The sequence below is a fragment of the Vulpes vulpes genome, chromosome 12 (genome assembly GCF_048418805.1).
Source record: "Vulpes vulpes isolate BD-2025 chromosome 12, VulVul3, whole genome shotgun sequence".
Classification (NCBI taxonomy): Eukaryota; Metazoa; Chordata; class Mammalia; order Carnivora; family Canidae; genus Vulpes; species Vulpes vulpes.
In genome coordinates, this window is record NC_132791.1 from 91,059,798 (window position 1) to 91,130,462 (window position 70,665).

General features: G+C 48.8%; 1 protein-coding gene across 4 annotated transcripts; it reads left to right on the top strand.

The window, feature by feature from the left end:
- The first annotated feature begins 12,936 nt into the window (after positions 1-12,936).
- On the top strand, positions 12,937-36,377 carry TFAP2A (transcription factor AP-2 alpha). 4 transcript variants are annotated; one of them, XM_072729159.1, is made up of 8 exons: positions 13,186-13,427; positions 22,644-22,701; positions 22,841-23,078; positions 26,291-26,342; positions 28,296-28,527; positions 30,471-30,589; positions 32,513-32,654; positions 34,654-36,377. In XM_072729159.1, exons 1-8 carry the CDS (start codon positions 13,355-13,357, stop codon positions 34,940-34,942), a joined length of 1,203 nt encoding a protein of 400 aa, XP_072585260.1. In that variant the 5' UTR covers positions 13,186-13,354; the 3' UTR covers positions 34,943-36,377. The 4 variants fall into 4 exon arrangements, with proteins under 4 accessions (XP_072585259.1, XP_072585260.1, XP_025855165.1 ...); XM_072729158.1 differs by having other exon boundaries at positions 12,937-13,427; positions 22,644-23,078; XM_025999380.2 differs by lacking the exon at positions 13,186-13,427 and adding an exon at positions 17,649-17,972 and having other exon boundaries at positions 22,644-23,078.
- Positions 36,378-70,665: the final 34,288 nt, after the last annotated feature.

The window sequence follows — 70,665 nt, forward strand, 5'->3', positions numbered from 1 at the left end:
TAATCTTATTCAGGTCAAATAAGAAATTTTCCACTTGTAGTTTATCTCTGCCCCAGCCTCTGTTTTATATTTGCAAATGGATGGACTGCTTTAGTTTGAAGACAAAAGTGAAAGGAGTAACATTCTGAAATTATATCTTCACACACTTTCCAATGTAAACACATACATACCCATTACAGAATCCTATTTCTATCAGCCCTATAGAATACTAGCAGAATTCCATGGGATCCCAGGATTTCCATGCATATGGTTCAAGGAATCCCATATAATATATGTGTGCCTACTTTTATTTCTGGAACTACCAATTTATCAGGATGATTATAGCTTCAACTAAAAATTTTTTTTTGGCCCCAACTAAATTAAATGTGCTCTACTCACATACATATTAAGTCCTGAGGTAGGAAAAGCTATAGAGTCATTGAATTTGGCAGCTTAATAAGATCATCAAAGACTAGAATTATTTCCATCTTTCCACTCAGCTGTTCCTTGCATGTGGGAGCTTCCTCCACGGTCACAAGGTGGCTGCAGCAGCTCCAGACATCGCATTCCTTCTATCCTCAGACAATAACAACCAAAACCTAGAAGAGAAAGCAAAGATGAAACCTCATCTTCTGTTCCTTTCTAAGAGTGAGGAAAACTATCCCAGATGCTTCACTCCAATCAGACTTCCCTTTATAGAGCTGAAAAATTGCATTGTGTTTTCACTCCTAAACTAACTGCCAGAGAGGGGAGCAGAATGATCATCACTGGCTTAAATAGGTGATTCTAACACTAGCATCACTTGGAGAGTTTTCAAAAACAGTCAAGCTCTAGACCAAGTAACCAGAATCTCTGGAGGGGACCCTGAGCATCAGTATTTTTACAGAGCTCCTCAGAAGATTCCGATTAACAGTAATGACACCTGTTAGAGTGGCTACTATCAAAAAGACAGAAAATAACAAGTGTTGGCAAGGATACGGAGAAAAGGGTACCCTCATGCGCTGCTGATGGGAACGTAACTTGGCACAGCCACCATGGAAAACAGTATGGAGGTTCCTCAAAAAATTAAAAATAGAACTACCATATGATCCTAAGCAATTCCACTCCTCAATATTTATCCAAAAAAAATGATGTCAGCTCAAGAATGTATATGTACCCCTATGTTCATTACAGCATTTTTTACAATAGACACAATATGAAAACAATCTGGTATTCATCAGTTGATGAATGGATAAAGAAATTGTGGTGTATGTATCTGTATATACACACACAGGAATATTAGTCATCCATAAAAAGGAGGAAATCTTGCCATCTGTGACAACATGGCCAGGCCTTGAGAACACGTGTTAAGTGACATAAATCAGAGAAAGACAAATACCATCGAATCCCACTTATATGTGGAATCTGGAAAAAAAAAAAAAAAGCAACTAAAAACAAAAAGCCCCTGGATAGAACAGATTGGTGATTGCCAGAGGTGGGTTTGGGAGTTGGGAAAATGGGTGAAGGTGTCAAAAGGTACAAAATTATAAAAGTTATAATTTATAAAAGAAAGAAGTCATGGTGATAAGATGTACAGCATGGCAACAATCACTGGTTAACACTCTATTGCATATATTTTTTAAGAATTTTATTTTTATTCATGAGAGACACAGAGAGAAAGGCAGAGACACAGGCAGAGGGAGAAGCAGGCTCCCACCACTGGGTGGCTCAGTGGTTGAGCATCTGCCTTGGGCTCAGGCTATGATCCTGGGATCCAGAATCGAGTCCCGCGTAGGACTCCTTGCGAGGAGCCTGCTTCTCCCTCTGCCTGTGTCTCTGCCTCTCTCTGTGTCTTTCATGAATAAATAAATAAAAGCTTAAAAAATATATATTGCCTTAAATATGCTCTATTGCATATTTTGAAAATCCCTAGGAGTGTAGATCTTAAAAGTTGTCATCACAAGAAAAAAAATGTGTATGCATGATGATGAATATTAGCTAGACTCATGGTGGCCATCACTTCGCAATACATACCAAGATCAAATCATTATCTTGTACACCTGTTGTGTCTATTATACCTCAAGATAATAATTAAAAAAAACAAAACTCCTGAATGAAAAAAGAAGGCAGGGAGAATCAGTGAGAAGTCTAGTTCTTAGATGAACCAATCCTCATCCCCTTGGATAAGGGAGGGACCCAGGCTTTCTTGAAACATGTTGCCTGATAACTAAACAAAATCGGAGTTCTGTTATCAAGGAAGTAGGGAAAGAATAGTTTTGTTAAGTTGACTATGGAGTTGCATAGAAGATTGAAGGACTAGCTGGTGCTGTAGAAGCACCTGTTGCTGATCCACACTATAAACACCTAAGATGATTTTCAGTTTTCAAGTCACAAGTGGTCTGCTGCATAATTATTGGTCGTTAAAGAAAACGAATTCTTTCTTGTCTCGTTAGGCTCAGAGCTACTCAGACATTGAGAAGCAGGTTTATCAAGATGACAGAGGACCAAGGTAATGGATTCCAGTGATGAAACAGGAAGTTCATTCATGAGTTTTGGGCACACCTCCAAGTTGTCTGCGTAGCCAGAAAAGGAATAACTCCATTTCCCTGCTTCTGTTTCATTATCCTCAATGAGAATAACCAAATATGAGACTCGACGGGTCCTTAGAGAGAATACGGCTCCCATCCTACCCCATCCTGCCAACCTGCCACCCACGTTAAGATTTTTAAAAGCAGAGGTACAAAGAAGTTATGTAATTACTAGAGATTATATAGGGAGCCTGTGGCAAAAGTAAGTTCTTTTCTCCACTTTTCTCCAGTCCTGTTTTTGGTGCTTCTTCTTACCACGATTTCAGCATTTCTCTGATTGCAGTTCAGTGCTAAATAAACGGCGGTGCTAAATAAACAGGATTGCCGGCGGTGCTAAATAAACAGGATTTCTCCTTAACACTCAGTTTTCTAAAGGAACACAGGGGGGCAGCAAATGTTTAGGAAAAACTTCCAGCTCTCTCTACCAACGTATACAGACATTTGGAAAATGTTTGGAAGAGAGATTTTTCTGGGGAGGGGGTTGGTTTATTTGATGACGTTGAAGTTGCTTCTGGTTCCTGTGTTTCCACATGGTACTGGGGATTTCAGAGAAAGTGGTGGTCACCATGATTTGATTTTGCTTCCAAATGTGCCACTGCCAAGAGATTATCAAAAGCACCCCTTATAAATGGAATGTGTCTTCTTCAGAAAGTTTAATCTTGAGCCAGACCTTCTTTAAAGACATTCATGAAATTTGATGTCATATGAACTTTAATTAGTTGAATTTACTGGTGAAGATCTCTTCCAGCTGCTATCATAACCCATTTTCATTGTGATAATCACTGATGAAACAAACATGCCCTGTTGGCAGGTACTTCTATTTTTTTTTTTTTTTTTTTTTTACTTTCCTGTTCATTTAATGTTTTCTTTCTATTTTCACTTGTCTCTTGTCACTCTCCAATAATTCCCAAATAGTGGCTCCAGAGCGATTAGTCTTGCTTTCCTGCCATCCCTTGTTACTAGCTGTGGGGTTCAAATGCTAGACTTGTGTGCTGTAGGATATGAAGCATGTGTCCATATAGCATATGGACAAGGTTCAAGACACACTGATGAGACAGGTAACTGCAGGCATTGTCAGACTAGAAGTTTCTTACATTTTTTGGTTTTCTTCTAGGTTTCAGTGGAGGTTGAGCTCATTTGTGGGAAACAGTCACCAACAAAACATCAACATTAGGTCCAAGAGATGTCTCTCTAGCACCACCAGAATCAGGGCCTTGAAGGTCATTTCTATCAACACCAGATATTCCTTACCTGCAATGGATACATTGGTCATATTTAATCCCAATGCCTTTAAAGCAGGTTTAATACTTAGGTTTACAAACATTTAGTCAAAAAGGTATTTGAATCAGACCTTGAATCTGGAGCACAGTCTAGGACACAGTATCATGGACTTACTCAGTAGGGAACAGGTGTGGTGAGGGAAAGGCCAGGAGTCTGGCCTAGTCCTGACTAGGTTAACACTAGTCCTGACTCCCTTGGCTCCCAACAAGCTGAATGGTGTTGGGCTCAGTACTCATACCAGTACTGGACTCAGAACACACACACCTGTGGTGAAGGGCATTATGATGAGAGCTTTTAAAAGGTTCTAAAATTCTTTGATTTGGATTGTTTCCTCCCTTGGGATAAAACTGTGGAAAGCATCTTGAATCCCCTCTCTTTGGGAGGTTTGAGCCAGGCTGCTGTTGAAAATCACAAGTCAGATTGTTCCTATCTACTGTTGGCATTGAGACACACCAGAACGGCCAAAGCCAAGGAAATCCTATTGTTTAAAGAAGTTTTGCTTTGTTAGCTTCTCTTTCTAGCAGTAAAAGAAAAAGAAAAAGAAAAAGGTGCTGAAAATCTTGTCAATATCCTGGGGGGTTTTTTGTGTAAATATTTGAACACAGTAAGAATGTGTAAGCTAGGTATGTATTTTCTTACATGTTTTACTTAACCCGAATTTTATATAAAGTTGCTTAAGTGCTCCAACAATGAAGGGAGAGAATACGTATTTAAAGAGTTTTTAGGTTTTATTCCTTTATTCATACACTTGAGAGGTACCTCCAGCTGTAGTTTTTAAATTAAAAAATTGCACGATAACTGGAAATTAAAACCAGCCAACTGCTATCGTCTGACTCTTGGTTCAAAAAAAGTGTCTTAGACGATTTTGCTTTTAAAAATTCCTGAAGCAAATGAAAACGAGTTTTCCAAAATGAGAAATAAAATATTTAAACTGAAGACCACAGTTAACCTAGTATCCCATAACTTTGGTATTTTAAATAGCAATTCTCAAAGAGGAGGGTCAAGTCAGAAAGGGACAATTTATACACATAACTATGTGTATAAAGTTATGTGTATAACTATATAAACTATGTGTATATAGCTATGTGTATAAATTGTCAGGTTCTGGTGTTTGGTTGCAATCGCTTCCCAAGAAAAAACTTCCTCTCCATTTTTCTCAGCACCACACTTCAAAGGAAAACTGCATAATTCTTACATCCACAACACAGGGCTGAAATGATCCAATTGGAAAGGTCGTACCATTCACATTGTAAGATTGAGAAAAAATACATTTTGAGTTTGGAAACAGATGAAAAGACGGGTACCACGTCAATTTTCTTAAAAACCTCATACACTTGATCCGGCCTTGTTAAGTTATCAACCTAAATTCCCAACGCCCCTTGCCAGGTAGAAATAAATACAGGAAAAGACAATGCCATTTGAACGACGCCTCCCTCCAAGTTTCCAGAGCCATGTGAAGTATTTTGCAAAGAAAAAAAGAGCATGATTTCCAAAAATATTTCTTTTCCTTAGACTCAAGAAGCAAGATACACACATCTTTGCTTCTGGAATATGCCATTGGAAATCCAGAGGTAGCTGGCCTGTTATTTGGAGATCCCTGAGAGGCAGCCTTGTACAGTCTCAGAACACGCACAGCAGAGCACCCTCCCGGTGCTTGCAAAGCTTCCAGCCGCATGGGAGAAGCAGTAAGGCTCTATTATTAGGAAATCGTAAGAGATTAATACATGGAAGCCTGATGGGTTTTAATGGCAACCGAATTTTGCTCTTTTAAAGTCTGTGGTCACGTGGGAAAAACAGCAGTGGAATCTAGTGGTTGAGCCCATCACCGGGAACTTCCTTTAGGAAGGCAGAAAGGCCAAGCTTAGCCATCTCCACTTTCTAAAATGAGGCTTTGGGGATCCCTGGGTGGCTCAGCGGTTTGGCGCCTGCCTTTGGCTCAGGCCGTGATCCTGGAGACCCGGGATCGAGTCCCACATTGGGCTCCCTGCATGGAGCCTGCTTCTCCCTCTGTGTCTTTCATATGAATAAGTGAATAAAATCTTTTTTAAAAAAATAAAATGAGGCCTTAAACTCCTATTTCTAAATTAAAGGGACAAATCCTTGAGAACAGTACAGCCCGTTGTGCCATTAGGCGACTAAAACAACCTGAACGGCCCCGCGGCCCGGTCGGAGTCCCCCGGGACCGCGGAGCCCTGGGGCAGCGCGCAGGGGGAGCGCATTTGGGCGGCCGCGCAAAGGGAAGCGGCCGAGCCCTCGCACCGCCCCGGCTCTGCACGCGGGAACTTTTGAGGCTTCCTCCCCAGACTTTCTGGAGACTTGCATCAGTTTAGGAGACTCTCTGTCTCCACCAGCCCCTAGATTCTGAATGGGAAGGAGCCCCATCAGCTCCCCCCCTCCGCCCCCCGGGCCACCTGGGTTTGGCGCCGTCCCCCCTCCCGCGGCCCCCGAGCCCCCGGGGCGCCCCCCGGCTCCGGCCCCGCTTCCCCGGAGCAGGACCTTTCCCTTTCCGCAGCCCCAAGTAATGGGGGGGGGGGAGCCCGGGCGCCCTGCTCGCCGTGGCCCCCGCGCGCCCCTCCGCGCCGCCCACCTGTTGGCCCAGAAACCGCCCTTCCTAAGGAAAGACGCCGGTGGCCCGAAGGGTGACCAGGCCCCAGCCGAGGCGCGGCAGGGCACCCGGGCGTGCACCCTTCTCTAGATTGCGCGGCCCGAGGGGCAGCCGCGTGGGTAGCCCCGAGGGCAGGGCGCGCTAACCCGCGGTGCCAGCTGCCACCGGGACCCGGGCGCGCCCGCCGGCCGCCGCAGGGAAGGGCGCCGAGCCGCTGCACCCAGCCGAGCTAGCGCCCTTTAGGTCCAGGTCCGGGCAGCTTGCCCTAGGACCGGGCCGGCGGGGCGTGGGGTGATGGGTTTGGGGGCAGGATGGAGAGGGGGGAGCTTGCACTCCCCCGATGCAGGAAGAAGTCGCCGGATGGAGGGTAGTCGCGGTCAGATTCCCAGGACAAGTTCCAGACACGTGGCCTGAGCCAGGGAGACCGAGGCGCCTAGCAGTGTCCCAGGAGCTGGGGCGAGGTGCCTAGCAGTGTCCCAGGCGCTGGGGCGGGAGGGAAAGAGAAAAAAAGGTAGATAGAGAAGGAAAGACTCCAAAGAAAAAAAGAAGCTCAGACGTTGAGCTATCAAGTTCCATCTGGCCCCAAGCGAAACCCAGGTGTGGTTCTAAACTGTACCCCACCAAAGCGGCCGCCGCCACCGAGAGACGCAGGCGCAGGGGGAGAACGTTGAGTTTGCAGGCTCTTGTCTCTCGCAGCGATGTTGAACTTGTTCTTAAGTTGGTTGATTCCGATGCAGGGCAGGTTGCTTGCGAGCTTTACACCTCTCCGCACCTAAAACTGAGACACCCCCCGTGTTCCCAAAGGATGGGCAGGTAAAAGCCGGGGGGTGGGGGGCGGGGGTGGCAGCTTTGCACAAAGACAAAGAGGAATAGCTGGGGACTGGCAAGTCAGCACCCCCACCCCCACTCTCTTTGCAGGCACAAAGTTCCCTAGGTGAGTGGTTCCCAGATATTTGAGCACCTGCTCCTGTCTGCCGCCGGGAGGGCTGGTTCCAGTACTGATTGCTGGGCCTCACCTTCAGGGGTTTCAGCACAGCTGAAGTGGTGCCTAGGAATCTGCATTTCTAATAAGTTCCCAGATGATGTTCATCTTGCTGTCCTCCAGACCACCCTTTGAGAACCACTGCCCTAAGCCACTGGTTCTCAGATTTGGCTGCACAGTGCCATCACCTGGGATACTTTAAAAAATATTGACACTTGGGTCCTAACCTCCAAAATTCTGATTCCATTGATTTGGGGTGCCACTTGGGCATCAGGATCTTCAGACCCTTTAGGTGATTCTAGTATAGAGCAAAGGTTGAACAACACTGCCCTAAGTCATTTACTGCCCCAAGACGATTTGTGTGGGGGGGTGGGAGGGGACAAGGACTTTCTCCTTCCCTGCTCATCTGCTAGCATTGGACCTAGCTCCCCAGTCTTAGGAAAGAGTAAGTCCTTCACCTTACAGATGTTTTGCACAGTGATGCAAGCACGATGTTGACTCTCTGTTTTCATGAAATATACAGGAATTAAAAAGGATGAAACAATTTCCCCCAAGGCCTTCAAGATACACATGACAGCTTAACACTGATAATTCTGCTTCCCCCAGTTCAGGATATCCTACTAGGAGCCAAAGTCATCTCTCCAGGTTAGTGATTGCTCGCACCATGGAGCCCAAGAATCCCAGATCTAAGCTAGATCACAGGCTCTTGGATATAAATTGACCAGATGCTGTCCTGCTACGTTAATGTTGGTTGCAGGGGAAATTGCACCCTTGGCTGAGGCCGGGGTGGGGGGTGGGTGTTACTGGATTTGGAGGATCACCTGTGCTAAGCCCAAACTCTGGTTCTATGATGAAGTCGCGAATTACCGACAGCGAGACTAGAAAAGCCTTCACAGTGGAAGGGAAATGGGAGGGTGGGTGAGGGTGGGAAAGCCTGCCCTCTTTGCCCTTCCAACAGCGACACAAGGGGCAAGGAGCACCCACCTGCACCCCAGAGGAAGCCCCCAGAGGTACTCTACCGGCATAGATTTGGTTGCCTGAGGGATTTATCACCTCATTCTAGACCAGCCAAGGATGGAGATATCCCAAAGGGACTGGACACCCACTGGGGTTGATTAGACCTTCCCAATACTTTTGCACCCCTCCCCCAATTTCCAGGCCAGTTGGTCTGTATTGCCAGAGCAGCCTTAACCACAGCCTCCTTAGCAGCCAGTATTGGGGGGGTGGAGGCACCATGGAGGTTAAAGGGAGCAAAACTGTCCCCCACTGGTTAGAGATTACTGAAGACTGTCCTGTGAGTCCTGCGGTGTCCCCTACAGGGAAGGAGATCAAGAGGGAACTGGCAGTTCCCAAAAACTCACTCTTTTCCCTCTCTGCCCATCTCTGGGGGGTGGGGTGGGCTGAAGCATCTTAGAAGACCCTAGAAAAGTAGGCATCCAGGACGGAGAGCTGCAAATGAGCAGATTCCAAAGAGCAAAGAGAGCCATTAGGCACTGTGCCCTACCCAGTCCTGGGCTGGGCTCCCCTGTCACACTCCGGCGCCAGCGCTGGGTCCACCCTCTGTCTTTCCCCGCCTGGAGGGACTCTCTGGCTGTCCAAGTGATTTACTCTGGAAGAGTTGGGAGAGTTCTCCTTTCCTTTGCTGTCCTCGCTCCCCTGCACCACGCGGGCAGGCGCGCGGCCGCGCGCGCGCGCACACACACACACACACACACACACACACACCTCGCGGTTCTTCGCAAGGGTTTCCCTCCGGGGCAGATTACTTTATGACAGGGTGTGATAAGTGGTGATTTTGTTCCTCTTTTGATGGCAGGATTGCTTTGTAAACAGAAGCGCAAACTCGTTCCGATAGTGGTTCCGCACCAGTGAGCGGCGGCCGCCCTGGCACAGCGGGCGGCGGAGGCTGCGGCTGCACCTGTCGCCTGGGGCCTGGAGGAACCCGGGCCACGCGTGGAGGGGTCACGGTCCTGTGGCCTCCAGGGCGTCTCTAAGTCTTTGGTCTCTGGGCCTTTAGTCTTTCTGCACCCCTCGGGCCTCGGTACCCCGCTGCTCCAAGAACTCCCAGCTAAAGTGCACGGGGAGGCGCCCAGGTGAGCGTAGCTCAGAGAGGCCCTGCCTCCCCCCTTCTGCACTCTCCCGGGGCGCCTTCCGTAAGAGGTTAGGCTTCTTCTGTGGTTACGGGTTACCCTCTTCCTTTGCCCTAACCCAGTGGGAGAGTGGAGAGGGCTTTTGTGTGCTGAAGGAATCCCTGGAGGATCCCTGGCAAGGCAATCACCGCTCCACTCCTCTAGCTTTTCCCCTGAGTTGTCACACCTTCTCCCTTCCCTGCTCTGGTCCTGGGGGTCAGTTTACTGCTCAGAGGGGCGCAAGAATGACCCAAAGTTGACAGGCTCTGTCAGGCCCAAGGGCCAGAAAGAGGAGTTCCTGCAGGGGGAGAGGCGCCAGGCACAGTGAGCAGTCACTCAAACTGTCCCAGGAATCCCGGACTCCTCTAAGGGAAAAAAAGCAAGGCGAGGCCACCACAGGTGTGAAATTCTGAATTAACCCATTGCTCAGATTTAAGTTTAAATTTCCAAGCGCCTTAAAGATCCTCCAACGGTGGAGTGGAAGGGGATGCTGGGGGGTGGTACTTGATGGTGAGTGAAAAAAAAAAAAAAGTGATGTAAGAGTCCTGAAAGTTCTGGGGTGGGGAGGAATGCGGTTCAAGCAGAGCTTTACCCTAAGGGAAAGATAATTCCTGCTGCGACTTTGGGACTCATGGAGCTGGGAGGCAGGTTACAGGATGCGAATAGATTCCACCTGGTTCTCCCCAGACACCAGGGGCCTCGGAGAGCCTGGCTGAGCATTACCTGAAGCTGGGAGGTTGGCACCATCTGACACCAAATCTTGCAGCCGGTTCCTGCAGCTCGTCACCTGTATTGAGCTGCCCAGAGAAACGCTGGCGGTAGGGTTGGGAGTCCCAGGACCTGTTAGCTGCAGAACCTGCTTTAGGGTGGAGAGGTGGGAGAGGAGAGGAGGTCCCTTTCCTTGACCCAGTAAGGAAAAAAAAAAAAAAAAAGGTCCCACTTTTCTCTGGTTCGCTTGAGGCTTGAGGCCACAGTTCCAGAGACCGCTAGGTGCTGAGGCTGGTTCCCAAGGGCAGTTAGTGGCCTTGGAACCGCCCTGGTACTGGGTGCAGCTGAGACACTAGGGTGGCTGACCCGAGCCTGGGTGCGAGGTGAAGCTGGAAGGGGTCACCTCTTCCCACCCCTCCAGGGCTCCCTTCTAGAAGCTGAGTCAGGCTGGTGCTGAGCCAGGGAGGAGGTCAAGGCGGGGAAAGGCCGGGAGGCGAAAATCGGGCGTCAGGGGAGCAAGGGGGGGGGCACCCACCTCTGGGGAAGAGGAGGGTTGTAAGGCGGGAGTCCCCGGAGGTGCAGTGGACCCGGTGTCTGCGGAGTGTGCCCAAGGAAGGAGCGATGGAGTTGACCGCATTGAACCCCTCTCGGGTACCCTGACGCGGGGGGGGGGGGGGGGGGGACATGGGGTGCAGGAGCCGGTCGGCCACCCGCCTCGGGGCGCAACGTGAGCGCGCTGGGCGCCTAGCGCACCTTCCTTTAGGGCCTCACAACAAATCCCCCATTTTACAAATGTGTAAAAATGGGGCTTCAAAGGAGCTCAGGTCCCTCAGCCTGTAAATGTAAATGACTGAGCTGAGTTTGGACCCCAAGTGGTCGCGTACCCCAGAGCTCCAGACCAGCTCGCCGCTGCTTCCGGACTCCTCCTTCTCTGCCCTCTGGGCACCCGGACCCCAGCCCCAGTCCTCTGGGCAGAGGCTCTCGTGCCCAAGGCCTGGGCTGCTTCGCTCCCAAGCCTTCCCGTCCCGGCCATCCCACCCAGCGCAGCCGCGGGGGCCGCTTTGCCTTCTCCTTCCCGCGCACGCCCTGCCCTCCCGTCCCCCCCTCCCCCAAAAAAGTACCAAAGTCGGAGATGGCACCTGGCGGGAGTCCGCGCCCCGCCCCAGCCCTCGCCTAGGCCGCCGGTCCTTCGTGGGCTCGGCCTGGCCCAGCCCGCAGCCCCGGGTCCCTGCAGCCCTGGCTCCACCGGGGCGCGCGCGAGAGCCCCAGCTCCTTTTTAAGAGAGCACAGCGCCCCCCGCCGGCATCTCCAAGACGCCTCGGTTTTGGGACCTGAAAGAATTCGATTTTCACCATCCCACTTGGACAGCGTGGAGAAAGTCGGCGAAGTGGAGTGGAGACACTACGGTTTAAAAACGCTGTAATTTTCATTACTCAAAATTCTCGAAAGGCAAAAAAAAAAAAAAAGAAAATAGAAAGAAAGAAAGAAAGAAAGAAAGAAAAAGAAAGAAAGAAAGAAAGAAAGAAAGAAAAAGAGCGCACCTACAAACAAAACCCCAAACTCGTGGAGCAAGGTTCTAAGGCAGGTCCAAGAAAGTTTCAAATCCACAAGAGAATGGACACCGTGAGGGAAGTCCCGCAGCCCAGGGAGGACTTTAAATGCCCAGACGGCACGGGGACTCCTTGAGTGTCCCCAACCGCACCATCGCTGCGCAGAGGCCGGCCGGGAGGGTGCGGGGCCGGCGGGGTCGTCCACCAGGGATGGGGGCTCGAGCGCCGGGTTAGAACGGGACCGATGTGGAATGGGGACAAGTCTTGATGCTTCAGCTTCGGAGCTGACCTTTTACGCATTTTCCCTGACGTGTCCTAGACGACTGGAAGCCGGGTCTTTGTTCGTGTTAGTCCTCGCGACGGCAGCCAGGGAGGGTAACCCGGGCCTGTCCCAGGAGTTACAGGCCCAAGCCCTGGATCCCCGGATCTGGTAGCTGCGGGAATGGGGCTGGCACGGTCGCCGAGGAGCGCGGCCCGAGGCTAAGCTGCTCACCTGGGCCTCCCTCCCGACCAGGTGTGGTTCCTGCCGGGGAGGTGAGCTCCTCGGGAGCCCCAAATCCTGTGGCTTCTCTTAAATCTCCCTTCTAATTAGAAGCAGCGGTGAAATCACTTGAGTGATTTTATCTGTCATGGGAAAGCAAACCCCAGCCCGAACCTCGGTTGCCCATCCCAGAACCACCAACGCCCCCATTCTCCCTTAAAAAGTTGTTATTGGAAAAGATAAAGATAAAGCTGGGAAGCCAGAGAGGAGTGGGGGAGGGGCTCACCTTAAACAGAAGTGTAAGCGTTTGAGTGTGCAAGAGTGTGCGTGTATGTGTGTGCGCGCGGTGGGAGGAGACTAAAAACCTAGAAGCCAGAAATGAAACAGAATCGCGAACGTTTTCACCTACTGAGAAACACTTTGGTCTGGGCTCGGACGCTGAAGCAGCCCTGGGGGTTTCAGACTCGGATCCGCGGGGGCCGGGGTGTCCTGAACCCCGTGGGCCAGTGCGGAGGCCGGGACCACGACCGGGCCCTACCGCCTGCATCCAGGTGTGCGGGACCTACGGGGTCGGGCCCAATCTCCCGGCCCTGCTCTCTTCCCCCACCCCACCCCCACCCCCGCCCCGTCCGGTCCTCCCCACCTCGGGGTGGAGACTCTCCCAGCCCCAAAGTTCCGAGGAGGGAGGAGAGTCTGGGGCAGAGCGCCTAGATGCCCCCATTGCTCGAGTGAGAAAATACACCCACTCACACTCGCATCGCGCCCTGCACACCCCGGCAGGCAGCCTGCGTCTGCTCTCCGGTCAGGGACTGACCGGGAAAGCGGGTTGGGGCTGTCGGGAACAGCCGGAGCTGATGGCGAGATTGCCGCGGCTATAAATCCATCACTTCCCAGGTCAGCTCCGCGAGGCGCTGGGACTAGGGCTGGCGGAGTGAATTCCTGGGCCAGCGCGCATGCGTCGGCAGGTAGCAACCCAGCTCTTTATGACCAGGTGAGATGTTGGTGAGCAGGTAAAAAAGGAGGATTTGCCTAAGCGATTCCAGGGAGCCGGCCCGGCCGAGCCCTCCAGCCCATGCCCGGCGGGGACCCGTCGCCAGGAGCGCCGAGCAGCGATGTCCCTACTTGCCAAAATGGGGGACTGGCAGGTACGGGGGGTTGCCTCGGCTGGGGTGAAGTGGGCGGGGGTGGAGCGGGGGAGGGGGCCGGGAGGGGGAGGCGGAGAGGGAGAGCCTTGGCCCGGGGCAGCAGAGTCGTGAGCGAGGCGCGCCTGGCAGCGCCCCGGAGTGTTCCCCGGGGAGGAGCAGCGCAGGACACCCCGCGCGGCCGGCGGCCCGCAGCTGCGGAAAGGCCCGCGCACGCTCCACAGGTGGCCCCGGGGGTCACCTGCGGTTGGCGCTGCGGCCCTTCCCGTCCCCCCGCCCCCAGTAGAAACCGGGGTGGGGGGGATGACTAATTCGGGAGGGGGAAGGGCGCGGGGCGGGGGTTGCGGGGCGCGGTAAGGCAGGCGCTCCGTCCGCACGCCTCGGTTCTGGGCCCCCACCCGCGGCGACGCAGGGGGTGGGCTTCTGGTGCACCTGTCCCCCTCGCCGTCTCCAAGGTCTGGAGACCTGCTGGGGCGTGGAGAACGGAAAGGGGTCCGGATGGACGGGTCGCGCCCGCGCGAGAATGTTCTCTGGGGGAAATACTTACAGGAGTTTGCACAAAGTTTAGCGTCTCGCTCGGTCCGCGCGAGTCGTGAAGCCAGTTTTCGCCGCTTGGGCTATAGGTTGGGGTGACTGGATGAGGGGTGAACGGCGGGTTGATAGGGCAGGTCCGAAATTCGCAGACACCGACGTCTGCCAAACTCGGCCTTGCTTAGGCCGCGGGTACCACAAGGCCAACTGGGCCCTTGATCCTGCCTGCCTGGAGTCCTGACCCCACCCGGGCCCCGGGAGCATTCTCCTGGCCCTCTCCTAGCTTCCAGACATTTTCCCTGCGGAAACCAGGGAAGCTCTGGCAAGGCCGGTGAGGGGAAGAGCCTCTCCTCGGTGGCTGATTTTCTAATGGGAATGGCGGGGCCCTCTTTTCCCCCCCACACCCCTGGCCAAGTGAGGCCTGGTTAGGGTGAGATTCTGTGAGCCTGAAAGCCTGCAGGGTGATTTGAACTGAACACGGGGAGAGGTTGAGACTCTGCTCTTTCTGGGTGGGGGTTCTTTTTCTTGTCTCTTGTGCCATTAGAAGTAAAGTTCCCAGAAGGCTGGTCTTCACTACATTCTTTGGAGTCGGGGAAAGGAAATCATCTTGCAGTTTTTATTTCTCTCCTTGTATTTATTATTTTTATTAGCCCTAAGTTCTTTTATACCTCTCCTCCCGGTGAAACCTCACTAAAATACAACTTCATCCCCAAAGTCAGAGTGACTTTGTGGTTTAAGGATGCAGATCCCATACCAAACACAGATGTCGGGGATCTGTACCTTTCCCCTCCACGGCCCTGGTCGGCCTCAGGGCCCTTCTCCCCTCTGGTCTCTGGAAAGTCTACACACGGGGGAAGGTCTTTGGCTTAGATCTTTGCAGTTATCTCCACAAACTGAGTGGACTTCACAGCAGAACTCCTTAGGTCTGGGAAGGCACCAGCAGCACAGGATCATACTGGGTCTGAGCCTCCCAAGGGCCTACAGTTGGGAAGCAGTGAGATTCTGGCCCAAGGGGGAAAGGAGTGAACCCTGGGCCTGGCTCCTGAGGGCTCACAGTTTGGCCAGCGGTGGGAGGCCTGCCTCTCGGGTGGGGCATGTGGATTTGGGGCCTAGAGGGACTGGATCCTTCAGGCTTGGCCTGTGGGGCTCTTGGGTCCCACTGAGTGGTGACAACCAGAGAAAATAGTCATTCAGGCCTCTTATTGTCTCTTTGTTTCTCTCTGTGTCTCTGTCTCACACTGATACACATTTTTTCCTCCAACGCCCTCTCCACGCCCCCACTTCAGGCCTGGACCCCCAACCTCTATCCCCAGGCCTGGCGCTACCGTCCCGGGGTGCTGGTGGGGACAGAGCATTGACATGCAATGAAGAGACTTGTCCTGGTAATGACGTTCCCAGAAACGCAGCCTGGCTGGCTCTGGGGTCTGCTCGCCTGGGCCTTTCTTCAATGCCCAGAACTCCGGGCTGTGGCGCAGAGCCCGCAGGCCGCAATCTGCACCTCAAAGGCACCCTCGGCAGGAATACAACAACAGTTTAGCGGCCCAGGCGGTTGCGGAGCCAGAAATCTGCAGGGCGCTGGTCAGCGAGGGGGATGGGGGTGGGTGGAGAAGATGATGAGCCTTGAATGCCTTTCCCAGCCCACAAGCTGAAAGAAAGCGAAACTTGAAGTTCCCTTAAGCGTACTGTGGCGACGTCTGAGGGTGCAAAAATCCCATGCTCCCAGGCCTGGGATTTGGCCTACAGATCACGCTCTGCGGCTGTGGCCGCTGGTTGCGAAGGTGTAAATGCTCGCGGCGGCCCATCTCCCGACTTCAAGCCACTGTGTTGGGCGGCAGGCCCCGGGGCTGCCCTTCAGGGTGAGTGGTGAGAGCACTGGAAGTTGACTGTTTTCCGGGTAGAGCGGGGTGCCTAACCCCGGGGCTGTGTTCAGCCAAAGAACTGTGTTAGTGTTCAGGTGGGGAAAAGGAGTGTAGGGAGTGCCCCAGGGAGGGTGTCCCTTATGCTCTAAGTCCCCCTTCTAGCTCCAGTCCTTTTCCTAACTTTTGGGAGGGCCTCTGGCCTACTCTGCCTCTGGCTGGGAGAATTTGCTGTGGTCGTCTGAAAGGGGAATTGCCCTTCTGCAAATGGGGGGTGGGTGGGGGGTGAGGGAAGGTGGTCCTCCCTCATCTTGCCTTCCTTCCACCTGTTAAGAAATGCTCGGGTTTGCAACAGCCTTTACCCTTCTGCAAGGACACGCTATGGAGACCTGGGAGGCCTGGAGATTTGGGAAAAAAAACAAAACAAAAAAAAAAAAAAAACAAAAAAAACAGGCCTAGATGGAACCAGAAGTTGTTACCAGAGCAGCTCTGAGGCAGACCCACGTTGGTGCGTTTGCAGTATTCAGGAGGGAGAAAGCCACACAAAAACTTTTTTTACGGGGGACAAATGAGCAGCTCAGCCAGATAAATTAATTACTCTGTATTTCAAAGGATTACACCTCGTTTTTCTTTATAATTTCTTCTTTAAAACAATTCACTAAAAGCAGAAGGAAAAAAATATATATATATCAATCCCCGCTGGGGCGAGCAGGTCCCTGCGTGGAGCGGAAAAGCCTGGACTGGCCAATCTGGACTAGGAGGTGGCCCGGGGGCCTCCGGTTCTGCCTCAGCCGGGCACTGCGCCGCCAGCGCGCCCGCTTTAGTAACATCACCAAATCATGAAGGAACTCTCCCTGCTTTAATTAAAAAGGGGGATCTTGGGAAAACTGGAGCAGATTAGCGCAGCGAAGAGTTGGTTCCCAGCGATTTATTTTGATGCATGCATGACACGGAGCACACATGTCGGTTATTTCGGCACAACTCCAGGAGCGGCTGTGAGTCTCCACAGGAGTTCTGTATTTTGTCCACATCGCACCTAGGAAACCCTTAGCCCAAACACCACGTTGAATTATCAGTCAGCCCTAGCTTCATACAAACGAGAGGAAAATCACTTAACCCCTGGAGCTGTCAACTAACCTCTTTAGGGTACAATTTTTATTTTACACGCGGCCAATTAAAGGATCACAAACCCCAGCCGAGCGACTGGAGCCGTTTGGCAAAATCTTCAACCTGGGGGGGGGGGGGGGGAATTGGGGTGGGGGGGGTGGGAAGAGCAAAGCCAATAAAACTCCCAAGGCGCTGCGGCCCGAGGTGGTGGCTGCAGCGAGCGGAGGCGATCTCTTGTTGGGCAAAAATCCTGGAGTGACTTTGCCGGTCTCGGTTTGATGATTATATTTAATTGCGAAAGGGATAATAATTTCTAATAAAATTGGACGGGGCCGAAAGGACAGCGCGGTTAGCGCGGGCAGGGGTGAGGGAGAGGTGCTGAAAGGCGGGCCCCAGGCGCAGCGGCGCGGACCCTGCACAGCGCCGGGTTCTTGCGGATGGCATCTCCCTGGAGGAGGAGACGGAGGGGGAGAGGACTGGGGTGGAATGGCGCGGCGGCGGGGACCGGGGGTGGCCGGGGCCGAGGCGCACGGCAGGTCTCAGGGGAGATTTCGTCGGCTCGCTGGCAGGCGTGCGCTCTAGGAGCAAGTTCGCGGCTCGGAGAGGCCTTTATACCTGGGTCGGAGCGGCCGGCCGCAGATTGCGGTGCTGGCGAGCAATTGGACTATTGTTGATATGCTAATGAGGCGATTAGGCTGTTGGTAAAGAGCTGGAAAAGGGAAAAGTTTCTACCATTAGAGGGAGATCTCCGAGCGCACACAGGAGCTCTTTCCCTTCTCGCCTCCTCCTCCTCACCCTCCTCCTCCTCGCCCTCCTCCTCCTCCTCCTCCTCCTTTTTGCCCTCCTCCTCCTCCTCCTCGCCCTCCTCCTCCTCCTCCTCCTCCTCGCCCTCCTCCTCCTCCTCCTGCGCTCACGGCCGGCAGCCCGCACTTTGCGCTTACCCAGAGAGTAGCTCCACTTGGGTGCGAGGCGGAGAAGGGGGCAAATCCGTTCACGCCGATCCATGAAAATGCTTTGGAAACTGACGGATAATATCAAGTACGAGGACTGCGAGGTAAGCGCGGCGCTGGCTCTCCCTGCGGCCGCAGGCTCCGAGCTCTGCTTCCCCGCTCCTCCTCCTCCTCCGCTCGCAGCCAGCTGCGAAATGCGGGTGGGACAAACTTTCCCCAGCGCAGCGCCCGCCTCTCCAATTTGCCCGAAGAACGCAGGGGAGAAGCTGGAGAGGAAGGATGTGGACGCGGTCTTCTTTCATTTCTCTCCTTCGAAGCTCGTGTCCCACTCCCCCCCCTTTTTTTTCTGGCCAGTTTGGGGGTCTGCCTAAGAGTGAAGCGAAGACACGAGCATGGGGTTTGGAAGCAGTTGCTGGCAATTGAGCACGCGTCTGTGCACCCTGCGTGTCTCTCCAGCGAGATTGGGGGGGGGGGGCGAATCACCAGGAAGAGAAAGCAAAGAGAAGACCCCCTTTTTTTCCTCCGTAACTTCCGATCTTTACTATTCCTTCATTTATTCATTCTTTCCTTCCTATCATCCCCCTCCCCTCTTCCTAAAAAGGGAGGCTCTTTTCCGTTTCGAGAAGCCCCCCCCCCCCCCCGCACACTTCAGTCTGAGCTGGGTCGCACCTCCCAGTGTTCGGGTTCAGTTTGGAGGCACCCCTCTCCCAAATTGCTGGGGGGCTCGCTCTGTGCTACTGAAGAAGTTCTGAGCAGCGTCTCCCTCTGAGGGACACTCCGAGAGCATCCCCCTGGAGCGGGGGTGGGAGGGCTGCACCGCGTGGAGCCGCCTGGCCGCCGGGTCCCCGGGCATCAGCCCCTGCAGGCGCCCGGCGGTCGGCTGCGTGACCGTGGGAATCCTGGCCGGGCTGCACACGACCTAGGGCGCGCGGATGGAGCGCGCCTCGTTGGAGCCCATTTGCAAACCCGGGGTCTCCGGAGCCCGGCTTCTCGGGGGGAAGCCCCAGCACCGCCGGCCTGGCCGCCGCGGCCCCGGGCTCCCTCGCAGCCCCCGCTGAAATGAGCGGCGGAGTCACCGGAGGGGGAGGGGGCCCGCGGCCGAGGGTTACCTACATAGGTGGTAGTCCCGGCTTTCGCTATTTTTTTTTTTCTTTTTCCGTTCTTTTCTTTGAATTTGGCCTTTGGAGCTGCCAACGTGTGGAGCAGAGGTCTGCGCGGGCGCAGCAGCGTGGGTCTTGTCTTCACTTGAAATCAGAACCCGGGTTTGTGCGAACGATGTGTCCCCGGTTCCCGACCCCCTCTCCTCTCCGCCGACTATTTTAAACCTTTCTCCTTTCCCGGGCTCTTCCTTTCCGCCCTCCTCTCACCCCAAGGGGCACGGGGTGACACCCCGCGGGGACCGACGCTGCCCTGGGGGCTCCTCCCGCGCGCGCGGGCGCGGGGCGCAGGGACCCCAGGGCGCAGCAGCCGCTTTGTTTTGAGGCCCGTGGCGGGGGTGGGGTGGGAGGGCTCCGCGCACCGGTCCGAGGGGGCTCCTCCGTCTCCGAGGGCGCACTGTCCCCGCCAGCGCCGTGGCCCGAGGCTCGGGCACGTCGCCCTCGCGGAGGCTGGAACCCAGCTGCGGGCGCCGACCTCCGCGCGGCTCGGGGCGCCTAGGAGACCTCGGTGGGAGGTGAAGAACTCGAGGGGCCCCGTGGGGGCGCGTGTGAATGTGTGTGTGAGTGAGGCGGAGAGAGAGGGAACAGGGAGGGCTGTTGCAACAACTTTGCGGCGGGCGAGCGCCGGAGCAGGGCTTTCGGGTTTCCGAGCCGGCTCGGGGCTGTCTAATTACGCCGGGGCTCTGCAGGGACACGCAGGAGGCGAGGTGCCGCCTGTCCTGACAACCCAGCGGGCGGACCGGCAGCGGCGGCAGCCCAGCCGCGCAGGGAGAGAGCGAGCCGTGTCACGGGGGTGGGGGGGCGTCGGGCGGGAGTGGCCCAGCCAGTCGGACGGGTTTGCGCCGGGAGCCGGGAGCCCGTGCCAGCGGCGCCCGGGCTGGGCCGCCGAGCGTCTCCGCGCGCCCCGGGCCGCGTCCCGGCTCCCCCTCCCCGAGCCCCTGCCCCCGAGAGCCGAGGGCGGGGCGGCAGCTGCCGCGGAGCGGACGGCCCGGGCGGTCCGGGGTTGGAGGGGGGCGGGGGGGCGCCGGGCCATGGAGGAGCGGCGCGGCGGCGGGCAGCCGAGCCCCGAGCCCCAGGCCCGGCCGCGGAGCGCAGGAGCCCGCGGCCGCAGCGGGCAGGGCAGCACCGCCCTCGCCGAGAGCCCGATGAACGCCCGGACGCGGGCCCCGGCAGCTCCTGCGCGCGGCGCGCGGCCCCCACGGCATCCCGAGGTCTGCCCCAGCCTTTTAGGTCTGATTGTCCTCGCTCGCTTCCTCTCCCCTCCCCCTCCCCCGCGGCCTCCCCCCTGCGTGCGCTCCGGCTCGGCCCCCTCCCCCTCCCTCCCTCCCTCCCTCCCTCTTTCCCTCCCTTCCTCCTCTCGGGCTCTCCCTCCTTCCCTCCCTCCCCTCTCCCCACTCCGGGCTCCTCTCTCTCACCCACACTTTCTTTCTCACACGCGCACGCACACACATTCTCCCTCTCTGCGCTCTCTCCCTCGGTTTCCCTCTCTCCCTCTTTCTCTTTCACTTTTGCATGCCCTGCAACCTTTTAAAATGTTGCCCCTTCCCTGTGATTCGCCAGACGCCGCGCCGCGGCCCCCCGCGCGCTCGCCCGCTCCCTCTCTCGCCCGCTTTTTGTCTCTCGCGCTCCCTCTCCCCACCTCCGATTTGCTACACTGAGGCTCCCGTCAATGGACTGCATTGAGAGCCGGCTCCGGCGCGAGTTGCCTCTCCGCTTCACGCTCGATTTCCAGGCATTCTTCCCTTATTAAGTATTCGTGTAATATTAATAGTCATGAATATCTGCTATTAGGAGGCTCCAGGAACGCTGCCCAGCGCGGTTATTAGAAGCTCAAGCGAAGCCGCCGCTAAGAAAAGAGGGGAGACACGGAATAAGGAACACGCGCGCGCGCACACACACACACACACACACACTTTTTTTTTTCTTTTTTCCTTTTTTTTGGGGGGGGTCATTTTTTTTCTTTTTTTTAAGGAACTTTGAATCCTAAGCCACCACGGCAGGATAGAGACCGTGGGTTCGACCAGCTGAAGGCGCCGCTCGAGTCGGTGGTTCAAGTTCGGATGGACCAGAGCGGGGCTCCAGCGCTCGGGGGAGCGTCTGCGCCGTGACCGGAGTCCTGGGTGGCGCGGGGCTCTCGGCGCCTTTTGTGTGGGGCGCGCTCGGGCGGCGGGGCAGCCGGGCTCTCCAGGCTTGCTTGTTTTTTTTCCACCCTGACTCGTTACCCCAGACTCTTCGCAGATGTTAGTTCACAGTTTTTCAGCTATGGTGAGTCCCACCCCCACCCCTATCCCCGTTTCCTTAGGAATTCTCTTCCGGAAACCTGGTGCTGCGGAGCTGCCCGCAACCTCGGGTTTCGCGCCCAGGTTTCCTTTAGGGCACCCCCCCCCATTCAATGTGCATTTCTCTCTTGCCTCTTTTCTTTCGCTTTTTTCATTCTTAAATCGAATGCATTACCCCCCACCCACCCACCCCCACCCCCACCCCCGCCCCCGCTCGACCTCTCCCGGCGCGCAGACCTTACCTCGCCGCTACTTCCCCAGGCGTGTTCCTCGCCACGTTCATCCTTATTTCCTTGCGTCTTCACTTGTTCCTGAGATGTTCTCAAGGTTTGATGCTTAATCCATCCGCGGGGGAGGGGAAAATGCGGCCCGGGGTGTCCCCTACCCTCGGGGCCGGGGCTGAACCTCCGAGGGTTCGCACTCCCTGGAATCCACTCGGTTCGCTTGTTTTGCAAGCGAATTGCAGTAGAGGCTCCTAAAGTCAGGCGTTTTCTTCTGCCCTTTGGGGCTGGGGTGCAAGGGGCGGGCGCCTCCGCCCCGGGGGTGCCCCTCTCCCTTTTAAACCCAATAAGGCTGAATCTTTCTATTTTAAACCTTGCCTTGCGGTCCTCCCCTCTCCCCATCCGTACCATAAATCGACCCTGTCGAGAACAGGCTCCTAACTGAGGAAGCGAAAAAGACAGAACCCCATCCTGCACTTAAAACCTTCTCTAAGCTGGTAATTTAAACGCGTGCTTTCGTTACAGCCCCTCTACGAAATGTTTCTATTTAAATAGTCATGAAATGGTAATAGTCTTTGAACGTGTGTGCTTTTTTAACCCACCCACCCCCCACCTCCAAATAAATGGAACAAGGGTAAACAATAACGTAGTTGCTGGCAGGTTCAAATCCAGGGGAGAAAGAAAAGGCCGCTTCTGCTGTTTAATATTTAGCAGGAATTTTAATTTTGCTAAAGGGAGGTTTCACGCTGCTTTTAACGGGCTGTGTTCTGGGAGGCCTTTTTCTATCTCTAACCACCCCCCCCCCAACACACACACACACACACACACACACACACACACACACACTTTGAAAGAAACGCCTAAGCCCGAGCTTCTTGCGCCCTTACATTTGCACGATCTGATTCCCTGCGTTTTTGGAAGAGCCCCGATGCATTTGTGGGGTGTTTTCGGAAATGAGTAACTTAGAGCTGGTGTCTTTCGGCGGCCTGCGGACGGGAAGGAGCGGTTTCCCACGCAGTCCTGGGGAGTGGGTTTAGAGTGGACAGCTGTGACTCGACGCCTGATTTCTTGTTCTTTCCCCCCCTTTCTCTCTCTCTCCCTCTCTCTCCCTCTCTTAGGACCGCCACGACGGCACCAGCAACGGGACGGCGCGGTTGCCCCAGCTGGGCACTGTAGGTCAATCTCCCTACACGAGCGCCCCGCCGCTGTCCCACACCCCCAATGCTGACTTCCAGCCCCCTTACTTCCCCCCGCCCTACCAGCCTATCTACCCCCAGTCGCAAGATCCTTACTCCCACGTCAACGACCCCTACAGCCTGAACCCCCTGCACGCCCAGCCGCAGCCGCAGCACCCGGGCTGGCCCGGCCAGAGGCAGAGCCAGGAGTCTGGGCTCCTGCACACTCACCGGGGGCTGCCCCACCAGCTTTCGGGCCTGGATCCTCGCAGGGACTACCGGCGACACGAAGACCTCCTGCACGGCCCACACGGGCTTAGCTCAGGACTCGGAGACCTCCCGATCCACTCCTTACCTCACGCCATCGAGGACGTCCCGGTAAGAGGCCGCGCGGGCGGTGCCAGGGGGGACGCGGCCCCTGCGCACCCAGCCGGGAGCGGATAATCGGGACGCACAGCCTGCGGGGCCGGGTTTCCCTCCGCGGCATTTACCTGTTCGAAATCTCATTTTCATTATCTTTTTTTTGGGGGGGGGGAGGATGGGGGGCGGACACTTTGAGGATCCACATAAGCGACCGAATTTTTAAAAAAAAAAATCAAAAAGTAGTTGAGAGTTCTAGCCCTAGAACAATGGTTCCTGCAGCTCCTTCGAACAATGCCTGCATTACCATTTCCACCGGCATAGAAATAAATCAGACGAATGTCACCATTAACAATATCTGCCCCTCGCCACGACAGTAAACTGTTTCGATTGGGAGAGGATCTGATTCCACCGCTGAGTCTGGCGTGGGGATTCCTGCCTGTCCTGAAAAAAGATGTTAAATTCCACCAAAAGAGCTCATTGGACACCCTGGCAGTTTAAAATAAAGTGTGAACGACATACGTAAAAATGTTTTTTTTTTTTTTTTTTACCGGATTTCATAAGCACTAGTGATTATCTAAAAAGTTAATGTGTGGTACCCTACCCTGATTAAAGAATAGTGAGCAGCAAATCGGAGCAGGGGGACATTAAAATGCAGCCTCCTTCTCCTCCTAGGGGTGCTAAGTGCTGACCTCATAAATCATTAGCTGGGTTCCCAACTCCTATCAGAACCTGCTACACCCCATATTAAATTAAATGTTTTGAGACTATTGGGCAATACATTATTTGAGTTCTAATTCAGTTATCAATAAATGCAGTTTAAAACGATTTCTGAATAAGCATGGTATTAGCACATGTACTATTTACAATGTAAACCAGGCTATTGATAATTTGAAAATACTTTCTGAAATTAAATTTAAACCAGCATCTCTGTTTCAGTTCTACGTATTTATGATTTCCTCACAACCTTCCTGAAATGGAATTAGAATGAGCCAATAATTTTATTAAAGCTGTAAAGGCTCTGTTAATGCTGCTTTTCTTTGGAGAGGAAATGTATCTGGATGTGATTTTTACTAAAATGCTATTTCAAATTAGTGCATCAAATATTGCAGCAATATGTCCGTTGACAGTTTAATGATTACTGCATTAGATTGCAAAGAAAATGGTCAGATGAACTTACCTGCTTGCTTGGTGAATTTAAAACATTATTTAAGTTACATAGGAAAATAGAAAATTTATTACGGCGCTCATTTGGCCCAGTTAATCATGGAAATTTGTTGGTTATGTTTAGCAGCCTTGCATGGAAAGCAGGAAAGTAGGTACTTGATCCATTGTGGGGTTTAGTAAGCAGTGTGTGTGTGTGTGTGTGTGTGTGTGTGTGTGTGTGTTCATAAATGTTTTTGGAAACTGATACTAAACAGGGCATTTCTTGGGAAGTAAAATGGGAGGAGCAGTAGTTGAGAAAAAGAAATTAAAAAGCAAACCTGGAAGTTGTGATCATTTTAGTTCCCCTTCCCAAGGAGCCTCTGAATCCTTTTTCCTAGCCTGCTCTTTGGAAATATTTGAATTGCAAAATGCACTGCAGCCTTTTGGAATCACTGTGAATTAGAATTGCTCTACTTTGCAAAAATTCCAAAGTGGCTGGTGTGAATTCTTAACACCTGTATAGTCCCTCTTTGTGGCGAAACTAGTCAGAAGGAGAAATTAACCAAAAGATCAAATAAAAACAGGGAAACCCAGTTGCTGCTCTTCCCCACCCTCCCCCACCTATTAAGAAAAAAAAAAATTCTTTCAAAGGAATTTGGGTCAGGAAAAGGGTTGTTTTCAATTTTCCCATTGCTGCAACAGTTAACCTTTAATAAGAATGACTGCTAAATATTTAAGAAAATCAAACTGATGGTGAAAATTATTTAATCATTAATATCTCAGTGGGGTTTTAAACTTAACAGTCTTCTCTGTATGGACAAGGTCTAGAAATAACACAAATAAAAGTATTATGCCACACTACATTTACTTTATGGGTTTAGGGTGCATGCATAAAGGGATCATATTTCCCCATATAGTTAAAACACAAGAACTGCAGCAGTAGTCATTTCTGAACATTTCTCAATTTAATTATACTTAAATCCAGAAGCACTTTAGGCAAGTTACAAATGAGAGCATTGAGTATAATAAAACCTGTAATAAAGCAACTTAGTACCATCCACCCGGAATCATTGCAATCAGGCACAATTAACAGGAGCATAAATCCAAGACAGAATGGAAAATGTTCGAATCAGTATTATTGTTGGACAAAGACTAGAGAAGGAAGTAATAGTTTTTTAAATGGTAATGCCTGTGTTTGGTAACGATTGCGAAATCTTCTATCTCAGCAGCCCTGGTGCTAATTTGTAAACACAGCCAGACATTATATTGCCTGTCAGTTTCTGCATTAGAAAACATGATTTCATTTTACTTTCTAATCACGTTTTGACTCTAGCACACACGTATACCCACCCATCTGTAAAAAAAAAAAAAAAAAAAAAAAAAAAAAGGTTGGGGGGGGGTGAGAAAAAAAAGAAAAAAAAAAACCACACCAACAAATCCGCTGCTGGACAACAGGGGGAAAAAAACACCCTCAATGGTTTTTTGTTTTGTTTTGTTTTTTCATCGTTCTCATATTCCTTTCTGATACCCAGTTTAGGCAGTAGTCTTCTTTAAAATTTATTTCTAGTTTTCCATAAGTGAGGGTGTGTATATGCATTTGCTTTTTATCGCATTACCCAAAACGTTTACAACCCTCCCCTGCTACTCCCGCCTCTGTCATTTCTATTGTGTTTCCCTGGCTTTTGCTGCCTGAACACTGGGAATCGCTAAAGTCCGAAGCCGCCGAGGCGCCAAACTAAAGCTAGGTGCATTTTTAAAGGTTGAACTGACTTTGTGAGAAAGATTAGGTGCTCCAAAACTTGGTTTAATTTCCAAAGAAAGTTTTATTCCCCACCCCCAGCTCCTTCAAACATGGATTATTTGCTGGGGGAGGAGAAATTGGCCGTGGGTGTGCAGTGAAACCTCTTGAGTTCCAAAGCCTCAAATTCCAATAAGCCAAGATGAGATGTTTATATATAAATGTCACTATACCGGGAGGGGGAGATTTTGACTCTACACCTTCCCCTCCCCCCATCTTGCATGGAATATTCATTTCCTTTTGTTTTGATTATACACTTACATCCATGTGTATCCTTTTGTTGCAGCACGTAGAAGACCCGGGTATTAACATCCCAGATCAAACTGTAATTAAGAAAGGTAAGCCATTTCCTTCTACATTCCAGGCATGTCCTTACAGGCATAGCGCTATTTAAAAAGAACTTGCAGAGCTGTATTTATTTTTTTCAAATAGGATTTCCTAAAGGCTCAGAATTAGCAAATAGATGGCATGGAACAGCAATGCTTAAATGATCGGCTTTCAGTATGCTAGTAATGGCAACAGGCTAGCTTTGTTCATGATTTGACCACTGAATTTAGTTTAGTTTCTGGACAAACACATGCAATGTGTAATAGTTGAACTGATTTGGAAGTGGCATTTCAATTTTGTAATGGTTTTAATAGTTTAGCTAATCCGTTGTATGAGTGTTAAGAAGTGTATAACGCTACAACAGTGCAAATAATTCAACATTACCATAAGAGCAGTTGTGTCTTTTATTAACATGCCTTAGCAGAGGAAGAGAGAAAAAAAAAACTTTCGTGTTCTTCAATTTAATTTCTCATTAGCCGTTTAAGGGTTTTTAAACTTTGTGAATTAGGTTAACAAAAATTTGGCTTTTGGTTAAAATTAGCATCTTGAAGATTGTCAGCATTGTTAGCGTAATTGTTCAGAGCAGAAATTGTTTTTGAAAAGTGTCAAGTAATTTGGATGGATTTGTCATTTGCATTGTGTCTAGTGAGTAGAAATAAAGTTCACTGGATTAAATGCTATTCACAGTAGCTTTTTTTGTTGTTGTTATGGTGGCAGTGTTACATTTCAGGATTCTAGGCACCACCAGAGGACGATGCTATATAAAACTGTTCTCATTTCTAACCCCAATCAGTATATTGTTAGTTTAAAGTTTCGTCTTTGCATCTGTGAAGTCTTTGTCACGTCAAATTAGATGTGCAAGGGATAAATCTTAAGAGATGCTCTTTCCAAGTCGACATGATAATTGGCTCTTTTATTAGTAATCTCTCAAGAGTTCGTTTAACTCCTATTGTCTCTATTAGCCTCCCCAGAGCTATTAATGTCACAAGTGATCTATCCAAAACCTAGAGCCCCCCCCACCTCCCCATACGTCTAGAATATCCCCCATTAAGGAGGGAGGAGTACTGAGGAGAATGTATGCATATTATTATATATGTCTCCTTGTGGAATTTTAAAAATACAAATGCATCCAGTCCCTGAAATGGTTGTGAATGCATCTGAATTATGTTGGGTTGTTGAGAAATGCAACATGGTAGGTAGTGCACTTTCTGCTGGGCCTGGAATTTTTTTTTTCTTTTTTCCCTGTGCACGGGGCGGCGGGGGGTGGGGGGAAGGCGCGACAATGACGAGCTGGAGGATTTTAACCAGCAAAAATATATACCCTCTCCCTTTTCCAATGAAGACGCTTAAGACAGACAAGGGTATCAACTATTTGCTCAACAAAAGGGCGTCTTGCTAGTACCCACGGTGGTGAGCCTGTTTGTCCTTTTTCCTCTCCCAGTCCAAAATGGGGCTTTGGAATGGATTTCCGAAAAGTCGGGATCCTTTTTTTTTTTTAAAGACTAAACGCAGGGCAGGGCCGGTTTGTCCAGAGGATGGGGCGCGTGCGGGGTGTGGCAGGAGAAGCCACCGCCTCCCGGCGCGGCGCCTCGGGCTCCCTTACAGGCCGCCGGGGCCCTCTGACCTCCGTGCTGTTTACTAGAGGTCCTGGGGGCGGCTGGTCCCCGACACTAACCCCGCCCGCCGCGCCCCCCCAAGCCCCCCGGGACGCAGGGCTCGCTCTCGGGGTGCAAACGCAATGCGCAGCCCTGCCCCGGAGCCCGCGCTGCAGCACCTCGTCTGGGCCCCCTCTGCTCGGAGGAGAGCCCGGGGGTCACGGGTCCAGCGCCGGCTCCAGACTGCGCCCCTGCGGCCCTCGGGGAAGGCAGGGTGCGGGCTGGCGGGGAGGCTCGGTGCCGGGCGGGTGCCGGGCTGGGGGGCGGGACCCCGACGCCCACGCGCCGCTGCCCCGCGTGTCTCCGCAGGCCCCGTGTCCCTGTCCAAGTCCAACAGCAACGCCGTCTCCGCCATCCCCATAAACAAGGACAACCTCTTCGGCGGCGTCGTGAACCCCAACGAAGTCTTCTGTTCAGTTCCGGGTCGCCTCTCGCTCCTCAGCTCCACCTCGAAGTACAAGGTCACGGTGGCGGAAGTGCAGCGGCGCCTCTCGCCGCCCGAGTGTCTCAACGCTTCGCTGCTGGGCGGAGTGCTGCGGAGGTGAGGCCCGGCGCCGCCCCGCGCGCCCCGCGCGCCCCGCTCGCCCTGCCCTCCGCGCCCCGCCCCGCCCCGCCCCGCCCCGCCCCGCCGCCCGGGGACACACTGCGCCTGCGCCTGGGCGGCCACGCCAGCGGGCCTCGCGCCGCGCCGCGCCGCGCCGCCGCCCTCCCTTCGCGGGAGGAGAAAAGGGGCGGGGCCAAGGGCGCAGAGCCGGGTGGGTGGGAACTGGGGGCGGGGTCAGGCGGCGCGCGCCTGCGCTCTCCGTACCGCCCCGCGCGCTCGGGGTGCTGCCGCGCGCGCCCGGGGCCGCCGCCGCGCGCGCACGCGCCCGGAGCCCTCCGCGCCCCCCCCCCCCGCTCCCCCCACCCCGCGCCAGACTCCCCGCGCGCACGCGCAGCTCACCGCGCCGCGGGTTCAGTCCCGGCTGCTGCAGCGGCGGGGCGCCGTGCAGCCGCCTTTTTGCTTCTGGCGCACACCTTGCAAGCCCTGGGAAACTTTGTCCCAGGTGCCTCACTTTGCCTGGCTCTCCGGCGGCCCCCCACCGTCCCTGGAACGGGGCGTAGGTGGAAGACGCTGGCTCAGCGTGGGGCCGCCGCCCTCTCCGTCCTCCCCGCCCCATCAGCGTCGCCCTGGCCGCAGGCGCCGGGCCCCGGGCGGCCTGCAGGACTCGTTCACGTGCACCCGGTGTGGCCGTTCCCCACGAGTGCATGTTCCATACGTGGCCAGGGATGCACAGCTCACCTCTGTGAGGTCGCAATGATCCGTGTCATCGATAAGATTTGATAAGGGGATGCCAGGTGAAGCACCTTCCCTCAGGGCAGGTTTCTCCCTTCCTTGGACCTGTCCACCTAGGGTTCCACCCAGCGCTGCGAGTGGTGGCTGTGGGCTTGAACTTTCCCAGGTGATCTTTTCTTTCTTTCTTTCTTTCTTCTTTTCTTTCCAAAATAAGAACCTAGACCAAGAACGTCACATCAGTGCATCTATGCATCTATGGGCTCACAGTCCCGCTCTGATGGGCACATCCCACACAAAGCCTGTAAAACTATTTTTGGAAGGTTTTAACATCAGCTTTTCTGATCTCTCCTTTCTCCTTCTTCACTCACCGTCATTTTGCTTCCTCTTGTCATCTTTCTCTGGCACGGATCTGAATGCGGCCTCTGCTTTTTTCCTCCCCTTCCCCCATCCCCAATATTGGAGACTGTTTACCTAGGGGAGTATAATCTAATCCACACAATTAAAGAGCACTTGGGCTGGGAATAAAATCTGAAATTAATTAATTTGCTGTTTTATTTAAACAATTTATCTTAACCACTTTCTGACGATGGGAGCCTATTTAGACATCTATTTAGAACCACCTCCATTGTTTCTGAAGTCAGTGAGGATTTTTAAAGGCTGATACCCGCGTGTGACATTTCCAGTTAGGCTAGTGACGTGGCATGTAAACAGTTGGTAAAATGAATTTCCCATTGGGGCCAGAGCCAGAGCAAGAAACGTGAGAGCGATGATAACTTTGGTTACTCTGAACAACCCAACAGCGGTTCTTGCAAAGACAATTTAAAGACCCCATTGGGATTTGTGTGATTGTAACAACAGGGAAAATATACAGTAATCAGTTGAACTCAAAAATGCCTCAAACCCTAGAGATGGGAACTGTGTTTGTTTGTTTGTGGTTCTTCTTTAGAGAGTTGTGAAATCAAAACCTTCCAACCTGCCACCAATAGCTGCAATAATAACTGAGCACAGGGGGTGCTTTATAGTTTAGCATCTGTCTCCTATGATCTTTCTGTACCGTTCCTTTCTAGGTTTCCCTCCCTTAAGTGTCTCGGGGCTATGATTCTTAATTTTAAAAAGCACATGTTAGGAAGTTGTCAAAATGACTATAACGTGACACAGAGCAACCCAATGTTTTCTAAATCCCTTTCTTACATATATTTGTGAAACAGGGCGAAGTCTAAAAATGGAGGAAGATCTTTAAGAGAAAAACTGGACAAAATAGGATTAAATCTGCCAGCAGGGAGACGTAAAGCTGCCAATGTCACCCTGCTCACATCACTAGTGGAGGGTAAGCGAGTCCACTTGCTAACAAGAAGGGAACTGTCTTCTGGGAAAATGGATAATACTTAGTGGCTAGATGTTTGGTTGTATTTTGTGTCTATTGGGCAGTTTCATTTTTTTTCCCATAGAATATAGCTGGAAGTGAATAGAATCCTTGCATGTGAAAAAACTATTTGCACTCACTCCTGTCCTCCTTTCTTCTTTTCCTTTGCCACAAAATTACAACTCCCTAGCCCAATCCTGACCTAAACAAAGTGAAAATTTAAGAACTGCATATTCTCCAAGTTCCTGTCTCCTCTACAGAGCTCAGCAGTAAATCACTTAAGCTATTCTGACATCTGCGTTTGAGAAATGCGTGACCATTACTTCCTGAATTAATTTGGGAATCTTTGACCTGCATCCTGATTTAAGACCGTCCTGAAAGCTCAGGGTTATATGCCCTTTTAGGTTTTTGTTTTCCAAACATATGCTCCCTTATCTCTTATTTAATTGTGCTTCCCTAGTGGAGGGGAAGAAAAGTGAGCAATTTTAGATTTTGGATTGTTTGGCCAGGGAAGAAAAAAAGAAATAGAAGCATTGCAAAAAGTTTCTCATGGCAGTTTTAACACACACACACACACACACACACACACACACAAGCTTCCCAATCCTTCAAAACAAAAGCTACCCCTGTTCTCACTCCATGCTCTAGATACACTGTCACCAGAATCCAGTCACATTCCTGCTTCCTCTAGATTCCTGTTAAGTTTTTCTGATACTAAATTAGCTGAAGTTTAGATGTGTTGGAACGAATGTATAAGCTGTCCTGCATTTTCCTTTGTGTTGTGTTGGAAATGTCTTATGCCAATAGGTTAAAAAAAAAAAGACACTTAAATTATCAGGTAGATGTCAAAACTACCATTTCTATTTAGAGAAGGCATTTTATCTCATTTACATCTTACATTTGAGGAGATCACCCTACAACTGATTTGAGTTCCAGCTTCCAAATAACTAAAAAAAAAAAAAAAGTTGAGAACCCTAAACTTGAGGAGGAATCCTACGAGGCATGTGTAAATGGCGTGTTAAAGATGATAACATAACCGTCAGACAATAAGCAGTTGTTTGGTGCCAGAAACTCAACTACAGTAGCTTTACATCAAAAATCACATCAGTTGCATACAGAACCCACTCTCCATGCCCCCAAAGAATTATGCGCAAAGGAAACGGTAGTAGTGGCTTCGGGTGTAGTGTGAGAGTGTGCATGAGCTTGGGGGTTGAGTCCTGTAGCAGGGAGGCAGTTTCTGGAGAACTGTTATTGTTTGTGATCCGCTCCATTTTATGGAAACAAGCTCTGCAGAGAGGGCTTTGATGCTCTAATTGGCGCATGCGTTTTTCCGGAGCTGGAGCTAATGGCAGGAAGCCCTGCAGTAAAAACCAACTGGTTCAGGAAATTAAAACCAAAGATTCGAAAATCAACAACACAGACAGACTCAGTGGAGTGACCCTCAAATCCTCTTGGTTAATCGGTTTGGATGAACAGATAATTATATGCGATCAAGTTAAAATGTAAACCTTTAGTGGTTCCCTTGCAGAAAAGCTCAACGAGTAATTATGAATATCATTTATGAACGTGTTGATAGGTGTGAGGTTGGAATACAAGGGACGTTTTAAAAGAGAAGTTGGGGAAATGTCCTGGGGTGGGGGATGGGACTGGAGGGTGGTGGATGGGATCTACATTTTCAAATTTTCTTGGCCTTCTAGGACAAGTGACCATTTTTTTTTCCCCTTGATAAATTCATCTGCCAGATTCTACAGGAAAGGAAATAAAATGCCTGAAACGAGAAAACAAGTAGTTTGTGTTTTCTTCAACATCTGGGTTAAGAAAATAAGCGAGTGGGGAGGAAAATCTGACCTCAACTCTTTTCACTCTCTTGCGTTCGCCTCCTGCCAGGAGAAGCCGTCCACCTAGCCAGGGACTTTGGGTACGTGTGCGAAACCGAATTTCCTGCCAAAGCAGTAGCTGAATTTCTCAACCGACAACATTCCGATCCCAATGAGCAAGTGACAAGAAAAAACATGCTCCTGGCTACAAAGTAAGGCATTTACCTTACCTCTCTGGGGTCTCTGTGTCTTACTGTCAAGAGAAACAAAAATCAAAATCATTTCTGGTCTCACTTTTCTCCCCTCTTCGTTTGGTACTAATCAGCTTTGTTGTGAATAATCGAAGTGAACAACACAATCTTAGAATCCACACTCTATGTTAAAGGGGAGGTGGAGGTGGGGTTGGTGGTGTGTTTCCATCCCTTATTCTCTCTTCTGCTCCACCTTCTCAGTTAAAAAAAAAAAAATTAGTGTGCATGGGGGTGGAGTATTGTGGGGATCTGGTGCTGAGTGTGGATTGGTGACTATGTTGTTTTAGAAAGACCAGCATCGAGTAGGTAGGTGGGTAACAGGCTTGCCTGTATCACTTTTTGTCTCCTATCAATATGTTCTTCGAGGGCAAGGATTAAGCAGTGGCCTGCAAAATGTGCAAGCCAGAAGTTGTCCTAGTTTCAACCTTAATCCCTTATCCCATTTCTTGCCTTCCTTTCCCCTCCCTCCTGGAAAGTCATACACACACACACACACACACACACAGCCCACAAGTTTTAGCCTACAGGCGAGATGTCAAATAGGTTTCAAAATGGCCCAAGTTATATTCCCATCAGTGCTTGGGCTGAATAGGCTTCTCCAGGTGGTGTGTGAAAAGAAAATGACTGTTTTGATATGTTTTCTGGAAATTAAAAGGCTTGTTTGGAGGCCCTTAATTATCAAAGTCGATGTCACAGGAGGGCTTGGAACCCAGGGGCAGAGGCTGAGGCCTCAGGCGGGACAGTTTCTGGCCTGGGGACATCAGCTGGCCTTGCAGTGGGCAGCCTGCCAGTACTCCCACTCTCTCTCCTCCCTACCCACCTCATACCAACACCCCCACCCCCTCCAGGCTGCTCCTGCCTCAGGAAGGCCCCAGCCAGTCCTTGCTTCCCAGACTCTGAGACAGCTTCCAGGGCACAGGCCTCCTCTGTCTGTGTTTCTGACTTTTCAAGACTTTTTCTGAGATTTCAACTTTCCCTCTTCCCTTAGCTTCCTAAGCACACCCATATTCACAATTTCCCTAGGAGAGAGAGAGAGAGAGAGAGAGAGAGAGAGAGAGAGAAGAGCTGGAATGGGAAATTGACATTGAAGTGTGTATTTCTTCTCAAAAATCAGCCTGAGGAGCACCTGGGCAGCTCTATTAAGTGTCCCACTCTGTCTTTCAGCTCAGGTTAAGATCTCAGGGTCCTGAGATCGAGATCGAACCCTGCTTCTGGCTGAGGCCTGGAGCCTGCTTAAGATTCCCTCGATCCCTCTCCCTCTGCCCCTTGCTTGCTAGCTCTCTCTCTCTCTCTCTCTCTCTACCAATCTGAATTGTCCCCAAGTAACAGGTTTTTTGTGCCTTTTTTTTAAAGGCAAAGTAATCCCAAGAAGAGCTTGCCTTTCTGTCTGCATCCCACCTGGTTTGAAGGTGAATGAGCGGAGATTTCATCCCGCCAACTGAGGTCTCCCTAGAAGAGAGCAGGATGAGGGTCTTTGTAACACTTTGAACAGGACAGCTGCTGGCTGCATGCTTTTGGCCATTGGCGAGATGCTGGTGTTTCTGACTCCTTGTCCCTCTCCTTCTCCTTTGTTTCTCCTCTAAATGTGTGAAATCTTTTTCTGTGTCAGGGGTGTTTGGTGTGAGTGAGAGAGGAAGGGTCTAGCAGTTAGGTGTAGCTGAGCGGTGAGGAGTGGGGCGAGATACTTGGGAAGGTAGGAAGGCCTGCGTGGAAGGAAAGAGCCATGTCTCGGTCCCCCCTGCCCCCAGGGGTGTCTGGGCCTTTCAACATGTGGCCAGCCCCCAAGTCCCTGTCTGGGGCCTCTGGTCTGGTCAGGGCTCCCCAGTTCTGGTGTAGGCCACTGCAGGGAGAAAGGTCTTCTCTTTGCTGCTGGTGCTGCCCACAGGGGTGCCTCAACTCTCTCTCTCTTTGCCCCCCCCTCCCCCTCCCCTCCTCTCTCTCTGCCTCCCTTGTGCTGCAGACAGATATGCAAAGAGTTCACCGACCTGCTGGCTCAGGACCGATCCCCCCTGGGGAACTCGAGGCCCAACCCCATCCTGGAGCCGGGCATCCAGAGCTGCTTGACCCATTTCAACCTCATCTCGCACGGCTTCGGCAGCCCCGCGGTGTGCGCCGCGGTCACGGCCCTGCAGAACTATCTCACCGAGGCCCTCAAAGCCATGGACAAAATGTACCTCAGCAACAACCCTAACAGCCACACGGACAACAGCGCCAAAAGCAGTGACAAAGAGGAGAAACACAGAAAGTGAGGCCGCCCCCCTCCACCCCGCCCGGCCAGAGCCCACCCGCCCGGCCTCCGCCCCACCGACCAGGCAGGCAGGTGACAGCCCAGGGTCTCGGCACCTCCCCACCCGCTGCTGCTGCTGCTGCTGCCGCCGCCACCACCGCCACCACCGAGCCCTCGGTCCCCCAGCGCTGGGGGACTCCCTCCACCATCCGCGGGACAGCCCCTGCCTCGACCTCCCCGTCGGCACCGACTCCCCTTTGCCCTCCTGTGGAGCCTAAGAGAACAGAACAGGCCGTGAAGCCAGCCAAGAAAAGTTCTGTCCAAGTTTGTGAACCGAGTTTTTTTTTTAAAGAAAACAAAACAAAACCCAAGGACCACTCCACAACGACTACCGCCACAAAAAGATGGAAAACGGTTTTTTTTTTTCTAAAAAAAAAAAAAATTACATAAAAATTTTAAAAAAAGATTATATGAGCTTCATGGGACTGAATCATCACCTTCCCTTCCACACTTCAGTTCAGATTGTAGCCATACTAAAAAAGAAAAAAAAAAAAGGCGAAAAGGAAAAATGACATTTTTATCAGTATTGTGAATAAACTTGAACACAAATACACGAAGCTCCATGTCATGTCTTCAGTTGTAGAAGTTTTTCCTCTTCAAGGTAAAGCGACCAACTTGAACTTTCTCTGGCAACACGATTCACAGTTATATAAGGGAATCAGTGTTCACGTCTCTGTATATATTTATTTATGTGTAATTTAATGGGAATTGTAAATATGGTGAGTCTGTTTTAAGCCTCTTTTTTTTTTTTTATTTATCTGGTGATCTCGTTTACCTCTTGTTTAGTGGGTTTTGAATCTTCCCTCTTAGTTCTTCATGTGGTTTATGGTACTTCTTTAGAAATTCAAGGTTTGGGGGATTTTCATTTTTTTTTCCCCTCTGGGATTCATGAATTTAGCCCTGTTGTAGCATGTTAAAGGCGACAATGAAACAGCTGAACGAATAAAATAAAAAAAAAAGTAAAATAAAATTTTATATATAATTAGTATTACATTTAGCTTTTCATTGAAGTGAAAGAAAAAAGTGATCTTGGACCCCGGAAAGATTTTTAAACTCGAGTGGTTTGATAACCCTTCTATGTATGGTGGGGAGAAAAAAAAAAAAAGTTCATTTTATCCCACTGTCGTCCCTTGAAAGCATCATTTGAGCAATAAATGAGTATTGTCTTTAAACCAAGGGTAAGGGATCCCCCCCCCCCCACTCGTCTCTCTCTTTCTCTCTCTTTTTGTTCAAAGAACTTCAAACATTTGGGACCACCTGGTATTCTGTATTTTCACTGGCCATTTTGGAAGCAGTTCTAGTTGTATTGTATTGAGTTGTGCTGGCAGTAGTTTCCATGCCTGTCAATGTATCATAGTCCTTTGTTACCCAGATAAATAAATATTTGATACGCTTTATGTCGATTTTTTTTTATTCAGTGGCTGTCTTTACCCAGGCGTATTTTTGTTCTTGGCAGTATTTTTTATTCAGTATGGTTACAGTAATTGAGTTTAACTCTCCCTTGGCAATTGCTCCTTGCAATAAGCAGCTGAACCCATTGTTTCCCTCAAGTATAATAAAAACTTACTTTCAACTTGGAGTTCAGAGCAGGGTATCATTTAGATATTCCACTGAGTCTGTATTCAGACAAATGACACAATAAAACCCAATGTATTCTTTTGGATAAAAGATTGTTTGTACTGCTAAAGGAATGACATACTATCTTTTCCTTACTAGAAACATTAATTTTATTATTAAAAATAAAGTTTTATTTTATTTATGTTGATCCTTTAGGTTTTCGTTTGTGTTTTGGAAACCACAGTATAAAACCTTCAGAACCAAACGTTAAGGATGACAAGGAAGATGGAGAACAGAACAGAAGACACATCCCCCACCCCCACCCCTGCCCCCCATAACTACTTGGGAACCTGTCTCAGAGGATAACTGAAATTTGAATTGTTAGTTCATTAGCACAAAGGAAATACCCACTTAAACCTTCACTTGCTAGCTCAGGCTTCTCAGTGGCCAAGCCCTGTAAATGAGCAAAATCTAGCTCTGGTTTTCTGGGAGGAGAAAGGGAATGGTGGCAGAAATGCACGGGGAGCAGAGAAAGAGAGGGCACACTGTCTCCCATTTATTTTTAGTATTTTATTTAGGGATGGGTTCACTACCATGCTGTTCTTAGGCTCTCCTGAGGTAGCAGAGGTGAGTGGGAAATTCTGTTGATTCCCAGAATCTTTCCTGCCTACCCCCCTAACTGCCGACCCACCCTTTCCCATCACCACGGGGCTCCTCCTAGGACCTTTCAGAAATATAAAATGTCCTCTGAGGTGGGGTGGAGATGATGGGGGAGGGCTGCCTGCCTCCTCAGACCTTTCCTACAAGTCTTCTGCAGTAACTGGGCCGTAAGCTCAGCTCTTACAGCAGAGAGGACTTCCTGTACATAAAAATGGCGAATTCAGAGCTTTTGTAAAGTCTGATTTGGAAAGACTTGGCTTTGGAAGTGAAGGGGCTTCCTAATGGTTTTTTCAGAAGAAAATGGAGGTAGTTAACTGGAAGGTTTATAGGAAAGGTCATAGAAAAAGTGTCTAGGTGTACACACTGGAGGAGATTTAACATTTGTTCATCCGGTTTGACATTCCGAAGGACTAAGGAAGCAAAGCATTAGACAGTGTCCATTTTGCAGCCTTTTGCTTTCTAATCTCTTTCTGGAAGGCTGTGTAAAATCAATCTCGACAGACGAACGAGAGTTGGTGGAGTCTAAATTCTATTTTCCAAAGCCAGAGAATTCATAACAATGGTGGGTTTTTAAAAAAAAAAAAAATTTTTTTTCAAATGGAAAGTGTATCCTCAGAACGCTAGGCGGCAATTGTTTTTTAAAGCGGTTATTTATTATTTCCTAGAGAGACTGGTTAACTGTAACGTAGATGTAACAAAATAATGAGGCGAATGAACCCTAACTGTACATACTCTTGACAGAAATGAAATGCACACAGCATCGTAGCAGGTGAAGTGAAGCATTGTCTATCAGGGCTGTTTTTCTTGGCTGCATCTCAGATTGTGTGGGGGATCCTAACCTCAGGCACAATAGCATTCATAAACAGCCATACATTGCTGCTCTTTCTCCAACGACACATAAATACTCATTTTAAAACGAAAACAATCTTATTAAATACCATTCATTCATATCTGGATTTACAGATGCTTGTTATGTTGGAAAACCTGAACCCAATATAATCCTTGCATCCTGAGAAAGATAGAAAGGAAATAGTGGGTTAGAACATTACAAGGTCATAATAAACAATGGTTTCCAAATGCACAGAATTACTTATTTTTATGCCCGAGTAGTTGGACGTTTTGAGAATCAGGATGTTGGGACTTTCTTTTTCTCTCTTTCTTTCTTTTTAACAAAAATGTAAAAGAAGCTATATATATCTTTAAGGGGTGAGAAGAGTAGAGGGGTTTTATTTAAAAATAATGTTTATGGGACTAGTGGGAGACTATGTAGATTTTGACTTGATCTGTTGGGAGCCATGTGTATTTTTTAAAGCACATGGTGGTTACTTGACAGGTCACATGTTTATATACTAACAACCTCGATTCTCTTTGGATTAACTCAAATTAGGATACATACTTGAATTATAAGGATGCTTGCTAGGCTATGCTAATTACCACACCCAATTTTTATAAAAACACAATGCCCCTTTATTACCGCTTCTATTCTCTAACACCCTTTAAAAATCACAATCCAATCCATTCCTCCCCAAAATCGAATATTAATATAATTTGAGTTCTTGATGGAACTACCATCAGGACTGCAATGCCCCGCAGCTGAAATAATATTTAAAATAGAAGGGATTTGACATTTGAGAAGTCAGTGGCTTGAAATACCCAGTTGTACTTAGCTAATTCAGTCCTTAACCTCTGGTTTCAAATAAATCAATTACAGTCGATTCCACTTCAGTTCAGAAGTGCACAGGGTTTTAGTTAATTGAATACATTTTATTCACTTGCTAGGAATATTCATTTATCAAAATTCCAAATTTAATGTACATTTCTTTACCACTCAGGTTATGTTAGACTGCACAATCAGATCAAATTTGCCCTGGTTTCCCCAAATCCTGCTAAAAAAAAAAAATCTGAATTTCACCAGGCTTTACGAAACAGGGTCTCCCCATTTCTTTCTCAATCAAAAGTAAAGTCGTAATAATTCCACGTCAGGTAGGAGAGCTGCTTTCCCCCACAAAGAAAAAAATCATATGTGGTCATCAGCCCTGTGTGAAGTTTAAATAGGTTAAGAACAGGGCTGGATTAATTAAGTTTTAAAAAAGTATTGACCTGAAATTTTTTTTAAAAAATTACGCATGGTTTTCATTAGAGCTTAACTTTGTTGCAGCTGACAGGTATGACAGCATTTTGTGGTCTTAAAGCCGCAGGCTCCTTTCCTTAACCCTCTCTCCTGCCTCCTCCCTCCGGCTTTTGGAGAAGTGCTTGAATAAATAGCGAAATTGTTAACTGAAAACAGTATGGTTAAATGTGCCCAAATGAAGTTGTGCTTTAAACAGATATTGATGTATGCAGTGTTTTATATTTATTGTTTGTAGCATCCTGCTGGCAGCAGTTTACTGTTTGGAAAGGAAAGGGGTTAATTAGCGTCATTATCAATCACTAATGCTTGCCTAACGTGTCCAAAGAATAATCAAGTTAGAGGACGGCATGAAGCCAACAGCTGCTTCATCCCAGTTACAGATCTCCTCCTAAGCCACTCAGTTATAGGGTGGAGGGGGGGAAGGAGGAGGTGAAGTGAGGGGAAGAATCCTCATTGCTTGGGTAAAAGGGCTATAAAAACCAGGTCAACTCGCTAGAGATCCAAGAGGCAGAAAGTACAACATAAATAACCAGCATTTTCCTTCTTTGAGTTACAGGTGCAGAGATGGCAGCGATCCTGAGGCAAGAGTACTGAAATTTGTTCTTTAATTTACTTGATTATCCAAGTTGGGCATTTGAAGAAACACATCCATGTTTCCCCATCGCTTAGTGCCACGGGGTAAAAAGAAATCTAAAATGCAAGGAGGGGAGAAGAAGAAAATGCCCCACATACCTCAGACAAATCCAAGTCAACTCCTCACACCACCCAACCACCCATCCCAGAAGAATGAAACCACACAACACACCAGGTAACAGCAGTTCTCACACCTCTGCGTCACCTCTTAGGGTGCTCAGGGATATTTTTCCTTGTGGATGTCAATGAACAATTCTTTTTCTTTTTTTAATATAACCTTGATTGCTGCACGCATGGGCATGCCATCTCAGTTTCCAATTGTTACTACTACCCTTCACGATACTGTCCTCCTTGTGATATATTGGGGGAGAGAAACTGAAAAAGTTTGACCCTATTATGGGTTCCTCTTAGAAGCCTGTCTTTTGAAACCTTATTTGCCAAGTTAACCCTGAGTTAGGATGGAAAACACCATTAGTGATCAGAGCATACTCAACTGTGTTTCTGAAGGCAGGGAAGAATTAGTCCGAGGTGGAGTATTTATAAATAGAGTGGTTGTATGATTGAACGTAACATTGATTTCTTTCTACAAAAGTGGTAGCCCAAACTCCTCTTTGCCCACGTGGACATAGATGAGAAAAACTCTCAATGAAATCACCAACACAAGTGAAGTCTCCCTCCAAAGAAGTAACTGGTGTTCCCCATTGAGGTAGCAGGGCGGCCACCGAGACTGGGAAGAGAGAAGGATATTGGGTTGGGGACCTATGTAATTCACATACATGAGAGATCCTGTGTTTGAAAAAAAAAATTCTGCCCTTTACGATCATGATTGCAAAAGGAAAAGGAAGAATGAAGGGGACTGTAGGCTGAAGCTAGGGGCCCTATAACTAACTTTAAAAGTGATTCATGTGTAAAACTGTGTTTCTTTTTCATCCTTGATGCCTGAAAAGGACAGCACAGAGCCAACTTTGCTTTCACAGAGAGATGTTTTCTCAACCAAAAAAGCAACCCTTAGAATATTGCTGGAAAAATCTATGTTAGAGGAGAAGCAAGTGCAGGTGAGATGAACTTTCCATAGAGGATATACTTGAGCATATTTGTAACATGGATTTCCTTCCTTCCTTTTCCTTCCTTCCTTCCTTCCTTCCTTCCTTCCTTCCTTCCATCTTTCTTACTCCCTCTTCCTTCCTTTTCTCTCTGCCTTTGATGTGAAAACAAGTATGACCATCTTTGGGGAAACTTCGCAGAATTAGTGTGACTTTCCATACTAACTTCCATTTAGAGGTGGGAATATTTTCAACAGCAGGACGGGGCTTTTTTTTTTTTTTTTTTTTTTCCTTAGTGGCCCAATTCCAGGCTGTGCTTTCTCTGCTGATGATTTTTCTATGGAAATTAAGTTGATATCTGCTAAATTCCAACAACAATCCTAAACCCAAGCCCTCAAACTGAAGTGGAGTCTCGTGGTCCAGCCTCTCTGTACCACCATGCCCCACCCGGTGGCCCACCCCAAATCTCAACTTTTTCAAGTCAAGAAGCCTGGGCCCCCCGTTTCTGCTCCTGAGCTCTCTCTTGAATTGTTCTCGCTCATCACCCTTTCAGAATCCAGCCTGTTCTGGGGAAATATACACAACTAGGTATACAGATTTATTTATATTTTTATTTGGACTGTTTGGCCAAACTAAATTTAGCTAATATAGCTTAAGAGGTTTTTTTTTTTCCTCCCCCCTAAGGCGCTGAGTTAATGCTAGGATCAAATTTCCGTCTGCTTTGTCAGCTACCAAATCCTATTTCAGGATCCCCCCCTGTCTTTTTCGGAGCCCCCAAGTCTGGGCTGCGCCTTTGTCCACAGCATGAAGTCGGTCCCCAGCGCCAGATCTCAGCTCCGGGCGCCAGGACCCCCGCCCAGGAGGAGGCGGCACGGTCCGCACCCCCTCGGTGCGCCCCGCCGGGTCCACCTCGGACCCCGCCCGCCGACCCCGGCGCCTCCTACCTAAATTCGCCCCCAAATGCCTCGGTGCGCCTCTTGGGATCAGAAGCAATGGGCAACTTGATTTTGAAGGTCTGGCGTTGGAGGTGGGAGGTGGGACGCGGGGGCGGTGACGGTGGAACCACCGACTGGAGGTTCGAGCCCAGCCGGGGGTTGGATGCAGGCGGGGGTGGGGAGCCGAGGGGGCGGGGAGGGCAGCCCCGGATGGGCTGTGGGCGGCCTGGGCGGCGGCCACCCGCGTTCGCGATCGGGTTAGACCCAATTAAGCTGCAGTAAAACCCTGAGAAAGAGGGTTGGGACTTGCCTGCGCCTCCCGCCTCCCTGCGCGCGCTCGCCGGTGCAGCGAGCGGGAGCCGGGAGGCTCCGGGTCAGAGTTTTAAGGGCCTTTTTCACGGGAGCGGTGCTTTAATTAATGATTGGAGGCAGGATCTGGGAAACTTTGTCTCGGTCTCCACGACTCCCAAGGCAGCGCGCAGCGTTAGCATCCTTGGCCTGGGTCTCTAAGCAGCTAGAGCCGCGTGGGACTCCGACCCCGGCACCCGCCCCCTTTCTCTCTGACCAGGCCTCCCCAGCTTTTCTCACTCTCAACCCATTTCACCCAATACCTCAGTGTCGGACGCCTCTCCCGAGGGCCTTCCCTTCACCTAGACCCACCCAGATGCGGAGAACCCACGTCGCCCGCCCAGCGCCTCCCGCCCGCCTGCGACATTGACCATTAGCCACTCGCATCTTCAAAGAGTCATTAGGACCTTGTTCTATTGCAACAATTTGGTTGACCTTCCAAGACCCGTTGGAGCGAACATCCCGGACCGAACTACTTAGCGGGGGAAATTGCGTGGGGGAGCACTCCGAGTGACCTCCTCTGGGTCCCAGCACCCAAGCCTGGAAGTCCCACTAGGATGACCCCAGATAAAAGCCTTGGGTGCGCTTCTCGCCAATCCCAGGCCCATTTGCACTTCTCAGCTCCCCTGCGCCCCCTCCTCCCTCCTCCCTCCTCCCATCCCTCTCCTCCTCCTCCTCCTCCTCTTTGTGAAAACGCGCCCCGACTTTTCTGGGCGGGGGCGGGGAGACTGGCTGGGCCGGGCTGGGGAGGGGGGGGCTTCGCAGATAGTTGATATTCCGGGTCCAGCCGCTCTCCGCGCTCTCATTCTCTAAGCTCAGCCGGGGGGAAGTGTCGCCCCGGGCCAAACATATGCTTCTTTCCAGCGCGCTAATCCACCTTCAGCGTGGAGGCATAATTGCTCGAGTGTCCATGGATTCGCGGCGCTTTGTCCCTCGCTGGCTCCCATCAGCCCTGGCACACGCCATTTCAATCAAATCTTTTCAGAAAACTGTCTCCTTTTATCAAGTCCCAGCCCCTGCGAACGACGGGAGCATTTAACAAAACACCCTGCGCGTTCCGCCTCGGCCCTGGCGGGGCAGGGAGCTGCGATGATTGCAACAACTTTTCATTGAGTTCGGCCTCAGAGAAGGCAGAAAGGGGGAGAGGGAGGAAAAGAGGGAGGGAGGGACCAAGGGGGAGAGGAGACAGAGACAGAGACAGACACAGAGAGAGAGGACCCCCCCCCTCCATAAAAAAGCAACATCAGCATCCCAGAGCCAAACAGGTCTTTCCCTAAAGCCTTGGTGTCAGGTGTATTGGAAAGGAAAGGTCAGAGGTCACACTCAAAGAGAAAACATGTTTTATCTCAGTTATTTTCTTCTTCGAAATTATAGAGATCGACAGCCTCTGTGGAGTGTTTGGGCAGCGTAGTGGGCGCAAAAGGCAAAAAACAAGCTCAGCAGAAATGGGCAGAGAACAGGGAAGCACCCTGTCTAAAGGATATTACTGCTAGTCCCTTTATGTGAAAGACCCCCAGCGCCGGTCCCCATGGACAAGTATATGGGAGCTCTCTTTTGTTGCCAGGGACAGGCACACATTAAAGTTGAATCTGAAGATCTCTGCCTTATGGTAATATCTTCTTGGGAAACATGGAAGTCTCACACGCTCCTGGTTTAATAGTTTGACTGGATTTCTAGCTTCGGGAGAAAAAGCTTCCATTGATTAGGAGGAAAAGAAAGAGGGAACAACAGAGTGAAAAGATGAACTCTGGAAAAAAGACCTTAGAAGCAGATATACAAAATTTCTTTGATGCTGTAGGAAAAAAAAAAAAAATAATGAAGCCAAATGCAAAAGAGAAGCTTGAGGTTTGATTTTGTGTAGCAATTATTATGCAAATATACACAAACAGAAGACATTGTAGTTCTATTATAGGAACACAGCTTTGCTGCTTGTTTATAAAATGAGAACGTCAGAGTAATGAACAGTGTTCTTCAACTCTCAAATCACCCTATGTTGAGACTGATTTCAGGGTCGTAGGTGGTTTTCCCTTTGCAACAATTTATTTCATGATGATCAAGGAGGAAAAAGGCAATGCAAATGGACAGGCCATGTGTTCTATGTTCTCGAATACAGTGGGCTTTAAGGCATGAAAGACCATGGGGCTTTCTGGTGATTCCCCTTGCTCTGTACAAGCCCAGGCGAAGGAAGCCCTCCATGAACTGCTTGAAAAGGTTAGGTTCTTTCCACTCATATGGACCCAGTCATGCCAACCCCACTAGCCTTGATCCATAGCTGGAGTCAAATGAAATCCTTGCGGTCTCCTGGATTAACCAAGTGGATGAGCCAAATTTGCTGTTGATGTCAAGGTCCAGGTGTTTATTTTGTCAGACCTACATGAGCACAGTTTTAATAGGTGATCGGAACCGTGCTGCCTTGTGTCCTCTAAAAGGGTCAGGCTGTGGGGGGTGGACTTTGGAGACAAGGCTGTCCTGACTCATCCTGGAAACTGGAAAATGAAACACATCTCTTAGCCAAGTAGCTTTATATCTTGAGAGCAAGAAATTACTTTCTTATGGTTATACGAAACACTGAAGTATGTTTAAAATCCTTCAAAACCTAAACCATGAGGATTGTCAGTGGGAAAGAGACAAAAGGGGATTTTTAAGTTTTCATTCGTGTACTTCTATTAGGATCTTTTTGTAATTTATACAACAAAAGAAGACACCAACATCAAGACCTCCTCAGCCCCTCTGGTCATCCCTGCAGTAAGATGCGGGGTTGGGAAGGGAATTCAGAAGGAATCTTGGGGAGGAGAAAGAAGTTAAATACTACAGACAGGGATGGCAAGGAGTGATGGGACGCTCTACTGGTGCTCAATGAGCATCATTGTTGCATGTTCTATTTCTCACATGCACACTCTCAATAGTTGAATTGGAAGGACCCAAGGTAATGGGCTCCAGGGAAAGAAACTGTTTTCTGGAATATCAGGGAACATGAGGGTGATGAGTCTGAGCTTTGAGGATATTTCTCCAAGCCAAAATGGTCTTGGAGAACCCCATGAAGTTCTCGGAGGCTGGGATTTGAGTGGGTTTCCCCTCTTGCATGGCAGGACATAAGCTGGTGCCTCTAGTTTCCAGGGTCACCTGCATCAAGGTGGTTGTTGGAGGGAGACCCATTTTTTTTAAAAAAAGTTTTTATTGATTTATTCATGAGAGATATAGAGAGAGGCAGAGACATAGACAGAGGGAGAAACAAGCTCCCTGGGGGGAGCTCGCTGTGGGACTAGATCCTGCATCCTGGGATCACACCCTGAGCTGAAGGCAGATGCCCAGCTGCTGAGCCACCCAGGTGTCCTGGGGCGGGGGGACCATTTTGATGATGAATTCCAGGGGGCTTCTTCCCATCCCTGGGGCTGTGCCTATAAAAGCTTCTGGAACAACAGAACAGAGGAGAGTTAGGTTGAGGAAAATCTAAAATTCAATCAGCCTGTTGATAATGAGACCAGTCTTAGAGGGGGGTTTCTTTTCTCAAACACTCAAAGAGACACTGCTCTCTCCAAACCCCACCTACAACACACCACTGCCATCTAACTCGGTTTCCAGGCTGAGAAGCATCTTGCTGGGAAGCCGGGAGAGGGCTGGCAGGAATGTCTGGACTGGCACTGCCCCTGCAGCAACATGGCTTAGGAGGCAGAGTGGGGGAGATCCACCTGCATATTTCTGAAGGGGTCTTTGGCTACTAATGAGTCAGGAGGTTCGAGAGAAAGGCTGGAGCTGACTGGGCAGGGGGTTGCCTCCGAGAATCTTGGGGCTGGAAGGTCTCTTGCTCTACTCTCTAGCATGACTCCCAGCCACATCAAGAGAGGCAAGTCACTGGTGTGTGACCATGCACCGCTAGAGCTACTTAGGAAAACTGTCTCAGTGGGTATTAGTACATTTGGAGAAAGCTCTTCCAAGGAGAAGAATCTAGAAAGAAACAAAAGTTCAGGGGCCCCTCCTGAATTTCCCTCCCACCCCATCTTCTTCCTCCCCTCTCCCCACTGAGCTTTTTGGCTGAACTTAGTGTTTCTTTGTATTTTCCTCTTTTGCTGAGAAAACCTTAAGAACCTTCTACTAGGCTTAGATTTAACCACAACCCTTACAGAATCTGGCTTATGAAAACCAGACTTCTCTAAGAGACGGGTCTTCTGGCAGCAATTAGTCTGACTTTTCTTTAACAAAATTCTTTGTAATGCCATTCAGAAAACGGGTGGGTAGGAGTTTGTGGCAGGGAGTGTGTATGTGTGTGGGTGGGGATGGGAGGGGATCTTTGGGGTGGGGGATGGTTTTACAGAAGGCCAATTTGTAGGACTTGGTGGGGAAAAAAAAATCCTTATGTTAGCACATTAACTTTGGAACCTGTGAAATATTTAATTAGTGCGCTGGTTGGGATCCTATTAAAACTGGCTCTATTTCTGAAGACTGTCCTGAAAATCTGCTTGTTCCTTTCCTACGTGCAGAGTACAAAACAGCACTGCCATCTCTCCCTGCCGCTGAATTATTTCGAACAGTTTACCAAAGTAATTTCTCTTTAAAAGCAGGACTGCTTGGAACAAACGAAAGAAAGATCCAATTCATGAATATTTGAAAGTAGAGGATTCTCTGGGTGGGTATAAGGGAAGAGCGAGGAAATCGGGAGGGCCAGGGAACAATAGTCTCTTACCATCCCAGCAGTGACTTCTCTGTTTCTGACCCTTGGGGGCAGCGACACAGTCCTACACGTGGCCTCCCACTGCCCTCCTCCCCTACCTGGATTTAAAAGTCCAACCCCACAACACACACAACAAACAAGAGGCCCATTCATTGAGTCTGCAAAGGCACCTTCTTCTCCTGGTTATGCAAATACTAAATTGAATCAAGTGGCTATAGCATTCAGCCCATTGCTGAAATATGATAGAAAAAAAAAAGTGGAGTATTCCAAGGAAATTGATTCCAACAGTGCATTTTCGGTGGGGTGGATGTCTGTGTGTCTGAAGGTGGAGACACAAATACATCTTGTTAAAATTGTGGCTGCCCTTCTGAGAAGCAGCCTTGGGTTTTATTTAGATCCCCCTCCCCCTTCCACCTCTCCTAGGGAGATAAGAATTTGAGCCATTTCACATGCAATGCCCAAAACTCAGGGCAGCTCTCCCTGGGGGAGTGAGGACTCCTCTCTGAACTCCCTTTGGTCCCGGGGTCCCCAGTCGTTGACGGGATTGAACGGAGAGTCCAGCCCAGGCGGGAAAGAGGTCCGCCCTTGCCTCTGGTCCCGGCCGTGGAGGCCCACGGGGAAGGGGCTGCGCGAACACAGGCTCCCCTTCCCCTCCAGGCTTGGGGCTCAAGGACCTTCTTGAGGCTAGCAAGAGACGTGAGGCTTGTTCTCAAGGACCAGGGGACACCCTAGGACCTTCCTCTCCGGGCCCCCGGGGTCGCTCACTTCTGAGAACTTAGGGGCATCCGTGTGTGCGTTCCCTCAGTTTCCCCAATGTGGTCACAAAGGCAGGAAAGTTTGAGGGGCCTGGGTGGGGGTGGGGGTCACTCGTTCTGCGGGATATCGGAGTGGGGGCGGGCAGAAGGAAGGGCCAATCATTGTCAGCCCCTCTCCGTGGCCCCAGGCGGTGTTCCCCGGGCGTGAGACCGCGGACAGAGCCCCCCCAAACCCCCCCGGAACCCACCCAACCCCAGCCCAGCACAATGAGGGCGGGACACAGCGCAGGCTCTCCGCCACCAACTCCATCTTCACCATTGTTTAAAAAAAAAAAAAAAAGGGTCCAATCTTTTTGAACACCCAATACATCATTTCAATAAGAATGACTTCACTTTAATAAAGATTTAATACGTTAAATCTGTCTTTGTCGCTGATTGATGCCTCTTTGTCTTGAAAACGATTTGGGTTTTACTGATCAAGAATTCTGGGGGAAAGGCTTCCAGTCCAACTCGGGGGGGGGGTTATTATTATTGTGGGCGCACACTTCCCGCGGAGGGAAAGAGAACCCGCGTGCGCACTGGCGCACACGCGCGCCCTCGCACTCAGGCCCGCTCGCTCCCCTGCCTCCCCGGGCTCTCCAGCTGGGGGACCTCGGAAGCTCCCGCCCGACTGCCCGGGACGCTGGGGGAGGGGAGCGCCCGGGCGGGGAGGGGGCGCAGGGGGGGCGCAGGGGGCCGCGGGCCGGGAGGGGTGGGTGCGCAGCGCAGCGTCTGTCGGGGAATCATTTGCCCTGAATCACAAATTTGCACGGCTTAAAAAGAAAAGGTAAAGCTAATGTCTGGCTCAATTAATAAACATGGTAATTTCACACCCGGAGAAGGACATAATTTCATCCGAGCGCTATCTGCGCCATCACAAAGGGTCAGGGCGCAGCTGCGGCGAACCCGGGTCATTACGGAGTCTCCGAGCGGCTCCCGCGCCCCGGCCCAGCGCGCGCCTCGAGGCGGAGGATGGCTGCGGGCGAGGCCGGGGCTTCCCCCGATAAAGGACTTACCCACCGTGCGGGAAATGGGGCCGCTTCCAGACACGGGGTAATCAGCTCGCAGACGGAGCGCCCGCCACGGTCCTCCCCGCCCCCCCACACCCCAGCCATCTACTTTTCAAAAATGAGATAAAAAAAGCGACTCCCCCCCCCCGCCCCGCGCCCCATCATCTCAGTCTTTTTCTCTCCATCCTTTTACTACAAAACCACCACCAGTAGGATATGGAGGCACACGCGTCCCTATTTTTTATTTTTATTTCTTTAATTTTTTTTTTTTTTTTTAAGAGGTGGTTTTTGACTCGCTGTCCGGAGACACCTATTGTATCTGTAAATTTCAGGACAGTTGTAGTTGATGAATTTCTGATGTCAAGATTTGGGGCCAGGAGCTGGGAGACAAGATATTAGCTTCAATCTCATAATCTCTTAATCACATTACACTTTAAGTGAGCATGTGTAATTTCACCCATCAATGATTTATTTAAGCATTTGGAGCACAATTACTTGTCTCATACGCAAATACTGACTGAAGCATTGTTTGCTGGAAAGAAACCTTGAGATTTAGGGGAGAGAGGGGGCATATCTTTTCCGTTCCATTGCGGGTCCCACCTCGGAATCAAAATTCATCTGTAATCGAGCCCCGCAGGGCCCCGTCTCCTGAAAGGAAGGGGCCCCAGAGGCAAATTCACCCGAACCACAAGGGCGGGGGGTGCGCTCCCTCCCTTTTCTGGGTTTAGATTTTTAAGCAGATCTTCAAAGCTAACATAAATGCCCATTAAGTAGCCGCATGCAAATCGGAGGGAGCCGGGCAGCTAAACACACAAAGCCCATCTCACATAAAACAAAAGCATGATTGATGGCAACCCGGACGCTCCAGTGTTTAGAAAAAAATTATACTTGTCCAGTCTCCCAGGTGTCTAAATTATTGAAGAGCGATGTGCATATTTCAACGGGAGAAGGTGGCCGAGGTTAGGGACGGGCGGTGGCGCCGCGAATGCCACAGGGTGGTTATATTTGGGTCTGGGGAGGACTCCCGTGCAAAGGATTTTTAACACATTCTTCTCTGGGTGGCCGAGGAGGCAGCGCTAACCTGACAGCTCCCGGGCAAAGGGTTAGAGGAAATGGATCGCTTTCCTGGGCTGGGGACCTCCCTTCCCGGCCTGGGAAAGGCTCCGCAGGGCTGACCGCTCCGCAAGCCCAGCAGGCCGCAGAGGGCTGCGGGGCGGCCCCGGGGCGCCCGGCCCTGAACCCCCGCCCGCCCAGCCCAGGGGGCCGGGGCCTCCGCGGCCAGGCTCGGCCCCGAGGTCCGACTCTGAGGGCGGGGGACCCGGAGGCTGGATCTGAGCTGGAGGCGCTCTCTCCCGGCGGCAGCTCTTTGTTCTGGCACTTTCGGGGCCTCCGGAAAGTCGCCCAGTCGGGTGGAGGGCGCGGGGGGGGGGGGGGGGGGGGGGAGGACCCTAGAGGTGTGGGGGACGACCCTGCTGGCCAGGCTCAGAGCTGGAGGCGCGAGTGCGGGTGCGCTAGTGTTGGTGTGCTCTTGTGGGTGCTGGTGCTGGGTGCTGGGTGCTGGTGCTGCTGGGGATTTAGTAGCGCAGGGCGTGGTAAAACAAGTGGGAAATGGGAACCCTCCAGTATCTCATTTTAAATCTAGGAAGGAAACGTTTGAAAATAAACATCTCTCCTCCTCTCCTTGGTCTCTCAACTGTCTAAATCAATCCCTCTGCCTTTCTAATGTCCCCCACCCCCCAGTGTCCTCAAGACTCTAACCCATCTCTTTCTCAATCTTCCCTTTCCTCTCTCCCTCTTTTATAAATATGTAGCAGAGAAAAAAAAAAAGAGGCTCAGCAGTTCCTGCTCGCAGAGAGGGGGTGCACAGCTGTGCGGGGTGCAGGCTTAGAGGCCTCTTGCCGGCCCGGGGACCCCCGGCGCGCTCTTTCTTGCTGGGCTGGTGCGGGCGGTGGAGGGATGCGTGGGCCCAGGGCCCTGTGCGTGGGGACGAGTCAGTATTTCCCACGCATCGAGTCCTAACCCCAAACTTGAATCCATCTTGCTGCTCAAGTCAGGCTCGGCGGATTCATAATAGCGACGACAAAGAGTAATTACATATTAGAAAACAAAACAATAATTACACCACCAAGTCGACACACCAGTCAGCGAAGCACAGTCGCCTGGGTTGGAAACAGCAAAGCCCGCGGCGCCGGCGGCTGACTCAGCAAATCGGAAAAGCCCGGAGACCCGGGTCCACACCGGCTGATGCGAAGAACCTGTCCCGAGGCCGGAGAGCAGACGCGCTCCTGCCCCCGCCCGGGTCACCTGCTGGAAGGTCCTAGAGGTCAATAAGGTCTAGTGTGGGAGCTGGCTGGCAGGAAACGGTGTCACAAATAAGAGGTTTCTTGGAGATAATAAGAGGGTTTTTAACCTAGGTGGACACACAGATGGTTGAGTTTGAACTATGGTCTTACATTTTTTTAAAGATTTTATTTATTTATTCATTAGAGGGAGAGAGAGGCAGAGACACAGGTAGAGGGAGAAGCAGGCTCCATGCAGGGAGCCCGACGTGGGACTCGATCTCGGGTCTCCAGGATCACACCCTGGGCCGAAGGTGGCACTAAACCGCTGAGCCACCAGGGCTGTCCTATGGTTTTACATTTTTGAAAGGAGGTTCCTACGTGGTCATTTCCCCTCGCACCTGTCACCTGGTTCCTTGGTTACCTTACAGCGCGCTCGGGACGTGGTTATTCCCCCAAGTATTAGGGCCCCTGAGCCCTTTTCACGTGTTATGGAGCCCAGCTTGGGAGACCCTATTCCCCAGTTCCCCTGGAGTCAGCACCGCTCGCCCTCGCCCTCTTGCGTGGCTCCAGCATGGCCAGCCAGGCCCCCCCTCGGGGGGGGGGGGATGAGGGATTTGGGGTGCGGGGTGGGTTAGGGAGCGCAGGCATCAGCCCCACGCGGACGGAGACCTGTCCGCCGACGGGCGTCCCCCAGGGCTCCGCTCGCATCGTTGGGCAGGGGGCAGAGCTTTTATTTATTTATTTTAAAAGATTTTATTTATGAGAGAAAGAGAGAGAGGGAGAAAGAGAGAGAGAGAGAGAGAGAGAGAGGGAGAAGCAGGCTCCATGCAGGGAGCCCGACGTGGGACTGGATCCTGGGTCTCTAGGATCTCGCCCTGGCTGCAGGCAGCACTAAACCGCTGCGCCACCCACGCTGCCCGGGGCAGGGCTTTTAAAAGACTCTCCTCGGGTCTCTCCTCCCACTTCCTCCAGGCCTTTCCTGGCTGGAGACTGCCTCAAAGGCCAGGAAGGGGGCTTGGGTCGAGGGCGCCCCTGCGCCTTTGCCGACCGTGGTGTCCTAGGGCCAGCCGAGCTGGGGACATTCCTTGCTAGGCGTGGGAATGCCTTGCACACTTGACCGGGGACGAAGCCCGGTGCATCCTCTTAGGCCCCAGGTGTGAGCTGCATTCAGGCCAGGAGCCCCCCCCCCCCCCCCTCCTCTCCACCCCATCCGGGCTCCTTAGGCGACATCATGTGCAGGCGGGAAAGGAGTCAGACGTGGCCCAGGAGGGAGAAGAGCGCAGGGACCCAGAGTGGGCCCCCCGGCCTGGGGGGCAGGGGTGCAGGGTGTCTGCGAAGCGGGCGGGTAAAGCCAGGCAGGGGCGAGCGAGAAGCCCGCGCTCGGTCTAGCACCCTCTACAGGGCTCACGAGCCCCGCCGACTGTGGCCGGCTCTCCTTCCATCCCCCAGGGCTCAGGGAAGGACAAAGGACCTATAAAAAAAAAATCCAACAACAACAAAAAAAAATATCAGCTTGACCCCCAAAAGAACACTGTTTAATGAGGTGGAAAATTCTTCCACACAAATTGCTTTTTCTACTACTTTATGAGAGTTCATAAATGTTAATGAAATCCAGTTACCAAAAAGTAACATACATCATTGCAGCTGAAGGAAGGCAGAGGAAGGAAGGTGGTAGTTAACGTACAATCATAATTAAAATAACAGCAGCGGCAGCAACAATGCGGCCCATGGCTAATGTGGTTGGAGTCCTAGTCCAGCGTCGCACCGTTGCATCCGATCTGGGTTGGCCGCTGGTGTTTCCCTGGACTGCATGGTAACCACCACAGTGCAACGGCGGCTGCACCACAACCAACAAGGTAGAGGTGCAGAAGCCTTTGGATCAGAGGGAACGTAAAAATGAAAGGCTCTTCTGTTTCTTTTCTTTTGCAACAGAATGCTCGTTATTGACTCAAACCTCCTCAGAATGCATGCGGGACAAGGAGCCCAATGGAAATGCCTGGGAGAAGAGGGGAGCCGGCAAGGCAAGTTGATTGTCTTCTACAACCTGCAGGATATCATCCCTCCTTCCCTGCTCTCTGCCCCCAGACTGTAAGCTCCCAGAGCCCACAATCTCATTCCGGTATTTCTAACCTCAGCATCCAGCCTGGCATTTCGCATGGAGTAGGTGATCGATAGGTGTGTGTTGAATAAGTAAATGATTAAAAAGACCCAAACCAGAAAGTTAAATGGATGATCTACTTGATAGCATCTGGAGATGGACCGAGATGCTTGAACAGTCTGTATTTTCAATATTCACCAGATATTTTTTTTGATGACTTACTATGTTCAGGAACAGTTCTGGGTATGGAGGATACAGCAAGCAAACAAAATAGGCAAAACTCCCTTCCCTTGTGAAGTTTACACTTTGATTTGGGATGTTTTGGTGGATGTATTGTTTCACATGGCTGGGCAAATGGCTTCTTATCTAACCTTGGGAAAACGCTTTAATTTTTACCTTCCGGATCCCTCTTTACTACTAAGTGGATGTTAGGAGAAGACATTTGAGGTCTGCTGGTGAAAGTCATGATATAAAGCATATACTTGTGTTTTCTTCCAGCTTTATTGATAAAGAACTGATGGATAGGAATACAACTTGATCTTCTGATATACACAGAAATTGAGAAATGGTCACCACACTCAAGCTAACTAGCATATCCATCACCTCCCCCTTTTTTTTTTTAGTGACAATACTTAAGATCTACCCTCTGAGCAAATTTCAAGTATATAATACAGTAATGTTAATTGTAGTCACCGTGCTGCACATTAGATTCATTCATCTTGTGTAACTGAAACTTTGTACCCTGTCACTAAGATCTCATCATTTCCCTCTACCCCCAGCCCCTGGCAACACCATTCTGTTCTCTGCTTCTATGAATTAGACTGTTTTAGATTCCACATATAAGTGAGCTCATGCAATGTTTGTCTTTCTGTGTCTGGCTTGGCTTGTTTCACTTAGCATAATGTCCTCCAGGTTCACCCACATTGTCACAAATGGCAAGATGTCCTTTTTTTTTGTTTTTTTTTAAAGGCTGAATACTATTCTATTATGTGTGTGTATGTATGTGTATCCCATTTTTAAAGAATATGTTTTGAAGGAAGATGTTTTATATTTCTTTAATGGGATCATTTTGTCTTAAGGCTTTATTTCTTCTGAAGGAGAAAGAATGGATTTATTTTTTTGTAAATATCTAGGACAATTTGAATATTTTCCTGTTTCCTTTGAGAGTTGCTGAAATCAAATCATTTTAGCTTTGCATACATCGCTTAATATTTCATGTCCTCTAAATATGAATACTAATACTAATAACTATCATTTTTTTTTTTAGTCTGTATCTTTTGCCAGTGACTGTGCTCATACACTTTACCTCACTTAAACTCTTAACAACCCTTTTAGAGAGATGCTATTGTGGATATCTTTATGTTTAAAAGGAGGGAACCAAGGCTGAATGGAAGAGGGTAAGTAACCTATCTTAGGCCACCAGTGAGTACCTGGCAATCTGTGATCTGGAACCCAGGACAGTAGAATGGGGAGTGCTCTGCCCTGGGACTTCCAGCCATTGTGATCAAGGGCAAACCATTTGCCCTCAGCTTTCTTATCTATAAAATGCAGTGAATATCTCTAGTCCATATTGTACGTAGTGTGGTGCAGATAAAATGTGATCCATTTATGAAGACATTTTGTGAATGTTGAAATGTTACATGAATGTATAGTACTTTTGTTATTACTATTTTATTTTAAAGAGTTTATTTTTAAGTAATCTCCACACTCAACAAGCAACCCAGGTGTCCTGTTGTTACATGCTATTTCTTATCTATAATCACTATTACCTCGAATAAACCTACTCTGCAACAGCAATCACTGAAATTGATTGAACAACGGTTGAACAATATTTGGTGATGTGGGTGGTGATGGACTTGGCCTGGTGGGAAATGCGGTAGACAGTGCAGTTGAATGGAAGAAACACTAATGGCAGTGATTTGGCTCTTTCTGACCACTCTCCCTATGTCCTATGGCATCTCAGGGTCTGGCAGGAGTGGGTGTCCAAGGCCCGCTGGCCACCCTGCCTAACCTTAGGGATCTCCTCCCTCCTAATTGCAGGGTGCTCTGTTCTGCTTTGCCTAGGCCATTAGCCCTGCTGTCGGTCATCACTCTTAGTAGGTAGGCCAGGGACAACAGTGAGAAAGGTTAAGTTTTCATTTTGGTGAGTAAATTTGCAATGCTGCTTTGAGACAACATAATTACTACTTCCCACACCTTATTGTGTCTGGTAAAGAAATGGTCACAAAGACATCAAACAGGCATCAAGTCTGTCACCGCCTTCTGCACCTGTCATTCTCCAAAAACTGGGCAAGACCTTGTGGGTGTTTGAAAAACCTTTAGTGCTTTTTCACACTAGATGCTTGTCTGGGGCAACACCTGGAGATGTCTTTAATGTTTGAAATTTGGGTCAGCTAGTCAAGGAATAAAGAGGCAGAGCTATTAAGGACATGCTGGTTTCCTAATTGTAGTATTTAGTCTTTATATTTCATTTATTCATCTGTTAATTCACTGATTCAACACTTTTGAGCTGTTTGCTGGGATTTCAAAAATTCAACTGAGCTGCTTCCAGGCTGGTGGGGAGGCAGATGAGTAAAAATATAGTTACAGCCAATGGAGTAAGTTCTAACAGGGATTTACACATAGAGTGGGACTGGGTCAGTGAATCATTTTGATATTGGAATTAAGTGATAATATACCTTCTCACTTGGGGTGATATTGTTCCCAAAGTGACAAAAAATTGGTTCTTAGGGGGCAAAAAATATTGGCCACTCCAATGGTGTGTGGCCCTCAACCCTACCTGACAACATCTTATTTCTTTCTATTTAATTTTTCTTGTTATAGACTTTATTTATTTATGTATTTATTTTTTAAAAGATTTTATTTATTTATTCATGAGAGATACAGAGAGAGAGAGAGGCAGAGACATAGGCAGAGGGAGAAGCAGGCTTCCTGTGGGGAACCCAATGCAGAACTCTGTTCTAGGACCTTGGGATCACAACCTGAGCCGAAGGCAGACGCTCAACCATTGAGCCACCCAAGAGCCCCTTGTTATAGACTTTAAATTAAATTTATTTTTTTTCTCCTTAGAGGTTGCAATAATTAAAAAAAAAAAAAAAGGCTGATAACCATGGGGCTAGATAGATGAATTTGCCTCAGGAACTCAGGCTGTCTGTCTGAGACTACCAGGTTGGTTTTTGTGGCTGCCTTGTTCAGTTCATTTAAAAGTAGGGATTGATTTGGCTGATTTGTCCAAAAATGTATCACTATTTTACTGATTAAAATTCTCTTGATGGGGATGCCTGGGTTGAGTGGCTGCCTTGGGCTCAGTGCCTGATCCCTGGGTCCTGGGATCTAGTCCCACATCGGGCTCCCCGCAGGGAGCCTGCTTCTCCCTCTGTCTATGTCTCTGTCTCTCTTTCTGAGTCTCTCATGAATAAATAAATAAAATCTTTAAAAAAAATTCTCTTGATTTGTGGCTTGATATAGAGAGACCCCATTGTCCAGTCTCACAAAATAGGAAAGACAATTCCCAAATATTCCTCTAGTTCCTTCAAAAATTAGTTACCTCTGGAGAAGCATGGAAAGACAACTTTTTATTTTTTATTTTATTTTTATTTTTTTAACTTTTTTTTTTTTAAAGATGTATTTATTTATTTTTGAGAGAGAAAGCACACAAACAGGGGGAGGGCCAGAGGTAGAGGAAGAGGAAGAGAATCCTAAGCATACTTACTTCCTTGCTGAGTGTGGAACCTGATATGGAGCTCTATCTCATGACCTTGAGATCATGACCTGAGCCAAAATCAAGAGTTGGTTGCTTAACTGATAGAGCTACCCAGTCACTCTGAAAAGCAATTTTTATCCTTAGTTTCCCTGCTGCAAAACAAAGCTCCTAGATCAAATGTTGACACCTGAAGGAGGGAAAGGTTTGGACAGATGATATTCCATCCTATTAATTACAAATAGATGATGGTTGGGATCCCTGGGTGGCGCAACGGTTTAGCGCCTGCCTTTGGCCCAGGGCGTGATCCTGGAGACCCGGGATCGAATCCCACATCGGGCTCCCAGTGCGTGGAGCCTGCTTCTCCCTCTGCCTGAGTCTCTGCCTCTCTCTCTCTCTCTGTGACTATCATAAATAAATAAACATTAAAAAAAAAAAACCAAATAGATGATGGTTGAATTTGCAAATATGTTTCCTTCCACTTATGTGGAGGTTAAGATATCACATTTTAATACACAGAGAAAGCAAAAAAAGCCCTTCACAAGGTTGTAAGTATTTTATTCTTTGGGTTTGCAGTTTTTATCTTTTGGGCTACCTGTCATTACCACTTCTATATCTTGCCGAAAGCTTAATTTAAGAAAGTGCTGAGCTCAATATCTGAGATTTTTGGAGACAGCTTCGAAAGGACTTCTTTTACCATATAAAGACATTGAAGTTGTAGAACGTAAGACGAGTTGGGAACCTACTAATAGTGGGTCTCTAACAACCGAGAAAGCGGAAATGGTCATTACTGAGCAACTTGGGTGAGGGAGGAGACCTTTCATCCCTCTTCCCTGCCCCCTCCCCAGCAACTTGGGGGTGGGAGGAAGAGGGATAAAAATGGTCACAAAAATTGCTTTACCTGAAGTGACTTCGCTGGAAACGGATAATAGAACTTCCTGTTCCCTGTTCCAGCAAAATTTAAAAAGTAAAAAGCCCTACCACCCACAAACATGCTCTGGGTAGTCGCAAGGAGTCGCTGACTACATTAGGGGGATGTGAGCAGAAAACCTGGCTTAGGATCCTTTGCCAACAAGGGAGAAGACAGCTGGAGTCTGGAAGCGGTGGCTTCCCAGAACAGGGCAGAGTAGGGTCGGGGTGGAAGCACACGGTGTTTCTTTCTTTCTTTTTAAGCTTTTATTTATTTATTCATGAGAGACACAGAGAGAGAGGCAGAGACACAGGCAGAGGGAGAAGCAGGCTCCCTGCGGGGAGCCGGATGGGGGACTCCATCCCAGGACCCAGGGATCATGACCTGAGCCAAAGGCAGGTGCTCAACCACTGAGCCACCCAGGTGCCCACCCCCCCGCCCCCCAGTGCATTTTGAACAGCATTTCAAGCCATCTGGGTGGGAAGGGGCTACTGTAGGTAGAAACCCTTGCATACAAGCCATTCTGTGGGAAGTAGCTGCTTGTCCAGTCACATACCGCCGTCATACAGACAGGGACACAAAAGCCATTTGTTAATGCTTCAGACCAGGCTGAAGGGGAGTCATGAGAAGGTTGACCCATGTTCCTAGGGAATGTAACACACAATTCTTCTCATTCACACCATATTAGTACTGACTGTTTTATTGTAGCCTTGTTATTGTGGCTGTTATTCCTTTAATGACACCATTTTCAAAAGTTTAAAAGTTGACTGCTAACATTTGCTTCACTTTAAATCTTGGTGTTAAAGTTTTCTGGGTATGTGTGCATGTGTGTGTGTGAGTGTATGTGTGTGTTCACACACAAGGATGACCAAAGAGGCAATTTTGTTATTTTGTTGAAAGGAAACTGTTTTTTTTTTAATTCCAAAATATTTCCATCTTTTTTTTTTTTTTTTTTTTTTAAGATTTTACTTATTTATTCATGAGAGACACACAGAGAGAGGCAGAGACGCAGGCAGAGGGAGAAGCAGGCTCTCCGTGGGGAGCCTGATGTGGGACTCAATCCCAGGACCCTGGCATCATGACCTGAGCTGAAGGCAGCTGTTCAACTGCTGAGCCACCCAGGCGTCCCTAACTCCATCTATGACACTAGGTATGTTGGGGTCAGCAGCCCTCACTGTCAAATAACGGTGGGCATATTTCGAGTTGACGGTGGTTTAGTGGGAAGCTGAGTGGATTCAGAGGCAAGAGAACTGTCGGGTTTTAGCTGTGGGCAAACCAGTTAATATGGGTGAGCTTTCCTTTCTGCATCTGTAAAATGGGCATAATGATATATATTTTGTAGGAATTAGGTAGAAGAGTGGATGCTGTAAAACTGTACAGTGCTCTAGACGTGTGAGGTGGCTTTATAATCAGGCTGAAATGAGCCAGCACCCAGACTTCCCCTCTGAGATCTTCACAAACAGTTATCCTTCACCTCGGTTCATCTGCCGCACTGGATTAACGTCGAGCATTTTCTGTAGCCTAGAGTCATATTCTGAACGTAGTTCTGGTCATATCAATGTCCCTTCCACAAACAGTAGGTTTCCCTTTTGGAAAGATCAACTTCTAAGACTCTTAGCCTGGCAGGTGAGGTCTCCCTTGACCTACACCCAAAAGACTTTTCCAGACTTTCATTTGTGAAATGCTCCCAAACCCCCCAATGCTTTGGCTGCTCCAGTCTGTTGCCTTGCCTGGAATATGCCGGGAACTTACAGGACTCCTCCTGGCCCTTGCTCAGCCTAGAATACCATTCCTCCCACTCAGGAAAAAAGACAAAAAAAAATTCTTATCCTCTAAATCCCAGCTTACAAATTCGCCTCATACGGCATCTCTAATTCCTTTAGTGAGAAGCAATTGTTTTTTCTCCTGACTTCTCACAGCATAATTTTTGTAACTTTCTTTAACCCTGTTTTAATTCTCTTTAAACCTACTTGCTGTGAACCTATGATTATCATCATTATTTGCTGCACATCCCCTATCTTTGTAATAGAGTTAATAAATGTAATGCTGGGCATGGTGCAGGTACAGTGATGACTTTTTTTTTTTTTTTTTAAAGCATGAGGAATACTGGCATTTCAACTTTGTGTTTGATTAGCTGCTTATTCCTTCATCAGATGACGAGTATATCAAGGGCAGGGCCTATGATTTATTTAGGTCCGTGTTCTCTCTAGTGATTGGCAAAGAGCCCTGCACACATTAGTCACAACGGCAACAACAGAACATTAGGTTAATAAGATACATATTATGAAGGTTCAGACCTTTTGGTGTGAAAAATGGCAAGCAAAGGGCAATAACCAAACGTGATTTGGAAGTGAGTATACTTCAAGGGAAGATGAGTTCCTGAAAATATACGACGAGACTGGATTTTTTTTTTTACATGTGAAAATTGGTTCTGGTTTTTCAATTTAAAGGAAGATCTTTTTAAGAAACACCCCGTCGCCGTGTTGACTTCTTCTTCCGTAAGTGAAGAGTGTGCCAGGTTTCCGTGTTGGGTTTTCTGTGAGCGGAGAGTACTCATAGTTCGCCTTTTCATCTCCCTAAAACCCCCTACAACTCTGAATTGTTGCCAGCCAACAAGTTAACTGCTTTTTCATTTTGACAAACGAACTCCTCCAGGATATTACAGTTGAAATATCAGCTGCTGCGTGGCCCATGGCCTTTTGCTGCCGAAATTTCCCATGGCTTTCTAGGTGGATGGGTGTCATCTGAATTAATGATAAAGGCATTCGATTTTATTGGGTAATTAATAAATGTTGGGGAAGGGAGATCTTGGGTGAGACATATTTGCCTCTTCTTGTATTTACAGGAGAGAAACATAAACCAGAAATGAAGGATACTTTGGGCCACTTATACTAAAGTGACTCTGGGCCGGTTGCGTCCCACCATGACCACGCCAAGCTAATGAAAAGATCAGGGCTGCTGAAGCCTCCTGTAAACGCGTATATGCTTCCCTAGCATTTAGTTTTTACTTTCCTTTTAGCATCCTGGAGGGAAAGACCTCTAAAATCACCGCCGTCCCCAGCAAGCACAACTGCCAGCAGAACTCACAATCAGTGAGGTTTCAGAATGCAGCCTGCATGGAGAGCCCTCTTTTCCAACAGGGCACTGGTTTGTTTGTGACAGTCATCTTTTATATTGGCCAAATGTTGTGCATTTCTCTTTTGCATTTGGCATGAAAAAGTAAGCGTGAAAAGAGATACTATGACAATTTCTCTCTGTCCCATCTGTCATGGGTTGTATGGTGTCCCCCCAAAAGATATTTGAAAATCCTAACCTCAGAACCTCAGAACATGACCTTACTTGGAAATAGGGTCATTGCAGGTGTGATTGGTTAACTTGAGGTCATACTGGGGTAGGGTGGGTCCTTAATACACTATGATTGGTATCCTTATAGGAGGAGGGAAATTTCGACAGACATGGAGGGAGGTCATGTGGCGACGAGCAGAGATTGGAGCAATGTAGCTGCCAGCCCTCGGGATTGCCAGTCACCATGAGAAGTTAGAAAGAGGAAAGAAAGGATCTACTCAAGAGTTTTAGAGGAAGCAAGGCCCTGCTGACACCTTAGTTTTGGACTTGAAGCCTCCAGAACTGGAAGAGGATACATTTCTATTGTTTTAAGTCATCCAGTTTGTGGTTATTTGTTATGGGAGCTCTAGGAAACGAACATATTATCTCCCCCCCTTTTGGTTTCTCCATCCAGAGGCAATCGATGTTAACACTTCTGATGGTAATACTTTATTTTATTTTATGTTTTTAAAGATTGTATTTATTTGAGAGAGAGTGTGTAGGAGCAGGGGAGGGGCAGAGAGAGAGAGAGAGAGAGAGAGAGAGAGACTATCAAGTGGACTCCGCACTGAGTACAGAGCCCGATGCCAGGCTCGATCTCATGACCCTGAGATCAGGATCTAAACCGAAATCAAGAGTCAGACACCTAACCCTCTGAGCCACCCAGCACCCCACTTAACAATAAAATCTTACAAAGAAAAGGGTTATGTGAGTCAATGCTGGAATGCCTAGAATGAGGCTCTTCACACCAGAAGATCAAGGAAATCAGGACAGGCTGAGACTGGAGCTTCCAGGCCCTGAGTCGACTTCTGGCATTGGTAACAGTGAAGTGGGGTGAGCATGGATAGTTGGCCTCCTGTCTCTGCTGTTTCTTGGGAGTGTCCATGGTCGGGAGGGATGCTTCGAGGAAGCCAGGCTTATAGACCTCTGTCATCCAGTTATGGGGAGCATCAGATTTTCTGATTTGAGGAGAAAGGCAACAATAGAGAATGGGGGTTGCTGAAAAGGATTGACTCTGGAATCGGATGCTTGCATCTGAATTCCTGTTGCCAGCTGGTAACTTGGCCTAGTTACTCTGTAGGGTACTCTTGGCCTAGAACCTCTCTGTACTTTAGATTCATCATCTGCAAAATGACAATTGCCATGAAAAGTAAAGGGGACCTTTGGTGCGAGTGTTAATACTCTGCCTGTCAAGATGGAAATGAGGAGCTGGAGACAGTTAGCATCGCTGTGGGGTGAAACCCGAGAGAGCCACGGGCTTCGGCTGGGTCAAGGTAAGGTTTTGTTTCAACTTTAATTTGAAATTTTTCTGAATGGGTTAGCCTCGGGTGAGGCTGGAGGGCTCTGAGGATGCCTCTGATGAAAATACACAGGCTGAGCGGAATTTGTGTTTGTTTTGACTTCATTGAACTTATAACACATGTAAGAAATCATATGCGAATAAGCACCAATTATATTGTATCGTATATTGGACTGTTGGTCATTTTGCGGTCTTGACATCTACGTTATGCTGGGTCACTTGATCTGTGATGTCCCACTTGGAGCCATCTCTTCCAAACCATTTGTACTCACCATCTATTGACAGCTTATCCAATTGCAGGGATTATGTTCATATTTATTCTTTGTTCAGATTCATTTTATTTATTTTTATTTTTTAATTTTAAAAAATGTTTATTTATTTATTTATTATTTATTTATTCATGAGAGACAGAGAGAGTGAAAGGCAGAGAGAGGCAGAGACACAGGGAGAGGGAGAAGCAGGCTCCCTGCAGGGAGCCCAATGTGGGACTCCATCCCAAGCCCCCGGGATCACAACCTGAGCCAAAGAGAGATGCTCGACTAGTGAGCCACCCAGGGGCCTCTCCTTGTTCAGATTCTTTTTTTTTTTTTTTTTTTAAAGATTTATTTATTCATGAGAGACACAGAAAGGCAGAGACATAGGTTGAGGGAGAAGCAGGCTCCCTTTGGGGAGCCCGATGTGGGACTCGATCCTGGCTCCTGGGATCACGCCCTGAGCGGAAGGCAGATGCTCAACGGCTGAGCCACCCAGGTGTCCCTCCTTGTTCAGATTCTGACTGCCATTGTATACTTCCTTATTGCCTAGCATTGGTAATATAGCACTTCATACGTTCATAAAAATGTTGCCTTTTAACATCACCAGCAAAGTGACTGGGGGGCTATTGAATTCACATTGTGTCCACTTAGAGATTTTCAAAGCATCTTTTGGGGTTTGAATGCAGAGTTTCCATTAAAGATAAATGTAACTGGAGTTCCGGGGTGCCTGGGTGGCTCAGTCAGGCCTCTGACTCTTAGTTTACAATCAGGTCATGATCTTGGGGTTGTGGGATGGAGTACTGTGTTGGGCTCCATGCTTCATGCTTGGGATTCTCTGCCTCTCCTTCCTCTGCCTCTCCACCTGCTCACAGACAACCCCCTCTCTCTAAAATAAGAAAATAAATAAAATCTGTAAAAATGACTGGTGTTCAAACCCTCAAAAGTCCTTGTATGGCAGTTGTCCTTGGATTTCTTGGAGGGTCAGAGTTCTCTTAATTCACACATTTGGAAAAATCAATTTAGGGAAAGAACCAGGGTAGTGCAAGCAGCACACCATTTGTCTGTTCATTCAGCCTCTCTTCATCGAGTAGCTCATATATGCCAGACTCCTTAAGAATGATAGCCACATGAGGGAAAAGCTGCTGGCATCTCCAAGAAATATAACATACTGTTAAAACGAGTACACTTTTGTATTAATTGACATTTCATGTCACCAATATAATATGCTTCTGTCCCATTATAGGATCATAGTTATCAACATCTTAGGTCCTAAGGCTTAAAGCAATGGAAACTTTTTTTTTTTAAAAGATTTTTATTTATGTATGTATTTGAGAGAGAATGAGAGAGAGAGAGAGAGCGCACAAGCATGCAGAATGGCAGGCAGAGGGAGAGGAAGAAGTGGGCTCCCCATTGAGCAGAAAGCCCGGTGTGAGGCTTGATCCCAGGACCCTGGGATCATGACCTAAGCCAAAAGCAGATGCTTAATGGACTGAGCCATCCAGGTGCCCCTGGAGACTTTTTTTTTTTTTTAATTCTTACTTATTTGTTTCATTTATTTTTTTAAAGTGAACTCTGTACCCAACATGGCACCCAACCTCAGTGACCCTGAGATCAAGGGTAGCATGCTCTGCTGACTGAGCCAGCCAGGCATCTCTGTGATGGAGACATTTTTCTGTCAAGTTTACCTCATGAGGTGAGAGCTTCTAAGCGTGGTATAGCAGAGACAACCTGGAAAGGAGCTGAACCAAGGATCCTCTTCTTGAACAATAACATGGAGCCTGGAAAAACTAAGGCGAGGCAGCGTCCTCTCTTGTGCTCATTCAAGGAAGACCCACCCGTGGGCAGCAAGGAGTCTCACATAAAGTTGTTGACTAAGTTCAATTCACCTAGAACCATATTATCTTCCAACTTACATTTCTTTATCAATACCACAGGGGTAAAAGATTTTATTGAGACTTAAAAAAAGTGTAGCTGTTGAAAATATTCTTTAGGCTGGTAATCTTACATGAAAAGGAAGTGTGAACCCTCTTGGGTGTTCTTAGCAAACACTTAGTGATTTGCTGTGATCTTATCTTCTTTATCTTGTGTCCACAAGTTTTCCCCTTGCCCCTGTGTTACTTTCCTAGAGCTTTAGCAATGAAAAATGTCAGATTCACTGATCTAAAATTTGCGGAATATTATCTTTTGTAGAAACCCAAGCTATATTTTGACCAGATTTTCCAGAGTCTCATCTGATTCCCAGTACTCTTCAAAGGCTACCACCTGACTTTCCCATGAAAATTTGTGGCCTTATTGTTTCAATTCTTGAAGTGGAATTCTTTGCCTTATACCACAAAAACTGGTAGGCTCAAGATTTTCCTTGTAAAGAATACTTTTGATTGCAAATGCCACTGTCTAGTGCATGACAACAGAAAACCATCAGATAAGAAGGTTTCAAGATCTCCCAATAAATCATTATCGTTGAGGTCAATAGCCTTGACCTCAAAATCTCTAGAAAGATGTAATCGAGGAACCAGTAAAATGGACCAGATTCTCTTAGTGTGGATACCCGCTACTGAAATATCAGACATTTCCTGGCACTGTGCCTTTGCGTTGTAAAAGATATAAAGTCCTTAACATGCAGCAGGGTAAAACAAAACACTGAACCTCTGAACAATAAGCCTTGAAGTAGCCTCTTGCCTGAAATGACAGATCACAGCAATCAACAAAGACATTTATTCTGCACTTGAATCTTCACCGGTGGAATGTATCTCACTCTCTTCTAGGCTCTCAAGAAGAAAGCCTTTCAAGTATGTTGTTATGGGACTAAATATCACAGGAGAAATGGAAATGATAGACATCATCCCTGGGTGAATCAGAAATGGGATGAATCACATGCCCCAAGACCTGTTGGAGGAGTTTAGGATCTTGACGGATGAACTACTCAGAGCCTTGGGAAACACAGAGAGACAATGAACCCAATTTCCCTGCCCCGGGCAGAGGGCCATTGGTTGTTTAGCTTGTGCTGACAATGGGGAAATGTTTCCCCTCTTCATTTCTCTGGCTCCCCATGATGGCTGTATAATACGGGCACTGCTAGCCATGAAGCATGCTTGGGGCTGGAGTGGGGGTGCTCCACAGTACTCTCTACCTGGCGTGCCTTTTCCTTTTTCCTTTGCTTGTGCAAACTGTGCTCGTATCTAAAGAATCCCTCCATTCTGTAATTTTATTTATTTATTCACAGAAACACACAGAGAGAGGCAGAAACACAGGCAGAGGGAGAAGCAGGCTCCCTTGGGGGAGCCCTACGTGGGACTTGATCCCAGGATCCCGGGATCATGACCTGAGCCAAAGGCAGATGCTTAACCACTGAGCCACCCAGGTGTCCCGACAGGGACTGTATTTTAATTTAATTTTTGCTCATGTTTTCCTTTTAGTGCCTTACACCTGGTATGAATGAATGAATGAATGAATGACATGTTTGATTTTCTACATATCATCTTTGAAAATTCTAGGCTCTTGATGATCTGAGACAGTCCCAACTTTCTCCCATGCATGCTTCTTGGCACACAAGTCCCAGTTTTTGATTCAGAAAATATGCTCATGGCACCTCATAATGGTAGTTTCTCCAGTATGTCAATCTTTACCAAGGGGTTGATCACGGAACAAACTCCAAGTTAGTCGCAGCAGCCCATATCCTCCTCCCATGATCCACACTGGTGCCTCCTCTCCTAGCCAGCAGATTGCCTTCTCATCATCTATCAAGGTAAGTTTTCATCAAGAAAAGCCTGAGGTCACCTCCCTTAAAAGAATGTGCTGCTGCATTGGTTTTCACTGATGCCCTGTCAGCACGACATGTATTTTCAGTTGTTCCCAGAAATGTTGCTGGTTCTTTTGCTGATCTGGTTTCACTTATGATCAATGGCCCATGGGTGTGAAGGGTGCAGCCAAAGTCTGGGGTCTGAAGCTTTGGATGAGAAGCTAAGTGGAGTCCCTGCTACCCAGCTATAACTTTGACCTAATTTGTAGCAGGCCTCTGTGCAAAGCAGAGGTGCTGGCTGCATGAAACAATGTGGGAATAGGCCAGGAAAGCTCTTCACAGGTCTCGAATTCACCTGAGTGTGAAAGCAGACAGGTAGATCAAGCTTTGTACAATGGCTTTTTCAGTCTTGTGCAAGCCGGAATCCTTTTGAGATTGAAAAGAGATACTAAAAACAATTAAGAAAAATTAACTGGACTATAGTTGGAGCAAACTGGGACTGTCTCAGCAAGCAGAGAATGAGAAAATTCCTAGCAACTCACACATGCTTACGAAATTGTGCGTATAAGTTCTGTGCTTTTATGGAGACCCTCTGAAGCCAATCCAAGAGCCCAGTTAGATTGCAGGGAGGGACCTAAAGCTCAAAATCCATGATTTGGAGATTCTGTGATTTCTGTATGCCAGAAATCCTGCTACCTTGAAAGCTTTTATTCATCCTTTCAGTGACTTGGCCTACACATATTGGTCCCTTGCATCCTCAAGCATCTTGCCAGAGCACGGAGGGAGACCAATCATTAGAATCCTTTCCCTTGAGAAACTACTCTTCTTGGGGCACCTGGATGGCTCAGCGGTAGAGCATCTGCCTTTGGCTTAGGATGTGATCCCGGGGTCCTGGGATCGAGTCCCACGTTGGGCTCCCCATAGGGAGCCTGCTTCTCTCTCGGCCTGTGTCTCTGCCTTTCTCTGTGTGTCTCTCAGGGATAAATAAATAAAATCTTAAAAAAAAAAAAAAAAGAAAACTACCCTTCTGGATTAGAAGGTGGATAATTGCAATGTTTCCAGTAGGAGTATTAGTAAAGTACTGCCATGGCTTAGGGAAGAACATCTGTCCTTAATTCGATGTCTGTATTCTCTTTTTGAGCCTATCTTACTGCTGGGGCCAGCAAAGAAGGAGGTGACACGTGGACTGGTGTTTGGAGGCAGTTTGCCAGGGATAGAAGACTGATTCAAGTATCAGACTTGATCAGTGTGAAGACACTGATCCTTTGCATTTTTTCCCAACGCAGAAATGACAACAAATCTCACCATCGCTAGGCTGCAGAATACAGCCGTTAGAGATGCAGCTTACTAATCAAATGAGCAGGTGTGATGGTTAGTTTTATGTGTCACCTTGGCTGGGCCATAGCCCCTAGTTGTGTCACCAAACACTAGTCTCCAGGGAAGGTGTTGCAGGGAAGGTGTTTCGTAGATGTGGTTAACATCTACAGTCCGTTGATTGTAGTACTTGCGGTAGATAAAGGACAGGACCCTTGGCCATGTGGGTGGGCCTCATCCAAGTCATTTGAAGGCCTTAAGAGCAAAAACTGGGTTTTCCCAGGGAAAAAAGAAAATCTGCTTCAGGATTGTAGCATCAGCTTCGGAGCGAGTTGGCAGTCTGCTTTCCTGCTTTGCAGATTTCAGACTTGTCAGCACCCACAATTTTTAGAAATCAGTCTCTTCATCTTGATCTGTATCATCTATGGATTGATCTAGTTACAATGATATCTCTATATATCTTATTTTTAAAGATTTTTTTATTGAGAGAGAGAAAGAGAGAGAAATAGGATTGAGAGAGAGAGAGAGTGCACGAGCACAGGAGCGGTGGGGAAGGGCAGAGGGAGAGGCAGAAGCAGCCTCCCTGCTGAACAGGAAACCCTACACACAGGGCTTGATCCCAGGACTGGGGATCATGACCTGGGTTGAAGGCAGAGGCTTAACCACCTGAGTCATCCAGGCGCCCTATCTCTATATATCTTATTGGTTCTGTTTCTCTGGGGAAACCTGGCTGATATACCAGGGTTGAGACCTGTATATGAATCTGGGCTCTGAACCCTGATTCCCAAATTTTGTAACTGTATGGCTGTAGACAAATTACTTGATTTGCCAACATATCAACGTCTTCTCATGTCGAATAAGATAATAATAGTAATTTCCTCACAAGGTTGTCAAGAGGATGAAATAAGTGAATGCATTTAAGGAGCTTAGTAAAATGCCTAATGTGGGTTAAAGGCTCAGAAATGCTTATCTCTTTTGTTTTTATTTTAAATTTTTTTAAATTTAAAAACACTTTATTTATTTATTTGACACAGAGAGAGAGAGAGAGAGAGAAAGAGAGAGCACAAGCAGGGGGAGCAGCAGGCAGAGGGAGAGGGAGAAACAGGCTTCCTGCTGAGTGAGGAGTCTGAGGCAGGGCTGGATCCCATGACCCTGCGATCATGACCTGAACCGAAGGCAGGCGCTTAACCGACTGAGCCACCCAGATGCCCCTCCTCTTCTGTTTTTAGTTAAACATTTCTTTTTTAAACCTCAACTTCACCCACTTGAGGCATGAAGGTAATACAAAATTGTGCATCATGATAGCCTGAGTTTTTCTGGGTGTAAAGTATTGTGTTTGTTTTAGCAGTGCCTTTGACCTAGCTCCTTCCATTGGCCGTGTGAACGGCTGCAGGATTGTTCTGCAGCTGCTACAGAACCAGCAAAGTGGGTCACCCCCAAATGGGCTGAGAAAGTGATTCTGGGAAGAACAGTCCAGATGTGGGAACTGGCAAGCAGTGACCAGTTTAAACCCAAACACTATAGATCCCAGGAAGCAAGATGAGGCACCCCAAAGGGCAGCAGGCTCAGAATACATTAAGGTTACTCCCCATTGGCAGCCCCTCTTCTAAAATAGACTGCTTCACAGGGGTACCCATCTAATATTATGTGCTGTGTTGAGCCATTCAACATTTTTCGTTGGTAATCTTGCTGCATTTGTTTGTGTATATGCGGGCTGAGAGAGCACAGAAGGGTCTGTATGGTGTCAATTAGCTGAATGAAAAAGCCCAGTGTCCAGCCTGTAATATCCAGTGCTATGTCACTCTCGGTGGAGGCCACTGGAAAGATCTCTACCCCTCGGGCAGGCTCCAGGTGTGCATTTGTACAGAGTGCAGTGATATGGTTGGAATGGAGCCTTCCTCAGGGAGGACACCTAAGGAGGCACCTCAATGCTGCCCCAGACTATTTGCTGAATGATTAGCATAATCCTGGAAGGGCCTGTTGGTTGTTTTTGATGGTAGTAATATTTGCTTAAGGTTGCTAGAACATAGATGGATCAGTAGGCTGTTGATCCCTAGCAAAGAGACCAGCGAACTACAGTCTTTAGTTTTGGAAGGATGGTTTTCTATAATAAAGAGTAACTTGGCAAAAATGCGGAGCATAGACACAAGTCACTTGCTCTCTTTCCGAAATGCTTAAAGAGCCTGATGCCCAGTAAATAAAAAACTGAGTTATGATTAATAGGAAATTCTTTTTCACTGGGAAGAGTTGCAGTAAGATGACTAGGTATTTGCTTTATATTCCAGCTCCCCATCTCTGTCTGTTGAGAGCCTGGCTTGGTATTGCTCCAGTATGTGTCCTTCCTCCAGCCTGGATGCCCTTAGTGGCCTCATACTATCCCACGTCATACTTACAGAGACCAGGTATGTTCAGGATCACTCTTGGGCAAGTGGTGATCACAAGTCTGTGCATCAAACATTTCTGGCTCTTCACCTTCTGGGCACATGGAGGATTGTACTTCCTGTCTGTCTTGTAGGTGAGTGGGGCCAGGTGACCAATTCTAGCTAAGGAGGTGGCATGAAAGCAACTTGAGTCACTTTTGAGCTAGACCATGCAGTTATCTACTTGAGAGCCTCTAGTGTTTGCCTTTCCCCTGGAATAACAACAGGCAGTGTTTGAGATGGTGACTTCTTCATTAGCCTGAGTTTCTGAATGATTACAATAAAAAGAGCCCTCCTGATGACCGGAAATGGACATATTGCATGATCAGGGGGAAAAAAAATCTGATTTTGAGCCATCCACAGAGATTTTGGGGTTGTTTGTTATGCAACACAACCAAATATGTTCTGATTGATATTGAAGCTTGATCATTGAATCATAGAATGTCATGTACTTAGACTTTCTGGTTAATCTAATATCCCCCCAGCATGTCCAACAGTCCTATCATCTGGTGCTTACTCAGAAGAGAACAGTTGCAAATCCTTAAAAGAGAGCTCTTAAAAGAG

Excerpts from the sequence above, each read along its gene's own strand:
- TFAP2A (XM_025999380.2), top strand. The coding sequence starts at position 17,922 with ATGAAAATGCTTTGGAAACTGACGGATAATATCAAGTACGAGGACTGC. Across the intron at positions 17,973-22,643 it reads TCAAGTACGAGGACTGCGAG|GACCGCCACGACGGCACCAG; the intron begins GTAAGCGCGGCG and ends TCCCTCTCTTAG. Across the intron at positions 26,343-28,295 it reads TCAAACTGTAATTAAGAAAG|GCCCCGTGTCCCTGTCCAAG; the intron begins GTAAGCCATTTC and ends GTGTCTCCGCAG.